Source organism: Hippopotamus amphibius, chromosome 5 (genome assembly GCF_030028045.1).
Source record: "Hippopotamus amphibius kiboko isolate mHipAmp2 chromosome 5, mHipAmp2.hap2, whole genome shotgun sequence".
In the NCBI taxonomy this organism is placed as follows: Eukaryota; Metazoa; Chordata; class Mammalia; order Artiodactyla; family Hippopotamidae; genus Hippopotamus; species Hippopotamus amphibius.
Window position 1 is genome coordinate 96,811,331 of NC_080190.1, and position 64,149 is coordinate 96,875,479.

Genomic DNA, 64,149 nt, shown 5'->3' on the forward strand with positions numbered 1-64,149 from the left:
GCCCTGATGTCCAAAATATTCTTAATGTTTTGTTTGCAGAAGACACACTCACAAATGTCTTGTGTCAGATAGTTCTCTCTGTTTTCTTTTGTTTCATTACTGATTATCTCTTTTTACCTTCATTTTTGTGATGGCCTTAAATACTCCTTTTATTCATCTTTCATGAAAGCATTTTCCCAGGAGATCTCTTTATTTTGTGTCATGGCTGATTGGAAATAGATATCCTAAGATTCATTTACTGAGACTGTGCTAAGCTTACACAAAATATCTCAAAAACATTGTGATAAGTAGACTTCACCTTTATATTTTAATTCATCCTGGCATTACTTGCAATGCATAAGTCAAAAGTTCATTCAAAACAACACCTCTAGTTAATGAATTATGATCTATGAATGAAAACTAACAATAACCATACAGTAATTATACACCAATAAAAACTGCCATGGAATTTTGCTATCACAAAAGGCATGGGATTGTTTCACCAGTCAATTACAGTGAATCACGATGAGAGAATTTTAAGATAAGAATCTTGAATCTAATTGAGTACTCTTACATGCTAACCTTAAAAGATGCTTATTATTACTACATTAATCACTAACTACTTGAACTGGCTAGCACCCTACCAGGCAATTTATCTAAGGTTTCTTTTTTCATTTTACAATACCATGAGACAAATATCACCATTTTACACAGTTTAGAACTCCTCTTGACCAAGGTCACAAAATTAACAAGTAGCAAAATCAGGATTTTAATCAGGTCCTCCTAGCTGCAAATCCTGTGCTTTTCCTATTATCCTGTGGTTCCCAATCAGTGATATCTGTTTTTATTTAATGAATAACAGAGTAACAGTAAAAGATGTTGATTTTCTTCAAAGCTCCCCATACACTCAATAAAAGCTTATCAGACTAGATTAAAAAAGCAAAACCCAAAATGTTGTCCAAAAAAAGATGTATCTTCGATTCCAAGTGTCAAATAGGTTGAAAGTAAAAGGGTAGAAAAGCATATAAAGTGCAAACAGTAACTATAAGGGAGCTGTAGTGGCTATATTAACATCAGACAAATACATTTTAAAATAGGAAAAACTATACAAGACAAAAAGGGATACTTTATAAAGATAAAAGCCAGGGATATATAATAGTCATAAATGTATACACACCTAAGAACAGATTATCTAAATAAATGAAGCAAAACATATACACACCTAAGAACAGATTATCTAAATATGTGACAGAAAAACTGAAAAAAATTGAAAGGAGAAGTAGATAATTGAAAAACAATAGTTGTACATTTCAATATCACTCTCTTAATAATTGAAATATATCTACATAGAAGAAGAGAAGGATAGGGAAAGGAAGAAAAAGAGAAGAAGGAAGAAAAGAAATTTAAGAATTCAGATTGGAAATGAAAAAGTAAAAATATGTTTATTTGAAGGTTAAGTACTCAATATGTAGAAAATCCCAAGGAATTCACAAAAGTACTAGAATTAATGAGTGAGTTTTGCAAGGTCACAGGATGTAAGATCAAAGTACAAAACAACTGTATTTCTACATACTACCAATAAACAATCTGAAAATGAAGTTAAAAATAATTGCATTTGCAATAGCATCAAAATGAACAAAATATGTAGGAATAAATTTAACAAAAGACTGTAAGGTTTATACACTGAAAACTGCACACCATTCCTGAGAGAAATTACATAAGATATAAATAAATGAGGGTTGAAAATGTGGTGGTGAAGTAGAAGGATGTGGAATGCATCCCTCTCCACAGATGCATCAGGAATACATCAAAAGATGCAATACTACCCACAGAAAACCAGCTGAACACCAGCAGAAGACCTCAGATGCCAGAAAGGACTGCAAAGATCCTGGCATAACTGGGTAGGACAGAGGGGGGAAAAAAAAGGAAGAAGAGGAGGAGAAGAAAGGAAGGGGATGAGTCCCACAAACTGGGATGGGGGGAGATTGCTGAATTCGGGAAAAGTCCTTTATCTGACGGGTAAACCCCTTCTCCAATGGGGAATTTCATCAGGTCAGAAGGTAGGCATTTGGGACTGTTCAAAGAGGGTGAAGCAGCTGATCTGTGGCAGATGGGGAAGAGTGAGAAACACACAGAATTTCCACACCACAGCTCAGCATAACTGGACTGAGATGTGGGTTCACAGCTGAATAGGGGGTCTGGGAGCTGGAATATGGGAACCAGAGAACTGGTTCAGGGTGAGAAACATTGTGAGCAGTGGGGAGACAGACTGAGGGGACAGGAGGGAAGAAATCCATAACAGAGAATGCCTACCACAGAAAGCTGAGCAGCCGTGGTGGTGGCTCAATACTGCTGACTCACAAGCAGTCAGGAGGAGCCACGGGTGTAGTATCTTTCTCTCTCTCTCTCTCTCTCTCTCTCTCTCTCTCTCTCTCTCTCTCACTGTGCCTGCAAAGAACAAAGGGAGACCCCCTCTGGGCCTGGCTATCACAGTTGACAAGGGATAACAAAGGCCCCCTGGTGGGGCTGGCCTGGAGTGCCTGCAGCCAAGAGCCAAAAGTCTGCAGAGTGGCCCAGCTCTGGAGACATTCTGTTTACACCTAAGCTGCCAGCTTCCCTCTGCAATAGGCACCACCACTGCTGCCTGGGCTCCTGCAACCCAGGCAGGGCACTACTGTGGAGTCATATGCAGGGGGGAGGGGCCTCAGTTGTAGTCTCTCTCTCAGCCTGAGCCACTGGCTTCCCTCTGCAATAGGCACTGTCACCACCACCCAGGCTCCTGCAACCCAGACAGGGCACTACTGTGGAACCATATGCATGAGGGAGTAGCCACGGTTGTAGTCTCTCCCTTGGTGCCTGAAACAAACCAAGGAAGACCCCCTTCTGGGCCTGGCTATTGCAGTCAACAAGGGGATAACAAAAGCACTTTAGTGGGGCTGGCCTAGAGTGCCTGCAGCTGAGAGCCAAAAGTCCACAGAGTGGCCCAGATCTGGAGACATTCTGTTTACACCTGAGCCACTGGCTTCCCTCTGCAATAGGTGCTACCACCAGCACCCAGGCTCCCATGACCATGGCAGGGCGCTACTGCTCACTCACTCCCAGGGGAAGGAACCACTATCATACCCTCTCTCTCCACAAACCAGCACTTACAGGCAAACAATAAAGGAAGCCCTTCTGGTAGCAGAGTAATACAAAAAGGCCAAGGTGGGTAGAAGGACACTTACAACTGAGACCACAAGGAAACAGAAATATTATTATTAATTCTATTGATCTGGTCCATTCTGGGATCAGATCTAGCTTTTTTTCTTTTTTCTTTTTTTTTTATTACAATCTTAGTCCTAAGGAATCTACACGTTTCATAACATTTTTTATTCTACTTTTTCTTCTATTTTTATTTTTAGCATTTTTATATTTCTACTTCCAGCTGTTTTTTGTAGTGTTGACTTTATATATCCTACCTTCTTTTCCTCTCTATCTTTTATACATTACTATTTTTATCTTTTTCTTTTCATATTTCCAGTCACACTACACTCTTCTGTTGCCTTCTTTTCTATGCTTTTTTAGTTTACTTCATCTTAATACACTTTTAATCAATATTATTGGTCTGCTCTGTTTCCTTATTTTATTCTCCAGATGACACACTGCTTTGGTTTTTCTTATTAGGTTTTGTCTTTATCTTAGTTCTAATTATATATGTCTTATTTAGTTTTGGGGATCTTCACTCTGTCTGGTTGTTCTTTTACCCTTTATTATATATGATCTTCACTTTCAAAATTTCCCTGGATTTGTGTTTATGTGTGCATAGTTTGTTTGTTTGTTTTGTTTTGCTTTTGAATTTTTGTTGGCTTTCTCTTTGATTGTCTGATTGCATATCTCAGTTCTTTTATCAGGTTTTTCTAGTGCTTTATGTTCTATTGGGTTTGGTATTTGTGTGTCTTGTCCATGTATGTGTTTCCTTGATTAAGTATTTGTTTGACTCAACATTCTGCCAGTAGTCTGGGGCTTGGACAGTCTTTTTTAATCTCCTTTATTGCCAGGCCAAGCAATCTCTGAAGTCTGGACTACTCCATCAGAAGTCAAGGATGAGGCTCTGGGAAGGGAGCACTGAATCCAGGATGCTAGACCACTAGGGAGTCCTCAGCCACAGGGAAGATTAACTACAGAGAATTCTCATGGAGCCCTGTATCAGAGTATAAGATCCAGTTTCGTCCAACTGTCTGCAACATCCAGTGCTGAATACCTCACATCAAACTACAAACAAGACAGGAACACAAACCCACCCAACAGCACACAGACTAACCAAAGCCATATTAAGCTCACAGATACTCTAAAGCACACCAACTGACATGGCCCTACTCATCAGAGAGAAAAGACACAGAGCCAACACCAGAAAGTAGACACCACACCCCCCACCAGGAAGCCTACTCAAGACACTGGACTAACCCCAACAATGGGGACAGAGAGCAGAAACAAGAGGAATTGTTACTAGGCAGCATAGGGAAAGGAGAGAGCAAATCCTATAAATTAGACAAAATGAGAAAACAAATGAATACCTTGCAGGCAAAGGAGGAAGATAAAAACCCACAAGACCAAATAAATGAAGAGGAAATAGGAAAATTGCCTGAAAAAGAATGCAGAGTAATGATAGTAAAGATGATCCAAAATCTCAATAACAAAATAGAGAAAATAAAAAAAAACACTTAATAATGACTCAGAAGAACTAAAGAGAAAACAAACAGTAATGAAAATACAATAACTGAAATTAAAAATACTCTAGATGGTATAAGCAGCAGAATAACTGAGGCAGAAGAAAGAATAAGTGAGTTGGAAGATAGAATGGGGGAAATAAATGCCACAGAGCAGGAAAAAGAAAAAAGAATAAAAACAATGGAAGAGAGTTTCAGAGACCTTGGTGAAAACATTAAGCATACCAATATTCGCAACATAGGCTTCCCAGAAGAAGAAGAAAAAAAGAAAGGGTATGGGAAAATATTTGAAGAGGTTATAGTGGAAAACTTCCCCAACGTGGAAAAGGAAATAATTAATGAAGTCCAAGAAGCACAGAGAGTCCCATACAGAATAAACCCAAGGAGAAATACACCGAGGCATGTATTAATCAAACTACGAAAATTAAGCACAAAGAAAAAATATTAAAAGCAGCAAGAGAAAAGCAATAGATAACATATAAGGGAAAACCCATAAGAATAACAGTTGATCTTTCTGCAGACTCTGCAGGCCAGAAGGGAGTGGCAGGATATACTGAAAGTCCTGAAAGAGAGAAACCTACAGCCAAGAATACTCTACCCAGCAAGAATCTCATTCAGATTTGAGGGAGAAATCAAAAGCTTTCCAGACAAGCAAAAGTTAAGAGAATTCAGCACCACCAAACCAGCTTTACAACAATTGCTAAAGGAACTTTTCTAAGCAGGAAACATAAGAGAAGGGAAAGACTGACAATAACAAACCCAAAACAATTAAGAAAATGGTAATATGAACACAGATGTCAATAACTACCTTAAATGTAAATGGATTAAATGTTCCAACCAGAAGACACAGACTGGCTGAATGGATACAGAAACAAGATCCTTATATATACTGTCTAAAACAAACCCACTTCAGACCAAGGGACACATATAGACTGAAAGAAAGGGGATGGAAAAAGATACTCCATGTAAATGGATGTCAAAAAAAAAAAAAAAGCTGGAGTAGCATTATCATATCAGACAAATAAGACTTTAAAGTAAAGGCTATTACAAGAGACAAGGAAGCATATGACATAATGATCAAGGGTTCATCCAAAAAGAAGATATAACAACTGCAAATATCTGTGCACCCAACATAGGAGCAGCTCAATACATAAGGCAAATGCTAACAGCCATAAAAGGGGAAATCAACAGTAACAAATAATAGTGGGAGACTTGAACACCCCACTTACATCAATGGACAGATCATCAAAACAGAAAATAAATAAGGACACACAAGCTTTAAATGACACATTAGATCATTGTGAGTTAATTGATATTTATGGGACATTCCATCCAAAAACTACAGAATACACTTTCTTCTCAAGTGCACACAGAACACTCTCCAGGATAGATCACATCTTGGGTCACAAATCAAGCCTCAGTAAACTCAAGAAAATTGAAATCATATCAAGCATGTTCTCTGACCACAATGCCATGAGACGAGATATCAATTATAGAAAAAAAAACTGTAAAAAATACAAACACATGGAGGGTAAACAATGTGCAATTAAACAATGAAGAAGTCACTGAAGAAATCAAAGAAGAAATTAAAAAATACCTAGAAACAAATGACAATGAAAACACAGCAACCCAAAACCTATGGCACTCAGCAAAAGCAGTTCTAAGAGGGAAGTTTATAGCAATACAGTCCTACCTCAAGAAAAAAGAAAAATCTCTAATAAACAACCTAAACTTGTACCTAAAACAATTAGAGAAAGAAGAACAAAACAAAACAAACAAACAAAAAAAACCAAAGTGAACAGAAGGAAAGAAATTATAAAGATCAGATCAGAAATAAATGAAGAAATGAAGGAAACTATAGCAAAGATCAATACAATTAAAAGCTGTTTCTTTGAGAAGATAAAAGAAATTGATAAAGCATTAGCCAGACTCATCAGGAAAAAAAGGGAGAAGACACAAATCAACAGAATTAGAAACGAAAAAGGAGAAGTAACAATCAGCACCACAGAAATACAAAGGACCATTAGAGACTACTACAAGCAACTATATGCCAATAAAATGGATAACCTGGAAGAAATGGATAAATTCTTAGAAAAGTACAATCTTCTAAGACTGAACCAGGAAGAAATACAATATATGAATAGACCAATCATAAGCACTGAAATTGAGACTGTGATTAAATCTCTCCCACAAACAAAAGCTCAGGGCCAGATGTATTCACAGGCAAATTCTATCAATCATTTAGAGAAGAGTTAACACCCATCCTTCTCAAACTCTTTCAAAATGTATCAGAAGGAGGAACAATCCCAAACTCATTCTATGAGGCCACCATCACCCTGATACCAAAACCAGGCAAAGATGGCACAAAAAAAGAACATTGTAGGCCAATATCACTGATGAATATATATGCAAAAATCCTCAACAAAATGCTAGCTAACAGAATCCAACAGTACATTAAAAAGATCATACACCATGATCAAGTGGCATTTATCACTGGAATGCAAGGATTCTTCAATATACATATATCAATCAATGTGATACATCATATTAACAAATTGAAGGATAAAATCCATATGATAATCTCAATAGATGCAAAAAAGCTTTTGATAAAATTCAATATCTGTTTATAATAAAAACTCTCCAGAAAACGGGCATAGAAGGAAATCACCTCAAAATAATAAAAATCATATATGACAAACCAATAGCCAACATCATTCTAAATGGTGAACAACTGAAAGCATTCCCTCTAAGAAGAGGAAAAAGACAAGGGAGCCAACTCTCACCATTATTATTCAACATAGATTTGGAAGTTTTAGCCACAGCAATCAGAGAAGAAAATATAATAAAAGGAATAAATTTGGAAAAGAGGACATAAAACTGTCACTCTTTGCAGATGACATGATATTATATATAGAAAACCCTAAAGATTCTACCATGAAACTGCTAACACTAACTGATGAATTTAGTAAAGAAGCAGGATACAAAATTAATGCACAGAAATTTCCTGCATTCCTATACACTAATAACAAAAGAGCAGAAAGAGAAATTAAGGATCCTCCTATTTACCATTACAACAAAAAGAATAAAATAGCTAGGAATAAACCTGCCTAAGAAGACAAAAGACCTGTATGCAGAAAACTAAGACACTGATGAAAAAAATCACAGACAATACAAAGAGATTGAGAGACATACCATGTACTTGGATTGGAAGAATGAACATTGTGACAATGACTATACTACCCAAAGCAATTTACAGACTCAATGCAATGCCTATCAAATTACCAATGGCATTTTTCACAGAACTAGAACAAGAAATCTTACAATTTATATGGAAACACAAAAGACCTCGAATAGCCAAAGCAATCTTGAGAAGGAAAGATAGAGTTGGTGGAATTAGGCTTCCTGACTTCAAACTATACTACAAGGCCACAGTGATCAAGACAGTATGGTACTAGCACAAAAACAGAAAGGAAGATCAATGGAACAGAATAGAGAACCTAGAGGTAAATTCAAGCACATATGGGCAACTTACCTTTGACAAAGGAGGCAAGAATATACAATGGAAGAAAGACAACCTCTTCAATAAGTGGTGCTGGGAACATTGGACAGCTACATGTAAAAGAAAGAAATTAGAACACTTCCTAACACCATACACAAAAAGAAACTCAAAATGGACTAAAGACCTAAATGTAAGGCCAGACACTATAAAACTCATAGAAGAAAACTCAGGCAGAACACTCTATGACATATATCAAAGCAAGGTCCTTTTTGACCCACCTCCTAGAATTATGGAAATAAAATCAAGAATAAACAAATGGGACCTAATGAAACTTAGAAGCTTTTGAACAGCAAAAGAAACTGTAAAAAAAAAAAAACCAAGAAGATAACCCTCAGGATGGGAGAAAATGTTTGCCAACAAAGCAATGGACAAAATATTAATCTCCAAAACATATAAGCAGCTCATGCAGCTTAATACCAAAAAAGCAAATAACCCAATCCACAAATGGGTGGCAGACCTAAATAGACATTTCTCCAGAGAAGACAAGCAAATGGCTAACAAACACATGAAAACATGCTCTACATCACTAATCATTAGAGAAATGTAAGTCAAAGCCACAATGAGATATCACCTCACACCAGTCAGAATGGTGATCATCAAAAAATCTAGAGACAATAAATGTCAGAGAGGGAGTGGAGAAAAGGGAACTCTCCTGCACTGTTGGTGGGAATGTAAGTTGTAGAGCCACTATGGAAAACAGTTTGGAGATTCCTTAAAAAACTAAAAATGGAACTACCATATGATCCAGTAATCCCATTCCTGGGCATATACCCAGAGAATAGCATAATCCAAAAAGAAACATGTACCATAATGCTCATTACAGCACTATTTACAACAGCCAAGACGTGGAAGCAACCTAAATGCCCATGAACAGATGAATGGATAAAGAAGATGTGGCACACATATATAGAATGGAATATTACTCAGCCATAAAAAGGAATGAAATGGAGCTATATGTAATGAGGTGGATAGACTTAGAGACTGTCATACAGAACAAAGTAAGCCAGAAAGTTAAAAACAAATACCAGAGACCTTCTCGCCTGGGAGGTGCTGGCATCAGGAAGAATCTGACTTGTAAAGAAAAGTCTCCGGATCTTGTATCACATCCAGAAAGGGAACTTTGGGAAGATGGGAAAGAGCAGATGTTCAAAAGTTCTGAAGACTTTCAATGAAACCGGAGGATGTGTTCTCTGACCACATTTCGTTTTGTGATTACCTAAGACAATGAATTTGGATACAAAATTTGGAAAAAAAAAAAAACCAATCTCTTTCTTCCCCTTCATTGAGGATCTTTTCTTGCTAAGATAGAAGGAGACAGAAAAAGAAACAGAAATAGAGTGGGAGGAAAAAAAGATGGCGGCGAAGTAGAGAGACGTGGAGTGCATCCCGCTCCACAGATGCATTGGGAATGCACGGAAGGACGCAGTAATTTCCACAGAGAACCAACTGAACACCAGCAGATGGCCTCGGACACCAGAAAGGGCTGCGGGGAGCCCAACATAGCCGGTAGGGAGGCATCTACGATGGCTCAAAGAGGGTGAAGCGGCGGAGCTGTGGCAGATGGGAGGGAGTGAGAAACATACGGAGGGTCCGCAGCGCAGCTCAGCGTTCCCGGACCGAGACATCGATCTGCGGCTGAACGGAGGGTCTGGGAGCGGGAGCGTGGGAACCGGAGAGCTGGTTCAGGGTGAGAAATATTGTTGCCGGTAGGGTGACGGACCGAGAGGACAGGAGGGAGGAGGTCTGCGGAGAGGAGTGCCCGTCCCTGAGAGCTGCCCGGCCATGATGGCGGCTGGAGGCTGCAGGCTCACGGGCGGGGGGGAGGAGCCGCTCGCATAGCCTTTCTCTCTCTTTCGGGGCCTCTGCAACAGGCAGTGGAGAGACGCCCTGCGGGCCACCTAAGGCACTCAGGGATAACAAGCACCCTCAGGCACTCAGGCGGGGATAGATTAAAACCCCTTGCAATGCCAGCAGCAGGGAAGCTGCCGAGAGGAAAAAAAAAAAAAAAACAACAACATAAAAAAGAAAAAAAACCCCTAGAGAGGCCCAACTCTAAGATTTTCTGTTTACGCCTGAGCCACCAGCGCCCTCTGCAACAGGCACCTCCAAGCCTGACTGAAACAATAGTGCACCACTGTTCACTCACTCCCAGGAGAAGGAGCCACTATTGTACCCTCACCCTCCCCACACACCAACGCTTACAGACGAACAATAAAGGAACCTCTGCTGGTCACAGAATAATGCAAAAAAACACAAGGCAAGGAGAAGGACACTTACAGCTGAGATGCTAAGGAAACAGAAATAGCAGTATCAATACCTATTGAAATGGTCCATTCTGGGATCAGTTCTGGAATATTTTTCCTTCCTTTTCCCTCTTTCTTTTTTTTTTTTTTTTTCTTTATTAAATACCATTTTAGCCCTAAGGGATCTACAAGTTTTACAACATAATTTTTCAATGATATTTTTTATTCTTTTTTTTCTTTTTGCCTTTTTATATACTTCTATATCTAGCTAAGTTTTTGGTAGTATGGACAATATATCTCTCATACTTTCCTTTCATCCTTATCTTTTATACATTTCTATTCCTTTCTTTTTATTTCCATATTTCCAACCACATTACACTCTTCTGTTCCCCTTTCTTCCATCCATTCTTAGTTTATTTTATCTTAACATACTTATAAGCAACACTATCAGTCTGCTCAGACTCCTTGCTCTATTCTCCAGATGACGCACTGCCTTGGTATTTAATATTAGGCTTTTGTCTTTATCTTAGTTCTTAGTACAGTTGTCTAATTCCATTCTGAGAATCTCCATTCTCTCTGGTGGTACTCCAGCTCTTTTCTATATTTGATCCTAGCTTACAAAATCTCCCTGGATTGATGTTTGTATGTGTAGGGTGTTATTTGCTGTTTGTTTGCTTTTGCTTTTGTCTGTGATTTGTTCTGTTTCAGTTGTCAATTTCTGCTGGGTTTCTCTTTGAATATCTGATAGCACACTGGGGTTCTGTCAGGTCTTTCTAGAGCCTTATGTCCTAACGGATTCAGTAATTGTGTGTCTTATACATGTATGTGTTTCCTAGACTTAATATTTGCTTAATCCAATACTTGGACATTAGTCTAAGGCTTGGACAGTCTTCTATAAACACCTCTATCACCAGGACAAGCAACCCCAAAAGTTTGGACAACCATGAGGAAACAAAGAAACATCATGCAGGCAAAGGAGCAGGAAAAAACCCACAAGACCAAATAAATGAAGAGGAAATAGGAAAAATGCCTGAAAAAGAATTTAGAGTAATGATAGTAAAAATGATACAAAATCTTGATAACAAAATAGAGAAAGTACAAGAAACAGTTGATAAGAACTCAGAAAAACAAACAGCAATGGATAACAAAATAACTGAAATTAAAAATACTCTAGATGCTATAACCAGCAGAATGACTGAGGCAGAAGAATGAATAAGTGAGTTGGAAGATAGAATGGGGGAAATAACTGCCACAGAGCAGGAAAAAGTAAAAAGAATAAAAAGAATAGAAGACAGTCTCAGAGACCTCAGTGATAACATTAAGCATACCAACATTCAAATTATAGGCATCCCAGAAGAAGAAGAAAACAAGAAAGGGTCTGAGAAAATATTTGAAGAGGTTCTAGTGGAAAACTTCCCCAACATGGGAAAGGAAATAATTCACCAAATCCAAGAAGCACAGAGAGTCCCATACAGAATAAACCCAAGGAGAAATACACCAAGACACATATTAATCAAACTAATGACAATTAAACACAAAGAAAAACTATTAAAAGCAGCAAGAGAAAAGCAACAAACAACCTATGAGGGAAAACCCATCAGGATAACAGCTGACCTTTCTACAGAAACTCTGCAGGCCAGAAGGGAATGGCAGGATATACTGAAAGTCCTGAAAGAGAGAAACCTACAGCCAAGAATACTCTACCCAGCAAGAATCTCATTCAGATTTGAGGGAGAAATCAAAAGCTTTCCAGACAAGCAAAAGTGAAGAGAATTCAGCACCACCAAACCAGCCTTACAACAAGTGCTAAAGGAAATTCTCTAAGTAGGACACACAAGAAAAGGAAAACACCTACAAATACAAACCCAAAACAATTAAGACAATGGTCATTGGAACACACATGTCAATAATCACTTTAAATGTAAATGGATTAAATGCTCCAACCAAAAGACACAGACTGGCTGAATAGATACAAAAACAAGACCCTTCTATATGCTGCCTACAAGAAACCCACTTCAGACCAAGGGATACATATAGACTGAAGGTGAAGAGATGGAAAAAGATATTCCATGCAAATGGAAGTCAAAAGAAAGCTGGAGTAGCAATACTCATATCAGACAAATTAGACTTGAAAGTAAAGACTATTAAAAGAGACAAGGAAGGACATTACATAATGATCAAGGGATCCATTCAAGAAGAACATATCACAATGGTAAATATCTATGCCCCCAATATAGGAGCACCTCAATACATAAGGCAAATGCTAACAGCTATAAAAGGGGACATCGACAGGAACACAATAATAGTGGGAGACTTGAACACCCCACTTACATCAATGGACAGATCATCCAAACAGAAAATAAATAAAGACACACAAGCTTTAAATGACACATTAGACCATCTCGACTTAATTGATATTTATAGGACATTCCATCCAAAAATGACAGACTACACTTTCTTCTCAACTGCACACGGAACATTTTCCAGGATAGATCACATCTTGGGTCACAAATCAAACCTCGGCAAATTCAAGAAAATTGAAATCATATCAAGCATCTTCTCAGACCACAATGCCATGAGACTAGATATCAATTACAGGAAAAAAACTGCAAAAACTACAAACACATGGAGGCTAAACAATTCACTCTTAAACAACCAAGGAATCACTAAAGAAATCAAAGAGGAAATCAAAAAATAACTAGAAACAAATGACAACAAAAACACAACAACCCAAAACCTATGGGATGCAGCAAAAGCAGTTCTAAGAGGGAAGTTTATAGCAATACAGTCCTACCTTAAGAAACAAGAAAATGATCGAATAAACAACCTAACCTTACACCTAAAACAACTAGAGAAAGAAGAACAAAGACACCCTAAAGTGAGCAGAAGGAAAGAAATCATAAAGATCAGAGCAGAAATAAATGAAAAAGAAAGGAAGGAAGCCATAGCAAAAATAAATAAAACTAAAAGCTGGTTCTTTGAGAAGATTAACAAAATTGATAAACCATTAGCCAGACTCATCAAGAAAAAAAGGTAGAAGATGCAAATCAACAGAATTAGAAATGAAAAAGGAGAAGTAACAACGGACACCTCAGAAATACAAAACATCATGAGAGACTACTACAAGCAACTATATGCCAATCAATTGGATAACCTGGAAGAAATGGATACATTCTTAGAAAAATACAATCTACCAATATTGAATCAGGAAGAAATAGAAACCATGAACAGACCAATCACAAGTATGGAAATTGAAGCAATGATTAAAAATCTCCCAACACACAAAAGCCCAGGACCAGATGGGTTCACGGGCGAATTCTCTCAAACATTTCGAGAAGAGTTAACACCTATCCTCCTCAAACTCTTCCAAAATATTGCAGAAGGCGGAACACTCCCAAACTCATTCTACGAGGCTACCATCACCCTGATACCAAAACCTGAAAAAGATGTCACCAAAAAAGAAAACTACATACCAATATCACTAATGAATATAGATGCAAAAATCCTCAACAAAATACTAGCTAACAGACTCCAACAGCACATTAAAAAAATCATACACCAGGATCAACTGGGGTTATCCCTGGGATGCAAGGATTCTTCAATATACGCAAATCAATCAATGTGATACATCATATCAACAACTTGAAGGATAAAAACCATATGATCATTTCAATAGATGCAGAAAAAGCTTTTGACAAAGTTCAACATCCATTTATGATAAAAGCTTTCCAGAAAATGGGCATAGAAGGAAATTACCTCAACATAATAAAAGCCATATATGAAAAACCAAAAGCCAACATCGTTCTCAATGGGGAAAAACTGGAAGAATTCCCTCTAAGAACAGGAACAAGACAAGGGTTTCCACTCTCACCATTATTATTCAACATAGTTTTGGAAGTTTTAGCCACAGCAATCAGAGAAGAAAAAGAAATCAAAGGAATCCAAATTGGAAAAGAAGAAGTAAAATTGTCACTCTTTGCAGATGACATGATATTATAAATAGAAAACCCTAAAGACTCTACCAGAAAACTGCTAGCACTAATTGATGGGTTTACTAAAGTAGCAGGATACAAAATTAATGCACAGAAATCTTTTGCATTCCTATACACTAACAATGGAAGAGCAGAAAGAGATATTAAGAAAACTCTCCCATTCACCATTGCAACCAAAAGAATAAAATACCTAGGAATAAACCTGCCTAAGGAGGCAAAAGATCTGTATGTAGAAAACTTTAAGACATTGATGAAAGAAATCAAGGATGACACAAACAAATGGAGGGACATACCATGTTCCTGGATTGGAAGAATCAACATCGTGAAAATGACTGTACTACCCAAAGCAATTTACAGATTCAATGCAATCCCCATCAAATTACTAATGGCATTTTTCACAGAACTAGAGCAAGAAATCTTACGATTTGTATGGAAATGCAAAAGACCCCGAATAGCCAAAGCAATCTTGAGAAGGAAAAATGGAGTTGGTGGAATCAGGCTTCCTGACTTCAAACTATACTACAAGGCCATAGTGATCAAGACAGTATGGTACTGGCCCAAAAAGAGAAAGGAAGATCAATGGAACAGAATAGAGAACTCAGAAGTAAGCCCAAACATATATGGGCACCTCATCTTTGACAAAGGAGGCACGAGTATACAATGGAGAAAAGACAGCCTCTTCAATAAGTGGTGCTGGGAAAATTGGACAGCAACATGTCAAAGAATGAAATTAGAACACTTCCTAACACCATACACAAAAATAAACTCCAAATGGATTAAAGACCTACATGGAAGGCCAGACACTATCAAACTCCTAGAGGAAAACATAGGCAGAACACTCTATGACATCCATCAAAGCAAGATCCTTTTAGACCCATCTCCTAGAATCATGGAAATAAAATCAAGAATAAACAAATGGGACCTCATGAAGCTTAGAAGCTTTTGCACAGTGAAACAAACCATAAACAAGACTAAAAGGCAACCCTCAGAATGGGAAAAAATAATTGCCTATGAAAAAATGGACAAAGGATTAACCTCCAAAATATACAAGCAGCTCGTGCAGCTGAATACCAAAAAAGCAAATAACCCAATCCACAAATGGGCAGAACACCTAAATAGACATTTCTCCAAAGAAGACATACAGATGGCCAACAAACACATGAAAAGATGATCAACATCCCTAATCATCAGAGAAATGCAAGTCAAAGCCACAATGAGGTATCACCTCACACCAGTCAGAATGGCCATCATCACAAAATCTGGAAACCACAAATGTTGGAGAGGGTGTGGAGAAAAGGGAACTCTCCTGCACTGTTGGTGGGAGTGTAAGTTGGTACAGCCACTATGGAAAACAATTTGGAGGTTCCTTAAAAAACTACAAATAGAACTTCCATATGATCCAGTCGTCCCACTCCTGGGCATATACCCAAAGAAAACCATAATCCCAAAAGAAACTTGTACCATAATGCTTATTGCAGCACTATTTACAATAGCCAGGACATGGAAGCAACCTAAATGCCCATCAACAAACAAATGGATACAGAAGATGTGGCATATATATACAATGGAATATTACTCAGCTATAAAAAGGGATGAGATGGAGCTATATGTAATGAGGTGGATAGAACTACAATCTGTCATACAGAGTGAAGTAAGTCAGAAAGGGAAGGACAAATATTGTATGCTAACTCACATATACGGAATCTAAAAATGGTATTGATGAACTCAGTGAGAAGAATAAGGGTGCAGATGCAGTGAATGGACTGGAGAACTCGAGGTATGGGAGGGGGCAGGGGGTGAAGAGGAAACTGAGACGAAGCGAGAGAGTAGCACAGACATATATATACTACCAACTGTAAAATAGTCAGTGGGAAGTTGTTGTATAACAAAGGGAGTGCAACTCGAGGATGGAAGATGCCTTAGATGACTGGGGCGGGGAGGGTGGAGGGGACTCAAGGGGGGGGATTCAAGGAAGGGAGGAAATACGGGGACATGTGTATAAAAACAGATGATTGAACCTGGTCTAACCCCCACCCCCCAAAAAAAATACCATATGCTAACTCATATATAAGGAATCTAAAAAAATGTTACTGATGAACCCAGTGACAGGGCACGAATAAATATGCAGATGCAGAGAATGGACTTGAGGACACAGGGTTGGTGGGGAGTGAAGGGGAAGCTGGGATGAAGCGAAAGAGTAGCATAGGCATGTATACTCTACCAACTTTAAAATAGATAGCTGGGGGGAAGTTGCTGTATAACATGGGAAGATGAACTCAATGATGGATGATGCCTTAGAGGACCAGGACAGGGAGGGTAGGAGGGAGTTGTGGGAGGGAGGGGATATGGGGATATATGTATAAATACAGCTGATTCATTTGGTGTACCTCAAAAACTGGTACAAGTTTGTCAAGCAATTATATTCCAATAAAGATCTTAAAAAGAAAGAAAGAAAGAAAGAAAGAAAGAAAGAAAGAAAGAAAGAAAGAAAGAAAGACATTCCATGTCCATATAGTAAGAGATTCAATACTATTAAACAGCCATTCTTTCCCATATTCATCTATAGATACAACTCAATCTCTGTTAAATTACAGATTTTTATATAAAAAGTGTCAAGCTGACCTGAAATTTTATGAAAATGCCAAGGACCTCTAAGTGCCAAAGCAATTTTGAAAAAGAAGAAAAATTGGAATATTTAAACTTCCCAATATCAGAACTATCAATACAGTTAGCAATAATCAGGACAGTGTGAAATCAATATACAGATTGGCATTAACTTTAATTGAACAGAAATGAGTGTCAAAAATAAATCCTTGTATTTACAATCAATTGATTTTCACAAAAATTGTCAAGGCAATTAAATAGGTAAAGAACAGTCTTTTCCTATGATGCTGGGGGAATTTGATATCCATATGTAAACAAATAAACTTAGATCCTTGTTTTATACCATACACAAAAAATTAACTCAAAAGAATGTCCATCAATGGATGACAAAGAAGATGTGGTATGTATATAATGGAATATTTTTCAGCCACAAAAAATAAGGAAATCTTGCCATTTGCAACAACATGGAAGGACCAATGTCCATGAGGGCATTATGCTAAATGAAATAAGTGAGACAGAAAAAAACAAATCCTGTATGGTCTTAATTTCATGTGTTATCTGAACCAAAAAATAAACAAAACAAACAAAAAACCAAGCTCATAGGTATAGAGAACAGATTGGTGGTTGACAGATGTGGGGGCAAGGGTGAAATGGATGAAGAGGGTCAAAATTTATAAACTTCCACTTATGAAATAAATAAGTCCTAGGGATGGGGTGTAATGTACAGCATGATGACTATATATACTACATGTTTGGAAGTTCCTAAGAGTAGATCTTAGAAGTCCTCATCAGAAGAAAAAAAATGTGTAACTATATATGGTGAGAGCTGTTAACTAGACTTATTGTAGTAATCATTTCACAATATATACAAATATCGAATTATTATGGTTGTACATCTGCAATTAATACAATGTTATTTGTCAATTATACCTCAGTTTGAAAAAATTAACTCAAAATGATTATAGATTTAAATGTAAGAACTGGAATTTATGAACTAACAGATAACTTTGAAGAAAAACTTTATGACATTGGGTTAGGTAAATATCTCTTAGGTACAATCCCAAAATATAAGCAATAAAATAAAAAATATTAATTAAAACTTGAACTTTTTGCACTTCAAAAGACACCATTAACAAAATTAAAAGGCTAGCCAAACCATTGTGGATAAATAAAATGGAGTGAAATATTTGCCCATCATATAACTGGTTACAGATTTGTATACAGCACACACTTAACAGGAAAACACCCAAACTTACAAAAAAGCAAAAGCTTAAGTAGACATTTCACCTATGTAGATACATGCTTGACTAATAAGAACATGAAAAATATACAAAATCAGTACACATAAGGGGAATGCAAATTAAAACCAAAATGAGATACTACTATACACTAACTAGAATGGCTATAATCAAAAAGACAGTCAATAACAACTGCTGGTGAAACTGTGGAAAAACTAACATATTCATGCATTGCTAATGGGAATGTAAGTATAAATGATATAACCATTTTGGAAAACAGTTTGGAAGTTTCTTAAAAAGTTAAATCTAAATTTATCATATGGTTTTGCAATCCTATTCCTAAGAATCGACCCAAAGGAAATTAGAACATATGCCCCCACAGAGTTTTGTGTATCAGTGTTCATAGATCCATTATTCATAATGACCAATAACTTGAAAGAACTCACATGTCCACTAACTGGTAAATGAAAAACAAAATGTACTGTATCCATACAATGGAATACTATGCAGCAATAAAAAAGGAAAGAAATATTGACACATGCTACAACATGATTGAACCTCAAGAACATTAGAAGCCAGTTGCAAAAGACTACACATTGTATTCCATTTATATGAAATACCATGAAAGAGAAATTTACAGAAAAAAAAACATATCACTGACTGCCTGGGGCTGGTGAAGTACAAGTACAGATTTACAACAGGCCTAAGATAAATTCAGGTGGAGAAAACTAAAACTGTATTGAGGTGGTAGTCTTACACTGTATAAATTCATTAAAAATCACTGAATTATATACTAACAGTGGGTGAACTTTATGGTATATTTCAATAAAGCCATTAAAAAATACTAAATGAGCAAAGCCTTCAACCTTGGTTGCACATTTGAATTGCCTGGGTAGTTTTAAGACATACTCATGTCTGCGGCCCATTGTCTGATATTCTGATTTAATATTCTTAGAGTCAGGGCACCAGGAAGTTTTTTAAGCTTTTCAGGTAATTCAAATATCTAGTCAATGGTTGAGAACCACTACAATAAAAGTTTGTTCTTCCTTGAAGCCTTAATATATGGCATTCCAACTCTCTATTAATTTATTTAACAACTTACTGAACATTCATTACATCCCAGGCACAGTGTTTGACATTAAGGAGACAGAAAATAGACACCTCATCTCTGTCTTCATGGACTAATGTACAAGAAAGAGGTAAAATGCAATCACTACAACAAAATAAATTTTATAACAAAGGTAAGTACAATGTTAGTAGAAGTGCAAAGAAAAGAATAATCAATTCTGAACAATGAAAGAAAAGGCCAAGAAAATCTTAAAAGATAGTGGCTCTTAATCCTGGAAGATTACAAGGAAAGGAAATGGCAAGCAAAAATATACAAAGCATAGAATATTGAAGGAAAAGCTAGTAATTCAATACAGCTGAAAAACTAGGGAAAGAAAAAAAAAACAACATTGAGAGAACCTGTAAAGGAGGGCAAAGTGAAATTACAGAGCAGATCATAAGCCTTACAATGAAAAGCCACTGAATGACAGGCCTTTAGAAAGAGCATTCTATCAGAATCATAAGTAATGAATTAGAAGATTTCCACTTCTGATTAAGGTGGAGCAACAAGAACCAAATACACACACACATACACATACACACCTGTAAAAAGCAAAAACTGTACAAAGTATGTGAAACCATAGTTTTCAGGACAGCAGAGATCAGGCAACAAAAGGCAGGTACTCCTAAAGACAAGAAACAAATGAGACGAGCTCAATCATTGCTCCAGCTTACTGCCTTGAGAAAGTTCTAGTTCATGGTATAGGGTGAGGACTCCAGGTAGAGTCCAGCAGACTTGTGAGTTGAGGAGACAATGCCAAGAGTCTGAGGAGAAGAGTGTGGATCAAGTTTACAGGCAAGAGTACTAGAAAGAAGAAACCTGCACAGAGGGAGGACCCTGGAAATCTACAGAGGGTCCTTCTTAGGATTCCTGCTAAGTAGTGACCAGTTCATTCATATGAGGAGATTAACTAAAGCTGGGAAGAAACCACTAGGAAGGAAGAGAAAAAGGAATATTTATTTAGTTATATGGCTGAGAATAGTGCCTATTCTGACCAGATAGACTGGGAAACCTCATGATTCTTGGGGCATTGGGTAGAGTACACAGGGGGATCTTATCTTAGTAATGGGGAATAATTAGCCTTAGACTAAACACTGCTCTGGCCTGACAAGAAAGACCCAAACAGATGAAACTGTTTTCCACAATATGAACTGTGTCCTACAGCAGTGTTCAAGAATATGTATAGGAATACAAAAACATGCAATACCCAACAAGGTAAAATTTACATTGTCTGGAATCCAATAAAAATCACCAGGCATTCAAAGAACCATGCAAATATGACCCATTCTGAGAAGATAAACTAATTGATCAAAACTGACCAAGAACTGATGCAGCTATTATTGCACACAAGGACATTTAAAACATTTATAACTGTATTCTATATGTTCAAAAAATTAAGTAGAGACATTGAAGATATAAAAAAGACTCAAATTGAACTACTAGAGATGCAAACTACAATGTCTAAGATGAAGATACACTGGATGAAAGTAACACTGAATTAGAGATTTCAGGAGAAAAGATTAGGGAGCTTGCAGACATAGCAATAGAAGTTCTCCAAAATGAAACACATGGAAAAAAAACTATTTTAAAAACTGAAAATTGCATTGGTGAACTGTGGGACCACTTCTAGTGACCCAAAACACATATAATTGGAGTTTCCAAAAGGATGAAGGACAAAGAAAGAAAGATTTAAAAACTTTCACTTTTTATGAATTCCAAGAGTTTTCCAAGAAAATTTTCCAAATTATAAAATTTTCCAAAAAGTAAAACAAAAAGGAAGCACAAGAAACATAAATCATATTATACCAAGACACATTGTAATCAAACTTCTCAAAACCTGTGACAATGACAAATCTTAAAAGCAACCAGAAAAAAAAAAAAAGGATACTTTGCATATACACACAGAGAAACAGAGAAAAATTAGATTTTTTGTAAAAAACAAGGCAAAGGAGAGGATAGTAGAGCAACATTTTTAGGTACTGAAAAAAAGTATATGGTCAAAAAAACTAGAGAAAGGATAATCTTTCCAAATTTGGATACTCAAATGCAAAACAAATGAGCTTTGATAACATACTTCAAAATTAACTGAAAATGATCATAGACCTAAATATAAAACCTAAAACTATAAAACTTCTAAAATCAGAACATAAAATCTTTATAATCTTGTGTCAGGAAAAGATTTCTTAGAAACGCCAAAAACATGATCCAACAAAGAAAATATTGATAAAGTGAACTTCATCAGAATTTAAATTCTGATCTTCAAAAGACAGCTTTAAGAGAATAAAAAGACAAGCCACAGACTAAGGGAAAGTATTTACAAATTGTATGTTCAATAAATAATATATATCCAACATATATATTAAAAAAAAAAAAAAAAAAACCTCAACATTCAATAAGAAGATGACAAGCAACCCAATTGATAAAAGCCTTTAACACGTATTCCACCAAAGGAAAATAAGCACATGAAAAGATGCTCAATATCATTAGTCATTAGAGAAATGCACATTAAAACCATAATAAGATACTACTACATACATATTATAATAGCTAAAATAAAAAGACTGACTATTCCAAGTGCTGTACTGGTACAAGAGTGTAAAGCAATTATATTCCAATAAAAAATCAATCAATAAAAAAATCAATCAATAAATAAACATATACCTCCCATATGATTCAGCCGTTCTACACCTACATGTTTTTCAAAGAGAAATGAAAGCCTATGTCTATATAAAGACTTGTGCATGGACATCCATAACAGCTTTAAGTGTAATGGCCAGAATTGAAACAAACCAAATGAACATCACCAGGTGAATGAACAAAGTGTGGTATATCCATGCATTGGAATACTACTCAGCAATAAAAAAAAAGAAACATTTATATACATAGCAACACAAATTAATCTCAAAATAATTATGCTGGAAGAAGCCAGACAAAAAGAATGTGTATTGTATGATCTCGTTTACATAAAACCCTAGAAAATGGAAACTGATTTATAGTGGCATAAAGCAGATCAGTAGCTGCCTGGAGATGGTGAAGAGGCAACTGGAAAGAATGGAAGGAAAGGAAGGGTTATAAAGGGGCAGGAGGAAATTTTTGACGTGGTAGATATTGTTCACTATCTTGACTATGGTGATGGTTTCACAAAGTAATTAATTGGTCAAAAGTTGTCAAATTATACACTGTAAGTATATGCAGTTTATCATATGATAATTTTACCTTTACAAAGCTGTTTTTTAAATGAAGAATTAAGTAGAGAGGCATCAGAGTAGAGACAGAGGACCACCTAAGAGGCTATTGCAATGGTCCAAGAACTGACTAGGCTGAAGGGGTTAAACAAAAGAGTGGCCTTGGGTGGGATAAAGAGAGAAATTTATTATTTTGGAATAAATCAGTTCAGTGTGGTGAGCAGGAAAGTCCAGACCCTGTGGCTTGGGAAACTGAATACCCATTAACAAAAATGTGAAATACAGAATGGGAGGGCATTGACTAAGGTGAGAGTTGGAATATGAGTCCAATTTTGGGTATGAATTCTGTGGATTTAATATCCTTGAGTGTTTTTAGCCATATACTTCCACACAGCAATTTACTTTAATTAGTTTCTACATTTGCCTTGGGTAATATAGTATGTTTTTTTTCCCATGATCCTCTCCCCTCCTTGTTTATCCTCCCTATCCATTTGAATTTAGATCTCAGAAAAGCAGAACATAAGAATACAAAACGTATTGAAGTTTCAGATCCTTAATTAAGAACCCTTACATCTTTATATGTTTTAATAGCTCATTTTAATAGTTCATTAATAACTCATTTTTTAAAATATCTATTGTGTCAGGTACTTTGTGTCAGGTACCTATGAAACAATGAAGGAAAGATAGACTTGGTCCTTGTCCTGAGGGAACTTGGAATCTGGCAAAAAAGAGATGTTAAAAGTTAGAGTGACAAGTGTTATGATAAAGGAAGTACACAGGGTTCTCTCTGACCATATAGCAAGGTTTTATAACAAGAAAAAAAATGTAGGAAAAGACTTCTTGTAAAACTGACATTTAATTTTAGTCCCAAATGATGATCAGGAGTTGGCCCAGCTAAGAGAGTTCATGAGGATGCTCCAGGAAGCAGGAAGCATATGTGCAAATGCCCTGGAGAAGAAAAGAGAATCTTGAAGAACTAAAAAAGATTCACACAGAATGCAATAGGGCAAGTGTGTTGGAAAGAGATGATTCTAAAAAGTCAGACACCAGACTGTTAACAACTTTGAAATTCTTGAACGATGCATACTTGTTTAATTGATTAGTTATCCATTTTCAATTTCCTATTACATTTTTTAAAAGGCTAATTTTTTAATTCAGTGCATGTATTGATGAGAACTTTCCACCTTTTATACATCTAAATATTACAAAAGTCTATTGGGAAAAAAAGTACAATTATAAATTCAAAGATATTAACATATAATGGCTTTCTTCTAGTCAGATATTAATTCAGATTGAAATCAAGATGTGATAAATTTCCTGCCTATATACTTCCTTTTATCTGGGCCTTTAAAACCACTTTATAAATAACTGCATAATCCAGCTGAGAGGCCAGGCAGAGAAAATGTAGAACAGTAAGCTACTCAAAGTTACTCAACAGAGAGAAGTATTATCTCTTAGTGAGAAACTGAGAGACCTGGCAATACATAAACCTGTAGGAAGCTGCTGATGGATAGTACTCCAACAGAGAAGTATTGAAGCAGGAAAAAGGCAAATTTCCCAGAAAAAGGAGAATAACATAAGCAAAGATTTACTGCAAATATGTAGGTGTTGTGTGTTTGTGTGTGTGTGTGTGTGTGTGTGTGTGTGGTTGGAAAGATGGATATTATGGGAATAGTGTTGGAAATACATTGCATAGATCATAGGTCTCTGGATTCTAGGCTGAGATTTAAGTTCTATTCTTCATGTAACTGGGTATCCCATGAAATTTTTGAAGGGAATTAACAGACTTCAAGTTTAATACACCACTGATTTAAGGTACATGATTATCATGTATCAATTTGCCAATTGTAGAACACTAACTGTAAGATACATCACAATATCAGAGATTGAAAAATGTGAAAAAAAAAAGGAGTTTAGGACTAATTAAAATTGTTATCAATTGAAGAAGACTGATGACTTTAGATATCTACTCTAAAGAAAAAAAATTTGGTAAAATCTGCCTTTCATGGTTTAGATCCCTTTCTCTCCATAAATCAAGGGATTTTATGTCTTTGAAAAAATGAAAATACAGGTAAGGTAAAAAAAAAATTTGTAGCAGTATTTACTGGTGTTTGTAACTCAGGAGGTTAAATGATGCATTTAGTGAGACCAAGGACTTCAGGATTATCTTAAGTAGGTCAGTTAGTTACCAAGACAATCATTTTTGCTCAAGGCCATAGTCTATACTCCTCACTAGAAATCTATTTTGCAAATATATACTACTTATCACAAAAACACCAAGCCAAGCAGAGTCACAAAATTATAGAATTGAAGAGTTGGGAAGGATCACAAAAGTTAGAAAGTCAAAATGCCCCCAGTGCATGTATCCCTTCTCACAGCCTGCCTTTTGTTTTTTTTTTTGTTTTGTTTTTATTTATTTATTTATTTATTTATTTATTTATTTATTTATTTATTTATTTTTTTTTTTGGGGGGTACACCAGGTTCAATCATCCGTTTTTATACACATATCCCCATCTTCCCTCCCTTCCTTGACTCCCCTCCCAAGCCCCCCCCCCACCCTCCCCGCCCCAGTCCTCAAAGGCATCTTCCATCCTCGAGTTGGACTCCCTTTGTTATACAACAACTTCCCACTGACTATTTTACAGTTGGTAGTATATATATGTCTGTGTTACTCTCTCGCTTCGTCTCAGTTTCCCCTTCACCCCCCGCACCCTCCCATACCTCGAGTTCTCCAGTCCATTCTCTGTATCTGCATCCTTGTTCTGGTCACTGAGTTCATCAGTACCATTTTTAGATTCCGTATATGTGAGTTAACATACAATATTTGTCCTTCTCTTTCTGACTTACTTCACTATGTATGACAGACTGTAGTTCTATCCACCTCATTACATATAGCTCCATCTCATCCCTTTTTATAGCTGAGTAATATTCCATTGTATATATATGCCACATCTTCTGTATCCATTCATTTGTTGATGGGCATTTAGGTTGCTTCCATGTCCTGGCTATTGTAAAGAGTGCTGCAATAAACATTATGGTACAAGTTTCTTTTGGGATTATGGTTTTCTTTGGGTATATGCCCAGGAGTGGGATTACTGGATCATATGGTAGTTCTATTTGTAGTTTTTTAAGGAACCTCCAAATTGTTTTCCATAGTGGCTGTACCAATTTACAGTCCCACCAACAGTGCAGGAGAGTTCCTTTTTCTCCACACCCTCTCCAACATTTGTTGTTTCCAGACTTTGTGATGATGGCCATTCTGACTGGTGTGAGGTGATACCTCATTGTGGCTTTGACTTGCATTTCTCTGATGATTAGTGATGTGGAGCAACTTTTCATGTGTTTGTTGGCCATATGTATGTCTTCTTTGGAGAAATGTCTATTTAGGTCTTCTGCCCATTTGTGGATTGGGTTATTTGCTTTTTTGGTATTAAGCTTCATGAGCTGCTTGTATATTTTGGAGGTTAATCCTTTGTCCGTTGTTTCATAGGCAATTATTTTTTCCCACTCTGAGAGTTGCCTTTTAGTCTTGTTTATGGTTTGTTTCACTGTGCAAAAGCTATTAAGTTTCATGAGGTCCCATTCATTTATTCTTGATTTTATTTCCATGATTCTAGGAGGTGGGTCAAAAAGGATGGCGCTTTGATGGATGTCATATAGTGTTCTGCCTATGTTTTCCTCTAGGAGTTTGATAGTGTCTGGCCTTCCATGTAGGTCTTTAATCCATTTGGAGTTTACTTTTGTGTATGGTGTTAGGAAGTGTTCGAATTTCATTCTTTTGCATGTTGCTGCCCAGTTCTCCCAGCACCATTTATGGAAGAGGCTGTCTTTTTTCCATTGTATATTCGTGCCTCCTTTGTCAAAGATGAGGTGCCCATATGTGTTTGGGCTTACTTCTGAGTTCTCTATTCTATTCCATTGATCTTCCTTTCTATTTTTGTGCCAGTACCATACTGTCTTGATCACTATGGCCTTGTAGTATAGTTTGAAGTCAGGAAGCCTGATTCCACCAACTCCATTTTTCCTTCTCAAGATTGCTTTGGCTATTCGGGGTCTTTTGCGTTTCCATACAAATCGTAAGATTTCTTGCTCTAGTTCTGTGAAAAATGCCATTGGTAATTTTGGTCGGGATTGCACTGAATCTGTAAATTGCTTTGGGTAGTACAGACATTTTCACGATGTTGATTCTTCCAATCCAGGAACATGGTATGTCCCTCCATCTGTTTGTGTCATCTTTGATTTCTTTCATCAATGTCTTAAAGTTTTCTGCATACAGATCTTTTGCCTCCTTAGGCAGGTTTATTCCTAGGTATTTTATTCTTTTGGTTGCAATGGTGAATGGGAGAGTTTCCTTCATTTCTCTTTCTGCTCTTCCATTGTTAGTGTATAGGAATGCAAGAGATTTCTGTGCATTAACTTTGTATCCTGCTACTTTACTAAACTCATCAATTAGTGCTAGCAGTTTTCTGGTAGAGTCTTTAGGGTTTTCTATATATAATATCATGTCATCTGCAAAGAGTGACAATTTTACTTCTTCTTGTCCAATTTGGATTCCTTTGATTTCTTTTTCTTCTCTGATTGCTGTGGCTAAAACTTCCAAAACTATGTTGAATAATAGTGGTGAGAGTGGACACCCTTGTCTTGTTCCTGTTTTTAGGGGGAATTCTTCCAGTTTTTCTCCATTGAGAACAATGTTGGCTTTTGGTTTTGCATATATGGCTTTTATTATGTTGAGGTAATTTCCTTCTATGCCCATTTTCTGGAGAGCTTTTATCATAAATGGATGTTGAACTTTGTCAAAAGCTTTTTCTGCATCTATTGAAATGATCATATGGTTTTTATCCTTCAAGTTGTTGATATGATGTATCACATTGATTGATTTGTGTATATTGAAGAATCCTTGCATCCCAGGGATAAACCCCACTTGATCATGGTGTATGATTTTTTTAATGTGCTGTTGCAGTCTGTTAGCTAGTATTTTGTGGAGGATTTTTGCATCTATATTCATCAGTGATATTGGTCTGTAGTTTTCTTTTTTTGTGACATCTTTGCCTGGTTTTGGTATCAGGGTGATGGTAGCCTCGTAGAATGAGTTTGGGAGTGCTCCGCCTTCTGCAATATTTTGGAAGAGTTTGAGAAGGATAGGTGTTAACTCTTCTCGAAATGTTTGATAGAATTCACCTGTGAACCCATCTGGTCCTGGGCTTTTGTGTGTTGGGAGATTTTTAATCACTGCCTCAATTTCCATACTTGTGATTGGTCTGTTCATGGTTTCTATTTCTTCCTGGTTCAGTCTTGGAAGATTGTATTTTTCTAAGAATGTATCCATTTCTTCCAGGTTATCCAATTGATTGGCATATAGTTGCTTGTAGTAGTCTCTCATGATCTTTTGTATTTCTGAGGTGTCCGTTGTGACTTCTCCTTTTTCATTTCTAATTCTGTTGATTTGCATCTTCTCCCTTTTTTTCTTGATGAGTCTGGCTAATGGTTTATCAATTTTGTTAATCTTCTCAAAGAACCAGCTTTTAGTTTTATTTATTTTTCTTATGGTTTCTTTCCTTTCTTTTTCATTTATTTCTGCTCTGATCTTTATGATTTCTTTCCTTCTGCTCACTTTAGGGTGTCTTTGTTCTTCTTTCTCTAGTTGTTTCAGGTGTAAGGTTAGGTTGTTTATTCGATCATTTTCTTGTTTCTTAAGGTAGGACTGTATTGCTATAAACTTCCCTCTTAGAACTGCTTTTGCTGCATCCCATAGGTTTGGGTTGTTGTGTTTTCGTTGTCATTTGTTTCTAGATATTTTTTGATTTCCTCTTTGATTTCTTTAGTGATTCCTTGGTTGTTTAAGAGTGAATTGTTTAGCCTCCATGTGTTTGTATTTTTTGCAGTTTTTTTCCTGTAATTGATATCTAGTCTCATGGCGTTGTGGTCTGAGAAGATGCTTGATATGATTTCAATTTTCTTGAATTTGCTGAGGTTTGATTTGTGACCCAAGATGTGATCTATCCTGGAAAATGTTCCGTGTGCACTTGAGAAGAACGTGTATTCTGTCGTTTTTGGATGGAATGTCCTATAAATATCAATGAATTCGAGATGGTCTAATGTGTCATTTAAAGCTTGTGTGTCTTTATTTATTTTCTGTTTGGATGATCTGTCCATTGATGTAAGTGGGGTGTTCAAGTCTCCCACTATTATTGTGTTCCTGTCAATGTCCCCTTTTATAGCTGTTAGCATTTGCCTTATGTATTGAGGTGCTCCTATATTGGGGGCATAGATATTTACCATTGTGATATGTTCTTCTTGGATGGATCCCTTGATCATTATGTAGTGTCCTTCCTTGTCTCTTGTAATAGTCTTTACTTTCAAGTCTAATTTGTCTGATATGAGTATTGCTACTCCAGCTTTCTTTTGACTTCCATTTGCATGGAATATCTTTTTCCATCCCTTTACTTTCAGTCTATATGTATCCCTTGGTCTGAAGTGGGTTTCTTGTAGGCAGCATATAGAAGGGTCTTGTTTTTGTATCCATTCAGCCAGTCTGTGTCTTTTGGTTGGAGCATTTAATCCATTTACATTTAAGGTGATTATTGACATGTGTGTTCCAATTACCATTTTCTTAATTGTTTTGAGTTTGTATTTGTAGGTGTTTTCCTTTTCTTGTGTGTCCTACTTAGAGAAGTTCCTTTAGCACTTGTTGTAAGGCTGGTTTGGTGGTGCTGAATTCTCTGAACTTTTGCTTGTCTGGAAAGCTTTTGATTTCTCCCTCAAATCTGAATGAGATTCTTGCTGGGTAGAGTATTCTTGGATGTAGGTTTCTCTCTTTCAGGACTTTCAGGATATCCTGCCATTCCCTTCTGGCCTGCAGAGTTTCTGTGGAAAGGTCAGCTGTTATCCTGATGGGTTTTCCCTTATATGTTGTTTGTTGCTTTTCTCTTGCTGCTTTTAATATTTTTTCTTTGTGTTTAGTTGTCGTTAGTTTGATTAATATGTGTCTTGGTGTATTTCTCCTTGGGTTTATTCTGTATGGGACTCTCTGTGCTTCTTGGATTTGGTGAATTATTTCCTTTCCCATGTTGGGGAAGTTTTCCACTATAACCTCTTCAAATATTTTCTCAGACCCTTTCTTGTTTTCTTCTTCTTCTGGGATGCCTATAATTCGAATGTTGGTACGCTTAATGTTATCAGTGAGGTCTCTGAGACTGTCTTCTAATCTTTCTATTATTTTTTCTTTTTCCTGCTCTGTGGCAGTTATTTCCCCCATTCTATCTTCCAACTCACTTATTCGTTCTTCTGCCTCAGTCATTCTGCTGGTTATAGCATCTAGAGTATTTTTAATTTCAGTTATTTTGTTATCCATTGCTGTTTGTTTTTCTGAGTTCTTATGAACTGTTTCTTGTACTTTATTTGGTTATCGAGATTTTGTATCATTTTTACTATCATTACTCTAAATTCCTTTTCAGGCATTTTTCCTATTTCCTCCTCATTTATTTGGTCTTGTGGGTTTTTTTCCTGCTCCTTTGCCTGCATGGTGTTTCTTTGTTTCCTCATGGTTGTCCAAACTTTTGGGGTTGCTTGTCCTTGGGTTTTTTTGCGTTATTCTGTGACCAGCAGAGGTTCCTTTATTGTTCGTCTGTAAGCGTCGGTGTGTGGGGAGGGAGCGGGTACAATAGTGGCTCCTTCTCCTGGGAGGGAGTGAGCAGTGGTGCACTGATGTCTCAGTCAGGCTTGGAGGTGCCTGTTGCAGAGGGCGCCGGTGGCTCAGGCGTAAACAGAAAGTCTTAGAGTTGGGCCTCTCTCGGGGGTTTTTTTCTTTTCTTTTCTTTTTTTTTTTTTCTCAGCAGCCTCCCTGCTGCTGGCGTTGCAAGGGGTTTTAATCTAGCCCCACCCGAGTGCCTGAGGGTACTTGTTATCCCTGAGCGCCTTAGGTGGCCCGCAGGGCGTCTCTCCACTGCCTGTTGCAGAGGCGCAGAAAGAGAGAGAGAGGCTATGCGCGCGGCTCCTCCCAGCCGCCAGTGAGCCTGCAGCCTCCAGCCGCCATCATGGCCGGGCAGCTCTCAGGGACGGACACTCCTCTCCGCGGGCCTCCTCCCTCCTGTCCTCTCGGTCCGTCACCCTACTGGCAACAATGTTTCCCACACTGAACCAGCTCTCCTGCTCCCACACTCCCGCTCTTGGACCCTCCGTTCAGCCGCGGATCGATGTCTTGGTCCGGGAACGCTGAGCTGCGCTGCAGACCCTCCAAATGTTTCTCACTCCCTCCCGTCTGCCACAGCTCCGCCGCTTCACACTCTTTGAGCCCTCGTAGATGCCTCCCTACCGGCTATGTCGGGATCCCCGCAGTCCCATCCGGTGTCCGAGGCCGTTTGCTGGTGTTCAGCTGGTTCTCTGTGAGAATTACTGCGTCCTTCCGTGCATTCCCAATGCATCTGTGGGGAGGGATGCACTCCACATCTCTCTACTTCGCCGCCATCTTTTCCTCTCACAGCCTGCCTTTTGACTTCTACATTCTTTCCTGATAAACTGTAACCTCCATGAAGACAGAGACTGTCTTTTTCACCATTATAGCCCCCTGAATAATATACTGTGGTCAGTAAGTATTTTGAGCAAATAAAGGAGTATTCTTGTGGGGGAATTGTTCCACCTATATCCAGTAGTGCCCATTTTGTAGAAGAGCTCAAATTGATAGATGTTTGTTTAAACTGCACTAAATCTACCTCTGGTGCCTTCTGATAAAGTCTGCCCCATTTTCCATATGTAAGCTTTGCAAGTACTTGCAGGCAGCAACTTCTCCAAGCCACACTTCACCATTTCATTCCAACATTTGCCACATCATTGTTTCCAAGACTTTCTACTGTCCCCTATGTGAGTAACATTTGGTCATTTCTTTTTCTAAACTTGTGGCACTCAGGATGGAATATAATTCTTTCCAATTGTTGCCTAACCAGCCCAGAGAACAGAATTCTCTGTGACTAAATGTACGCAAGTTTATCAATCTTTGGGAAAATAATATCAAATGACAAAATGATGCTGATGATGTATCTTGCAGAGAACACAAGTAGGTAAACAATGAACTCCTCCCAGAAGGCTTAATTCATCTATTAAGGACACCTCTAGGGAATTCCCTGGCTGTCCAGTGGTTAGGACTCCAAGCCTACATTGCAGGGGCCATGGGTTTGATCCCTGGTCAGGGAACTAAGATCCTACATGCTGTGACATGGCCAAAAAAAGGACACCTCTATGAGAAGCTATGATGCTAAGAGATAGTGATTCATTATGTCCCATAAGAGATTGAACCCATAGTGAAAGACTTCTGGGAGCTTTCTTTTCTGAGTAGAGTTTAAGTAAGCATTTATTAAACCTGAGAAGTTCAGAGTCTTCCAATTTGCATAGTGAATTGGAACCACAGTAGCCTGAATATGAATGGAGATATGGTAATTCAGTACCATGAAATGGGAAATGCATTTTAATTACCGCAAGGATTTCTTTCTTTTTTTTTTTTTTGCAAACAAATTGCTTCTATTTTTTTGACAATATTAGATCATGAACCCAGTCACCTTAATTGTGGGTAATGAGGCCTATAAAGCAGGTCATAAAAATGCTTTGTTTACAATGCTATTTTTAGAAACTCCAATCTTATGGAAAAATCTTTCTCATTATTAAAAGCTAATATAGTTCTTCAAGAATCCTAGAAATGAAAGGATTCCCATGAACTTAAGAAGATCCTTCTCACTTTAAGGAATCAAAGGATTTTAAGACAGTGATAAGAATTATTTCTAAATTTACTTCAAATCTATATAAAACATACACTTCGTTGCTGGTACAATAAAGTAGAATTTAATCTAGAAATGGCTAAAAATCGTCTGAAAAGAGACACTGTAAGTACAATTAGGTAACAGTCTGAGACAATAGACTAATAATAGTTTCAAGGAAAAATATTTTCTATTGACTGATATTTCTGCTATTAAATATATATATGATAAAAATCTCACCTTAGAAAATCAAAAGGTAAATTTTAAGAATAGTGAATGCAAATTAAGGGAAGACTAATAACCTATCTAGTTATCCATTAGATTAGCAAAAAATTTAAAGGCAATAACATTCATAGCTAATGAGAATAAGTCAACCTCACACTTTGTATGAGTTGCTACAAATTGGGGAAAATAATCTGGAAATGTGTATTAAAATTTAAAGTATGCACGGTTCTGAACTAACAATACTACTAGTTGGGACTCTGTCCTGCTGTAATAAAAAAAAAAATGTTGGGTTAGCCAAAAAGTTCATTTGGGTTTTTCTGTACCATCTTATGGAAAGACCCGAAGGAAATTTTTGGCCAACCCAATACATGTATTGGGAATTCCCTGGCGGTCCAGTAGTTAGGACTTGGTGCTTTCACTGCAGTGGCCCAGGTTCAATCAGAAAAAATAAAAATAAAAAAAAAAAATTTAAAACTAGAAACAGGGCTTCCCTAGTGACGCAGTGGGTAAGAATCTGCCTGCCAATGCAGGGGACGTGGATTCGATTCCTGGGCTGGGAAGATCCCACATGCCAGAGAAACAAAGTCCATGTGCCACAACTACTGAGCCTGAGCTCTACAGCCCACGAGTCACAACTACTGAAGCCCGCATGCCTAGAGCCCATGCTCCAAAAAAAGAGAAGCTACCACAATGAGAAGCCTGTGCACTGCAAGAAGAGCAACCCCTGCTTGCCGCAACTAGAGCAAGCCCAAGGGCAGCAATGAAGACCCAATGCAGCCAATAAATAAATAAATAAATTTATTTTAAAAACCTGGAAATAACCTGAATGTCTATAATTACAGTTAACCAATAAAATATTATTTGACTATAAAAAATTATGAATTAGAAGTTGATGTTAATAGTGGAGTGATGCCTGATTTAATAATAAAAAGTTATAGAGTAATATAAAGAATACAGTTTCTTTTCTGTGAAACCAATTTTTTTAAAAAAAACATATTTCTGTGTTTGTAAAAACATGGATATTTTAATATTGCTTGCTCAAGGTAGTGGCAGTACTAAGAGATGACTTAAAAGGGGGCTTTAGATATCCATAATCTACACTAGTTCCCTCAAAAGCTGTTAGACATAAACATAAAAAGTAAAAAGAGTGTACTTGCTATTTGCACACAGCTGCAAGAAAATCACCTATTCCTTTCCCACCCTAAGCAAATCACCACGCCTAAACAAAGCTACATGGAAATTCTGAAGTCTTCTTAGTTTCAGCAAAGTGAAGTGGAAAAGAGACGGTTTTTTTCATATACTTTTTTTTTTTTTGGCTGCGTTGGGTCTTAGTTGCAGCACTTGGGATCTTCGTCGAGGCATTCGAGATCTTTCTTTGCAGCACAAAGTCTTCTCTCTAGTCGTGGCATGAGGATTTTCTCTTCTCTAGTTGTATCACACAGGTTCCAGGGCATGTGGGCTCTGTAATTTGTGGCACACAGGCTCTCTAGTTGAGGTGCGTGAACTCAGTAGTTGCAGCATGTGGGCTTAGTTGCCCAGCAGCATGTGGGATCTTGGTTCCCCAAACAGGAATCGAACCTGCATCCCCTGCATTGCAAGGTTGATTCTTTACCATTGGACCACAGGCACATCCCCTCATATACAACTTTAAAAAAATTTTTAAGTTGTCATGTGATATTTTTGAAACTTAAAATGATACTCTAAAAAAAAAGTTTTGGTGGAACTATTTAGGAAGTTATACCATTGTGTGTTGGGTGGGGGGTGTTCAGGAAGAAAATTAGTTGTTACCAAAAGTAACATAAATGTTAGTTGTTTTTTTCATTGGTTTGTTCAATTCATGTTTTTCATTTTTTCCGAGCATTTTTCCTTCTCTCTGAACTGTACCCAAAGTCTAGACATTGTTAGTTGCTAGGACTAGAAAGGGTCAGAGTGCTTCCTCAAATCATTCTATGGTCAATTCTTTCTCACCCTCTCTTTGAAATTTATCCTCTATCATTTTCTTTCAAGTTCACATACTATATTTTTCATACAAAGTTCCTGCTGCTAATATAGTGGCAAAGTAGATTTAGGATTAGTCTTCCAGAAATTATGAGCTTGCACAAGCTATTGGTTTTTCATTCCCACGACCATTTCTCTTATAACCAAAAGTGTCCACCATGGAACAAAGTTTTCTCTGTGCTTCTTATCTAAGAAAAGTTAGAAAATTTAAGCTTCAACTCTCACACATGCAGAAAAATTAGGAGGTTTTTGCATACCTAGTAGCTTGTGCATACCTCCATTGTACCTATAATGTCACATGTGTGCATGTGACTGTAACCTTGTAAATCTAAGTTTCAATAAGGTAGGCACCATGTCTTTTATTTCATTATTTTTCAGTGTCAAACAGAGTGCTTGACATAGTAAGTATGAATAAATGTTCATGGGATAAAATAAAAGTATAAACAAATGAATATTTAATGAATGCCTATTTAGTCCAAGAATACAGTTATTTTACCTCTTGTGTAAAATATTCATAGTAGTACTGCTCTGCATAACAGTCTCAGAGACTAAATGTGAGAATCATATAAGGTAACTAAAGTGAAAACAATTTGTGTACTGCAAAGTACTATGGAAGTGAGAACTCCATTGAGAAGATTATTGAAATAGGCCACAAATCCAGTCCTAGGTAGACTTATACTCTCAGAAACATAAAATTGAGGGTTTTCATACCCAATTATACAAGGTTAAAAAACAGAGCTTGGTGAATTCACTTTAATTCACTTTAAGTCTATATTGGCTGTATTTGAATTTTCTCTTGTTCCTTCATTTTGCTTTTGTACCATTCTAATCAGACACTTAAGATACATCTTTAGTGGACCTCAGGGTTTCAAAATATTCAAAACTAAATACTTTAGAATTATTTAAATAAATAAATTATCTAAATATATTATTTATTATATTAAAATACATAACGTGTTCAGTTAGATATTTTTCCCACCTCTGATGGTGACTTCCTGTTTCTGAAAAATTCTTTAACAGGATTTGCTTGGCATAGCAAAAAGGAAAGATACGTATGTTCCAGCTGCAGAGCAGGGCCTTGGCTGGGTCATTAACTCACCTAGGTGTGAACTTGGACCGGATCCTTGGCTTCTCTTTCTTTAGTTTGCTCACTCTTTCTAAACCCAAAGGAGATAAACCATGGTATCCCTAAAGATCACTTCCTTCTCTTAACATTTTAAGGTTTTATGGTTTACTTCTGTCACTTTCCAATTATAATTCTACTTCCAGTTGAAAAGAAACAAACAAACATAACCCTGCTTTCTCATGTTGGCAAACTTGTTTATATAAACCATCTTAAGAAGCATTCATGTAATGGTCCTCACAAGCACAAAATAGAATAGTTATTGATATCAATAAATTCATTGTATACATTAATCAAATTAATCTAATATTTGCCAAAATTTCACCTGACTTTGTTCTAACAAATAGTAAAACATCTTGGAGAAATCATACACATACACACACAATATAAACATTATTTATGTGGTTCTACCCTTAATTAGCTTTCCTCTTCCCTCTTAAAGTCAAAACCTCTTCACATACGTTATTTTACTATAATATTCAGGAATAAAATACCTTTTGGACATAAGAATGTGGAGGGAAATTAGTCTGTTTTCAGCATCCAGTCTCTGAGTTAAGGATTTCCCATCACCTGCTGCTTTATACATTTCAAAACTACTGCTCCAGCTAGCTTTCCTGGGAGGAGAGGAGAAAACTGGAAGGGAGGGGGAAAAGGTTGGTGCAGCAAGAGGCGGGATTGAGAAATGGGAGGCAAGAGGAGGCGTGGTCCGGCTCGCCTGTGGATAAATAACGGAGAACTGGGTGCCGGGTGTGGAGAGACAACTCCGAAGGCACGCCTGAGCTGAGCAGCACCGAGGACAGCGCCTGGCAGTGTTGCGCACTGCTCTTCTTCCTCCAGGAGCCCAGGATTTCTTCTTTACATACACACACGCACACGCACGCGCGCGCGCGCACACACACACACACACACACACCCTGAGGTTCTCACCCCACTTTCGTCTTGACACACTCACACACACATATTCCACGCAGACACACACTCCGCTATACAATGGCAGAATCCCACCTGCAATCAACCCTGATCACAGCCTCACAGTTTTTCGAGATCTGGCTTCATTTCGACGCTGACGGTGATTATCTTCTTTTTAACTGTTTGAAGAACCTTGTCCATGCCCTTTCCCACCCTTTCCGCTTCCCTGAGCATCCTGATCCGATTATCCCTCATTTCTTTTCTTTGGTTCTTCCCCCATCTCCCTAATCTTATCTCTCCGGTTGGCTGCCAACCATTAACTTTAACGTTTATGTATTGTTTCTGTTATCCCATAACATTTTTCCTCCAAGAATGACACTAATAGAAAGTAGGGGCCGGGTGGTTGAGCGAGAGCGCAGGGATTGAGGGACCCTGCCCCCCAAAGTTTCTAGGGCTACACTCAGCATCCCAGCTATCTTCCTTTGCCCTTAATGGGTTTAAAGTTTGACACCCCGGGAGGGGAGCACTGCTGAGTTTGTATCCTTTGCGGATTAATCAATATCTAGGCAAGGGAGAATCTCTCCGATGGCCATAAAGATAGCTGTTGTGGAAATCGAACGGGGAAGAAACTCAGAATGAGATGTCTGACACCTGGGTACCTCTTTGTCTTTACAGGAAGTGGTTACCTGGAAGGGAAAGAGCTTCAGAACTTGATTCAGGAGCTCCAGCAGGCGCGGAAGAAGGCTGGATTGGTAGGTTGAAGTTTGCAAAGGAGGAAAAAGACCTTCGCCCTTAAATAAACAGATATTCTAGCGTTCTCATAAAGAGCCAGCAAAATCAAATGGTTTCTGAGAATGTATACATTTATTTACTGAGAAGGAGAGAAAGACCGCCTTTCCAAATTGTGTAGGAAAAAGAGAGGAGAGGGAGAAGGGGAGGGAGAAGGGGAAGAGGGAGAGGGGGAGAGAAAGGTGTGTGTGTGTGCGCGCGCGCGCGCGCGCGTGCCTGTGTGTGTGTGTGTGTGTGTGTGTGTGTGTGTGTGTGTGTGTGTGTGTGAGAGAGAGAGAGAGATTCCTTAAAGGGAAAATAATCTTACAATATGAAATCAGAGCTTTTAAAATATAGATTCTATGCTTGTACTTTCTTTAATAGTGCTTAAAAGGAAAATGTGGGTGAGATCTTTTAGCAGATCACCACCTCTTCCACTGAGTTCAGTTAGGTAATTTTTAATTTCTCTTTAACAGCCTGAGAAGTAAGGGGGTAGAAATATATTTCTGCCCCTTGGTGGTCAGGAAACAAATCTGCAGATTATGGATCTCTATTCTGTTGCCAATTATTGCCAATTACTATTTTTGTAATGTTGATGTGGTTGGAGTGATAAGAAAATGTCCTGCCTTGACCTTCTTCACTGGGGGAAAGTTGTACAACTTTGCAACATAACAATGAGCAAGGAATTTAGAAAAAAAGGGGGTTCATTTCTGTTGAGAAGGAAAAAAACCGTTAGAGATGTAAAAAGTAATTTTAAGAACTTCACATATTTTAAAAAAGCAAAGTGCTACTTTAATGGGAAGCATTAGTATTGTTTTGAAAATAAGCTATATTTATAATTTAAGCCATTAGTTAATTAAACAAATGACAATTTTTACTAATTATGAACGTCTTCCTTTAGGCATAAATTAACCTGTTAAGAAAGATATTGTCAGCAAAAAAATAAAATATACCCAGCTTTAAAACATAGATGAGATGATTGTGTAGAGGTAAATAGGTAAAGAATTTTACTAATCTATTGGGGTTTATGTAAGACTACATTTCAGAAGGTAGTGTTGGATTTGGGCTAGGGATATGTTACTAATCTTTGGCTTTTTTTGGCCTTTTTGACTACCATTATAGATTTTATGTACATACATACATATATATATATGAAAAGATAGTTTTGTGTGATCCTTTAGTAGATCATCACCTCTAGCATTGTTATATATAATAGTACAGATATATTATATATGTCTATACATATAATTTACTAACAGTTACCTTTTTGTTCTATCTAAATTGAAAATTGTGTGATACACATCTCTGTGCAACATATTCAAAAGAATCCCAGAGGACACTAAAATGTATTATGATGCCTTAAAAAACTATCAATTGCTAAAATCCAATGATTTAAATCAAATTGATTTAAAGCAAGATAACACTCTGAGTATTGTTTTACCTAGATTTAATATTACATAAATTTGAAAGTATAATAGGATGTGATCAAATAAAATTGAAAACATTTTATACACTTTCTCCACACCCTCCCTCCACCTTATACATAATCATGTAAATAAATTCATGCAATACCTCCATTATAGCTCTATGTATCTTTGACTAATAAAACATTTTCTTCCACATTTAAAAATATATATATTTAAAATATTTGGTTGAAAAATCTTACTTGCCATAAAATTTCTAATTAAAACCTTGAAAGATGCTTCCAGCAGCTAAATGATTATATGTTAATTTTTCTAGTAGTAATTTTAATATTTATTTTCATCTTAGAAATTCAGATATTTAGAAACTCTGTATGTGTTTTCAAGATATTTCTTTTCCTCTTCCCATTTTAATGTTTATACTTTTTTGTAAACAGTGACTTCATGTTAGAGTTTTAAAGATTTTAGATCTTAATTATTTTTTCTACTGCCAACTTTCCAATTTTAGAATATTGGAAGCCGTAATTATTGAATTATAATCCAATAATACCAAACTTGAGCACAGGTACAGGATTATATCATGTTGCTTAATACCTTGATTATTGAATATTTTATGAATTATGTAGTATAGGCTTTGCATAGTTAAAATCTAAATCAAGATATGGATTGAGAGATTCATGTACTGGCCCCATTGTACTATGTGTACTTTCATATATTTTTTTCTTCTCTTTTTTTAGAACCTTGACTTTATAAACCAGGTTTCTCTGCATTTCCAGCAATAGGATAACAGATTTTACTGTATTGATGGAAACATTGTTTGGCTTATCATATTAATAATGTAAAATTTCAAAAATTTCACTAATAGTAACTATAAGTGACTATAACATTAATGGACTATAACAACCCAATATACTTTCAGAACTACCATTTTTCACTAAACATAGTTGTTAAGTTTGCATTTATTTTTTATAAATCTTTAATTTATTATTATAATTATCAACATTATGTTTTACACTGTATAAAACATAAATTTGGACTAGAGGTATACACTGTTTTAAGTTTACACTTTTTTGTTATTTTAAGGTATGTATAAAGAACATAACAACTGATAGTCCCACTATTGCAACTTTCACTTTCTTACAATTGTTGCTGTAATAAAATTTAACAAATGCAAGTTGAAATTAATCCATATTGGAAGAGCTTTTTTAAATTTATATTAAATTGTTTAATCACTATTTGTTACTTCAGTTCTACTAAAGATATCTACTTTTAACTTAAGTGGGAATTTGTAACACTGGTAATAATAATATTCAGCCTCAATATAGCCCTCAAATTATATTAACCTTTCTATCTCTAGCAGAAATGTGTGTGATAGATAATATCACTATCTTGTTATGATAAAAACTGAGACCTTAATTTACTTTTCCAAGGACACAGAATAGGACACTTACAAAGGCTGACCTATTTTACATAGGCTTCAGTTAATGCAACACGGCTATTTTAAATGGGCTATGTTGAAGACCCAAGGGTATAAATCCAACTTCCTGAATACTAGTTCTATGTTCAGGTCACTAGTTTACAGTTCAGAGCTCTCTAATCTGTCAATAGGTGAAGAGATTATATAAGCAAAAGAGTACATTGAAAAAAATAAGTCAAATGAGATGAAAGCATTCACTTTGTCACTCAAACATGTGTTATGTACGTAACTAAATGGGAGAGAAAACATCATCTTGGAAAAAAATAGAAACAAGGAAAAACTGGAAAATTGCTCTCTAAATTATGCTTGGAGGCAAAGATCTTAAGCATATGCAATCAGTGACCCAAAATAAGGTCATCAGTATTGTCTTTCTCTAATGAAAATACAAATTGGTCATCATTTTCTCGATCTGACACATATTTTTCTGATTTTCAATTTGTAAGCAGAGAATATTTGCATCTAATTCCATGTTGGAAACATTCTTTGTTTATAAATGAGTTGCTCTTGAACATTCACATTATTTGCTTGTCCAAATTGAAAACACATATTTTTACCTTCCATGAATAAAACATGTTATAATAAGGAAAATGTTATAGGACAATTAGTGCAACAATATAAAATAATCTTTCCTGAAGCAGGCAATGTTAAAGTACATTCACAGTGATCATTATATCTAAGTTCACTAAAGGTGAATCACTGAATGATTCCGACTGCATTTTCAAAGGATAATGTGTTCTCAAAACTAATAATAGAAGATAAATAATAGTGATTGATTCAGAAATAATAATGATGTCTTTCATTTGAAACCAGTAAGAACTGTGTATCGGTTATAACTTAATTTTCATGAAAATAGTTAATCAGTATGCACAATTCTAAATGGTTCTAATTCCAACTTTTCTTTGCAACAAGTTATGAACACCATCACAAGCATACTGTTTGTTTGTTTTAAAAAAAACAGAAACAAACAAAAAAAATCTTACCTGCTTTTTTATAATTTTAGGAGTTATCACCTGAGATGAAAACTTTTGTGGATCAGTATGGGCAAAGAGATGATGGAAAAATAGGAATTGTAGAGGTAAGGAACTTATGCATTGTTCCCATTAGTTTTAATAAATGAGCTTTTCGGAATTGTATTCAACTCAAATATGATATGCAAAACCTGTTCCAAGAGGCTTATTTTACTTAAGTAGCATGTTATCTTTGGTTCAGAAATATAAAATCAAAAACTGCCCAGAAATGAAAGAAACCTAAGAGTTTGCATAATCCAAAGCTGAAATGTAATACATTATGAAACTAGGACTTGGAGAAGTGAAATTATTTGCCTTTGGCTATGTAACTGTTTGCTGGCACTGGTACAGTTAGAAGCTCAAATCCCCAACTTCTGGATGAGTATTCATCCCATTACATTACCTAGCCTCAGTTCAATAAAACGCCAACCAAGTACATGGTTCATTGGTATTTCTTATTGTTTAACAGCATAGACTTTTCTGTTAGAATACAAAATGAAGTATTTGCTGTCCCTAAGATGATATCATGACAAAAATGCTGCATCCTGGTTTCTGAAATTCCATTTTAGATTGTCAATTGGCCTTATAAAAACACAAGAATTTAGCCAAAGTGAGTGAATATTTTATGATGTGTTATTGGTACAGATTTCTTTCCAGTCTTTAAAAGTTAAAAATGTGGGTGTCAAATCTTATCTTTTGACAATTACTTTTCCTATTAAGGACAACTTTTTATGTTTTGGTCTATGAATCAAGGAAGCAAAACTTTGACTATGCATTAATACTTCAGCATTCTCAGATTTGTGAAACAGCTGTTGCTTCCCTTACTTCTACTTTTATAAAATCTAGTGTCTCAGCTACCTTCTTTATCTCTGCAACCCATTAGAGAGATTGAGTGAACAACTTTTTTCCAGAAAAATTGATAAGGTCATATTTTAATATATACGAAATCACAGGCATAATTATGTTCTTTATGTAATATTCTTAGTGTAATAGATTGTGAAGTGTTCTGGCTGTCAACAACATTAAGTCATAATTTACCTCTGATTCAGAGAACTAACCTGGTTTTCAAATAATTGATCTTATAGGACACCTGTGATGTCAATGTGAAATACACTTATTTTTAAACAGCTACTACAAATAGAGTTAAGGAAGGACATACTATTATTATCTTTGTAATTAAAATATTTCCCTGGAGTACACACTTTCCCCTTTGACTACGTGTAACTCATTACTATATAAATAGATAAATTAATAGTAATGGGACTTATAGGCTGACATAGAGGCCAACTAATCAAGATATGAATCATCAAGGATAAGAAAATAACTTTGAAATGAACACAAATGAGATAACATAAATCTAATTATTCAAAACTAGTTGGAAATTCTGAAATCAGTGAAATTATAGATGTGGGTATTTCCGAGTTTGGCATACTTTGTAATTCTAATAGAGGAAAGACTATCATCTCGTATTTAATGTATTTCACCTTTAAGGACTCCAACAGACCAAGCTATTTATTTTAATTTCTTCAGTGATACTAGGTTGTAACAGTAGCACAAAAAGCATGGATCTGATTCACATGGAGTCTACATTTTTAAAAGGAAAAGATGAATTAATCTGTTTTGAATCTATATTTTACTGTATATGATATGGTATAATAATTGAAGAATTATTTGAGGTCTAATTTGAATGAGAAGCTAGGAGTCACAAACAGATACATTTTCCTAGAGGTTTGATGCAGGAAATTTCCCCAGAAGTTTGAGAAAAGAAACTGTTATAGGAAAGAAATGATTTCTGTGTGAGGAAAGATAGAGAGAAATAGGTAACAGAAGAGGATAAAGAAGTTAAGACTGAAATGAAGACTTGAGGAACTTTTACAGCAATAACAGTAAGAAAAATAATTTTCATTTATTTGTATGAAATTATACAATATTTAGAGTGTTTTCAAATATGTGATACCATTTAATCTCCATAATAACAAAATAAAATAAATATAAATATAAAATGAGCATCTAATTTATAGCTGAGGGAACCTGTGGCTTCAATGGAATTTCAGTCATCTTCCTTTAAACTACGCAGCCTTCTTTTACAATTGATAATCTATATATTTTCTGCATTAAAAGAAAATATTTTCAAGCTTCAGTTTGTTGATTACTTATGGCAAAGCTTAAATTTAGCCTAGTCAAACAGGGATGCACAAAGTATAAAAAAGTTATTTGACCAAACCGCCTGAAACACAATTTGGGAAGAACTTTCAGATCAGCAGAAGCAGGGAGAGAAGTGAGACACCTAAGAATTAATTAGAAAGTTTAACTATTCCAGGACATGGACATTTTGTTATATGGGACCTGTGGGAAAAACTAGCCAAGATTTCTCACTTTAAGGATAAAGAAACTGAAGCCCAGAAAGGTTGAATGATGTGTCCAAAATCCCACTGGCAGGGAGTGACAGAACATTTATACAGGCCTAGATCTGACTCTGATTCCAGAATTCTTTTCATTAATCTGAGTTATTAGCCAAGATACAGAAGGAAGTAGGAAGGGTAAGTACTTGGAGAAATGAGAATGAGAGAATGGGAGAACAGGGAAGAGATTGCCGCTGTGGTTCATATGCATGTTGATCATACTTAGCCTGGTTAAGCTGGAGTGACAAGAAAAAGGAGAGGTTCTGAAAAATCATTGGTAAAAAGGAATTAAAAGCTACAGATTACATGTACAAAATGGAGAAAGAGAGAGTGTGGAATATCTGAATTTATAATGTGCCCTCTAGTGTCACCAGGAAGTTGTATTAAATAAAGTTCATCCTTTCTGTTTTCCAACTTGACATATATCACTGTTAAGAAATCCTAAATATAACATGGAATACAAATACACAAATCTCAGCCAGCTATGAAGGAATGAAAAAATCCAGGTTTTCCAAAATATGTAATAGTCTACCTATCCCCATCATCTCACATCAAGTACACCATAACTTTGATGTTGAAAGGGAAAAGAGGGTAGATTTGCTTCTGTTTTGCCCACTTAGTAGGTGTACACAGGGACTCATCAAAATCTAATCAAAGTAAATCAAATGGTATTTAAGTGGTAGCCTGCTTTCCTGGTAGAAACAGGCCAAATTGACTTGGCTCTAATTGAAATGTGTTGTTCAAAAGATCAGAAAATACAGTGGTTAATTTTCAAACTTATGCTCTAATGAAGTTTATTGACACTTTCCAACAACACGCTATTGCTACCTAGATGGGTGAAAACATGTAAAAAGAAGGGTAATGAACAAATATGCTTTCTTGTGAACTTCTAAATTTCACGTCTTTAAATAGATTTTAAAATTCACACAAATACAGTTCGGTAATAAAGAGATTGTTGATACGAATTCAAAACAGGAGCATGGAAATTCTGAGATAATTTAACAAATACCATGACAGTCAAAATGTTCTAAATTTATTCTGTCTAAAAGCTCTATTGCAGAGAAGACTGACTAAAACAGTTAAGTAGGGAGACTGAATGATTTAGCAGACAATAGAAATGTCTTCTCTGGTGTTCACATTAAGTATAGATATTTCCCTTAGCTGGATGTCAAATCTGCAAATTTTCACCTGATTCCCTGGGCACTGTGTGGGAAACTACCAGCCTCTCCAGTCTTATTGTGTCTATATGTCCAGGTCAGTGTATCCACTAGAAAAAATAGATCTAAAAGCTATTTTAATCCTAAAACTGTAATAACCCTCCCAGTGAAGCAGGCACTTCTCTAGACTTTCCTTCTTTTCTTCCATAGTGGTATTTGAGCATGTGAGTTTAACCATAGTAACTGTAATTTTTTTATAGCAGACTATTTTTCTACCTCAGAATTTGGGGAAATGATTGACAATAAAATCTGATTTAAAACTTCATTCTGGATAGATTTTTAAAAACAGTTTATTAAGAAAACTTTTTGACTGAAGATCTTAATGAAGGGTGATGATAAAAGGACAAGGTTCTCAAGATCAAAAAAGTCAGACTGTCTGATTTCCAGTCTGACTCCAACTGTAAGCTATGTGGTAGCAGGCCATTTATCTTCTCTGAGCCTCTGTTTCCTTGACTCTGAACAGGGGTGACATATAAGTGTCAACATCAAAAGTGATAATATGTGTCAAAAAAATAGATAAACCCTGGCACACTGTAAAAACTCAATAAATGTATTTGCTATTATTATTAAAAATAAATATATTTCATTGGAAAATCTACACCACTTTTCTGCATGTCAATCTTTTTCCCATCCCTATAACTTGTCAAATTCAAATTATTAATTTCAACTAGCCTTTAATTTGTATGAAAAGATTATTTGCCTTTCAAATTTCCAAATTCCCTGGACTCACTTCTCATCGGCTAGAAAAATACTTCTTTTGTTCCCAAACAAAAAAAGCGAATGTTTTCTAATATGTGTTGAAGGATGCTAACATGCACCAAGATTGTCTTCAAAAGTTATGCCTCATGTGTGCTTTAACATATAACTCAGCCACTTATATTTCTAGTAAAGTTGTCCTTCATGAGTACTCTCCCAGTACCTAGCATGTAGCTTTATCACTGTAGCTATCTCTTGCTTTGAAATTGTCAGAAAAAAAATTTTTTTTAATTATCTGCCTCCCTGCAAAGTTCTTACTATCAGTGACTATGAATCCCCAGCATCTAGCACAGCGCCTAGTAGGTTCTGAATCACAGCCACACGTGCCACAGCAAGGAATTTCAACCTACTCTAAACATAGGCAAGGGCTCCGTATCATGCCTAGGAATAGAAGGGAGATGGTCAAGATCCTTGTCATGGGACAGGTTGAGTTCGTTGGGGAGCATATCTGAGTTGAAGGTAAGCAATGAGGAAGTTTATTAGGGCTCAATACCCGTCAAAAGGAAATAAAAAGAGCAGGGCTGGGCAGAGGGAGACATTGGGCTGGATACAGTCTCAACTTCAGCTGACCCTGCAGTGAGCTCTGAACTGGGATAACCCTTCAGAGATGTTCCAAGTTTTGAGTGAGATTTCATATCCCCATGTGCATCAGTCATAGAATTCAGCTTCCTTGGGGAACATAGCTCTGTTCAGCCCTGGTAGTCTCCTAAAGAGACCTGACAGCTGAGACCATAGCAACACTCCTAGCATCTAAAAGAGCTCTGAACACCCAACCCCTATCCACAGCTCAGTAATGAGTTATTTGAATTATCTCCAAAGGAACTTTATTTCCATTGATTTGCAGCCTATGCTAATCCTAGATAATCAATTGCCTTCATTCATTGTATGAGTAAAATATCTACTGAAATTTTTGCAGGTACCAGGCAAAGAAACAGTAATTAACATCTATGTTTAAAAGTGAGAAGAAAAATAATATTCAGAAACTGATTCCTGAAATAATGCAAACTTATAATGTATCCCGATAAACTTTCTGATGTTGTGGGAAGATTTTTTCTATAGTGAATCCTGTGGGCGTCTCCAAGTATTACCTCTGAATGATAGGAATTGGCTCCTGCACACACACACAGGTAGACACCCACACACACATCTATCTATACATACTGACTTAAGCCAAACTCTTGTCTTGCAGATGTAGAAATTGTTGCTTTGTTTCTCTGATAAAACTAGTTTTAGACAAAAAATAGGGATGATGACTCTCTTAGGCCATGCTGATGTTAACAGAGAAGAAGCCTTCTTTTCTTTCTTCTATGTGAAACTTGAAATGAGGAAAAGCAATTCTAGTGTAAATCATGCAAGCACTGTAATTACCATAAATAAGAAAATTCAAGAAGATTCAATCACTGTATAGAATGATAAAGTACCAACTCATTTCTTATATCATATTGTTAAATAAACTGTGTGCAACAGACAAAAAATGGAATGCATGTACAGGACGTTAACACTTCGTGTTCCAGCTCTTTTGTTATGAAAATGCTGTTTTCAATATTGTATTTGGACTATGCATGTGGTTTTTTCCCCATTGTGTATAAAGTACCACTTAAAATTGATATAAATTACTGAAGTTTTTTTAAAAAAAAGACACAGACTCTGTCCTCAAGATGTACATAGACTGATAGGGAAGACAGGCAAGTAGAGAAAAATGTTTGCTTCCCCACTTTCAGTGACAAGCAACCAGTTTTCATAAATGAAGCGTTGAGAGATTCTCCTTGTAACCACAGTTATCTGCCTTCCGCTCATTCCCTTGCTTTTCTCCACTCTCTTCTCCAATCCATAATATAGTTTTGAGAGTTTATTTAAAAAAGCAGGCAGACAACCTAAGAACTAAGAAATCACCAATAATCTTGGAACAGGTAGTATTGGATACTACTGCGGACAACAGAGACTCAGCAAAACAGACACAAAAGCAGCCCTAATTAACAGCTTCTATAAAAGACCTCAGGCACTTTGTAGATATGGTCTTAGAGTCGATAGCTGGAAAGTTACTTCATCCAGATCTGAAATTTGAATATTGATTCATATGCATTGTGAAACAAACCTTGAAAAAGATGATTTGGGGAATTCCCTAGCCATCCAGTGGTTAAGACTAAGCACTTTCACTGCCAAAGGCCTTGGTTCAATCCCTTGTCCAGGAACTAAACCACAAACCACGTGGCATGGCCAAAACAAAACAAAAACCAAAAAATAAAACAACACAAAAAAGGTGATTTATTAATGATCACTAATACCCACATCCTATCCAAACATATTCAACGCTTCTTTCTTAGTGGCTGGTTTGTCCTATTACAATGTTTTATGTGTTTAAGACTCATTTTTAACATCTGTAAAATAGGATGGCACAGTAATCAGTTTAACATTAACAGTTCAATTAAATTAAAAGATTGACTATGCTGCATGTATGAAGGTGAGTCAAAAATTATCCGCACTCTGGCTGTAGACTTTAATTAACTTTTAGAAAAGACAAATACATCATTTTTCCACATAATCGCCTTGCTTTTCAATACATTTTGTCCATCTGTCAATAAGTTTTTGTATTCCCTCATTAAAAAATATTTTAGGCTGAGCTGCAAGCCATGAATACACCGCTGTCCTCACTTTGTCATCAGAAGTGAATCTTCATCCTCACAGGGCTGTTTTCCAAACAGGTGAAAGTCCCATGGAGCAAGATCAGGACCATAGGGAGGATGCTTTAACACCTCAAAATGAAGTAATCCATGACAGACTTAGGGTTTGAAAAGTTTGTGGGAGATGGGTACTGAAACAACTCACACAAGAGCATAAACAGAAGCATTTGGATATCTGCAAACAAAATTTGGACCAATACTCTGAGGAAGGTGAAAGTTTCTTAAAGAGAATCATTACTGACGACAAGACATGGATTCATCACTACAAGCCTGAGAGTAAATGGCAGAGAATGGAATGGAAACATCCTCAATAGCTGACCAAGAAAAAGTTCAAAAGTAAACCATCAGCTGGAAAATTGATGCTTACAGTTTTCTGGGATTCTCAAGGGCCAGTATTGGAACATTATCAGGAAAAGTTTCAACAATCGACAGTGCTCATTACAGTGAGATGCTTATTGACGAGATGAAGCCTAAACTTCTGGTTAAACGCAGAGGACTGCTATCCAAGGGCATTGTGATCTTACATGACAATGCATGTCCGCATATTTCTGCCCACACTGTTGTTTTGAGGTGTTAAAGCATCCTCCCTATAGTCCTGATCTTTCTCTATGGGACTTTCACCTGTTTGGTCCCCTGAAAGCAGCCCTGTGAGGATGAAGATTCACTTCTGAAGACAGTGGTGCATTCATGGCTTGCAGCTCAGCCTAAAACATTTTTTAATGAGGGAATACGAAAGCTTATTGACAGATGGACAAAGTGTATTGAAAAGCAAGGCGATTATGTGGAAAAATGATGTATTTGTCTTTTCTAAAAGTTAATTAAAGTAAAGTCTACAGCCAGAGTGCGGATAATTTTTGACTCACCCTCATAGATATAATATGTATTTTCTTGTGATTAAACCAACTAGGACCAAAATGGCTTGGGCAAAGAAATACACATTTATACCAAACACGAAGAGGAATTTTACCATCTCTATATTTGATGTTCTAGAGACCTCTGAACTTTATGCAAATTATATGACATTTAATTTTTGAAAGAAAGATGGTCAAAATTTCTCTAATTTTACATGTGGTCATTGCTTACTAGCACATCCTTTTATTTTTCTTTTTTTATGTATTTGGTGGATTACGATAAGTAGAATTTTTTTAAAAAAATTATTTTTGTTCAAAACAACACACAATAATTAGGAAAATCCAAGCAATATAGAAAATTGCAATGAAGGTGGAAAAGAATGCTCACTACAAATCATGTTAAGTAGGTATTTTTAATGAGGTAAAATTATCAACCAGTTCCAAACATTTACGTCAGGCACCTAACATGCTGAGCACCACACTGAGTATTCAGAGGATGCAGACAAAGAATAGTCTTTGCCCTCCTGAAATGGATGGTCTATAGGGAGTTCTACAAAAAATTTGTAAAGTGGTATCTGACAAGTCACATACCAATAAAGAAAGAAAGAGTTGGCATTGGCTATTTCCTGTTTCCTAAATAAATACTTGCATTAATGCACAACCATACTAGTGACCTTTGTTTCAAAATAAAAAAGAAAATGTTTTCTAAGTCATACTAAACATCCTAATAAGATATCTGACCCTATCCCTTAGTTTCATCCCATTATTAGTGCCTATAAACTGAATGATTCTAATTTGAGATATTATTTCAAAGATTTGAAAGCAAGATAAGTGAAGGGACATATTCTATAGGCATAAAGAAGTTGAGATTACTTGCCTATAAGTAAAATGATACATTTTATATTAAATTTAAAAAATTTTAATGGACCTAAAAGGACAACATATTTTAAATGTGAGAGTCTTTCTTATAATTTGGTATAAGTTTTGGTGTTTATGCGGACCTTAAGGTTAATCTAGACCAAGGTTAATATAGCCAGGGTCTTGGTCTAAAATCCAGAGATGAGGGTTCATGCCTGTACTTGAGGGGATTCATCAACTTCTGGAAATTAGATGAAATATAGTGTTTAGGTTCATTCTTTAACGGTGAAGAGGCAGTGATTCTAAAAGATTCTCAAAGTCATTTTGAACCCAATACATTTAGGAGACACTGGTTTCTATTTCAACTCCTTATTTTTGTGAGGAGGGTGCTAAGTTCCAGAAATGGCTGAGGGAGTTGCTGGGTACCACAGCTAATTAGCAGCCGAGCCAGGAATAGAACCCATACCTTCAGTGAGGCCATCAATCCAGCTCCCTCCCTCCCTGCACACAATAGACAGATTATATTCATCTTAAAATGGGATCTGGAGTCCTTCTTTCCTCAAAAAAAAAAAAAAAAAATCATTGAAGTTATGAAATGATATCTAAGGAGAAATGTCATAGGGTCACTAAATGGAGATCATCAAATAGAATTCAAGCCCTGGACTCAAGCAGCAGACATTCTTTTAGCAGAAACCAAAAATTTGAGAACTGATATTCCTATTACTGTTCAGTTTCCACTGTTTATTGTGAATTGTCTTTTCCACCTCTCTTTTGACTGTCTTACAATTGTCTTGAGTTTATCTTCTTTTGCATCTCAATAAGATTTCTCCTCAGACTTAGGAATGCATTTTCCCTTCTATCTTTTCTGCTACATTCATATTTCTCTTAATTTCTTTTATTCTACATGAAATGTATGGCCCCTTTTGTGCCGTTCTGTGTGCCCTGAGAGGAACAAGACCTGATCTGTGGCACAGAAAAGATGAAGGGGTCAAGCCACCAGGATGAGTCTGCTCGTGTGTCTAGCAGATGAGAAGTGGTCAGATTATCCCTATCTGAGCTTCCTATGTGCGCTTGCTGTAGCCACCTCTCAGACCAGAGAAACAGTCACTCAAGGGCACCCAAGCACTGGAAAGCACGATGGCACTTTGTAGAGACAAAGTATTAGAAAGGGAAAATTGATTGTAATGTTTTTCCTCTCCTAGTTTTCTAGTTAAAAAACTATGTTCAAGAAAAATTAAGAGCAGGAAATGTGAGAAACTTGCTTTCAAGATCCTTACAACAACTATTTCAATCTTTTCTAGTTGGCTCATGTATTACCCACAGAAGAGAACTTTCTGCTGCTCTTCCGATGCCAGCAGCTGAAGTCCTGTGAGGAATTCATGAAGGTATAAGAAAGCTCTGTCGCTGAGTGACGTCTTCAGAAAGCTACTTAAAAAAGGGAAATAGTGGCCTTTTTTAATATGTTTGGTTTTCCTTATCTAAAATTATTTACAGACATGGAGAAAATATGATACTGATCACAGTGGCTTCATAGAAACTGAGGAGCTTAAGGTAAGCAAATAAAAAGTGTAAGTTTTTTCCTTTCAAGTACAATTATAAACTTTGTAGCTTTTTTTAAAACCTTCCACAAAAGAAACTAATGTTGAGCAATGGCACATTTTCACCCACTCTTCCACATTGTTAATAAAGCACCAGATCAAAAAAAAAAGAGTTTTCAAGTAATTGAAATTCTGTTCAGCAATGCAAAATTAGCATTTTGTATGGTGTATACAAATTGTTACATAAGAGATAGATGAGAGAGAGAGAGAGATGATGATGATATACTAAGCCAAATAAGTTGGTTACTTTTGTTAAAATTTGACATTTTATTTTATAAATTAAACAACTATATAAATAGATTTCTCTTTCAAGATAAAGAAACAATATTGGACACCTACTATATGCCAGGTACTTTACACACATCTTGTTTAATCTTCATGTGAGTTCTTTGAGATTAGTATTACCCCAGTGAGGAAAAAAGTTAAGGGAAGTTAAGTCATGTACTGAAGGCTACACAGAAATAAGACATAGAGCTGTGATCTTTAAACTCGTCTGCTTCCAAGGCCCCTAGCTTACTGCCTCTCGGTAACAACAATAAAAACAAAGTCTTGATATAATCAAACTTTTGGAAAACTGCAACTTTGAAAATGAATTTACCAATTCATATCTCACAGATACACATAGGAGCTGATGGGGGAGGAGGAAGACATGAAGGAAAATGCAAAGAGGTCTGAAATCAAGTCTTACCTCAGACAAATCTCTATATCATTCTGCCTGATTTTTTTTAATCTTTTATATGGGAGTAATAATACCTTCCTTTCAGATTTATTGTGAAGATCAAGTACGATGTTGCACATGGAAGATTTTGTGAAATACAGGCACATATAAATTATATTACTCATGAACTCAGTAATTTACTAGCCTTTCAGAAATATAGAAACATCTTTCTCTCACTTTGTTAAATTGACCTTCATACTTCTCATCCTGGAAGACTCTACTTTATCTTCAGGATATAGAGTGACAAAAGGGAAGCAAATTAATAATGACTGAGCACCTACTATGTGTAAGGCATAGTACAAGATGCCTGAAATATATTTTAACATTTAATCCTCACAGAAAAGTTGCAAGGGAGGTATTATAATTCCCATTATACAAACAGAGAAACTGAAATTCAGAGAGATTAGATAATTTTTCAAGAGTACATAGCTGCCTGGGAAAAGAACCTGGATTTGGACACAGAATATCTGGTAATGGTAATAATGGTTTTCTCCCCCACAACACCAAATGTTTTCAAGCTTCAGTCATCAAGAGCTACCTCTTCTGCTGTTACGTAGGGGGAAACATGAATATCAAACATGGTTTCCCAGTCATAGTTTAACATGGTTTGAGTCACATATATTTGTACCACTGCAAGATTACTAAAACGTATTTAACTAAAAACACTTAGAGGGACTTCCCTGGCAGTCCAGTGGTTAAGACTCCATGCTTCCACTGCAGGGGGTGCGGGTCTGATCCCTGGTTAAGGAACTAAGATCCCACATACCATGTGGCATAGCCAAAAACAATTTTTTTTTAATTTTTCTAATTTAAAAAAGGGAAAATAATAGTAATAATATCTTAAAAAATAAAAAATAAAAATACTTAGAAATGTAAACATTTTTCATGTTAAATCACCAAAAGCAATGTGTTTCATGAATTTGCAACTCAGCAACCCACAAGGTGCCCAGAAGGTGACAAACCATTATGTTTTTATTCTTTTGGACCAAAAAAAATTCTTTTAAAAATCATTTCAAGTTCATAATGAAACTTTAGCTCATTTTCAATACTGACCTTCTTTGTTCTAAATTTTATTCTCAGAAGAGATTCTAAATAGAAGTACTCCTCTCTGGGGAATTTTGAAGATAAGTTGGCATTCTTTTTTAATGGATCTTTCAAGAAAGCTAATTTTAAGATCCATAATAGAGTAAAACATTGCTTGCTCTCAGACACGACTTTGAATCTCAGCATCCCGAGGTTTCTCCCAGGCTATTTTTGTGACCACCATTTTAGTCTCTGATGAGTATTTTTAACCCAATTAGTCTCTGACAAAAGCCTCATATGGTTCAAAAGTAAAATTCACCGCCAACAGATAACTTTGAATTTTCCATGCTTTGCTCTGAACTTGAAATGGAATGTTTGAAGTGAAAATAAATTTATCACACAAGGAAATAGGTCTCCTTCCTTGAAAATAGTAAAGTTAAATCAGCCCAGTAGAACTAAAAAATTGGGGATGGAGATAAATGACTGCAAAACAGAAGAAACCCAATCCTTCAATAATACCTGAACATAATATCTGCTCAGTTTTCCATAATTGCATTAATTCATTTCCTGAACAAATAAAGAAGTTGCAAATGAACAGCACTAGACAAAATGAAAAACTATTATATTCCTAAGTACTTACATTTCATTTATAAGGCAAGCTTTTGTAAAGCTTTTGACTTATTTCTCTGTTAAAAAAAAATTAAACTCCCTCCTAAACTTCAACTGTCAAATTAATAATCATCTCTTTTTCATCTTTCCCACATTAATCTCTACTTTGATGTGATTCATATATCCTTCAAAGATTAGGTAACATCTGCAGCCAACTGTTTTAGTTTGAACAGTCAGCTGAAATATTGTAACCAAGATGTTTTTACTGCATCAAGCCTAAAAGCTAATGGACCCTCTGGTGAAACATGCTTCATACTGGCTATAAACTGATGTGGAAATACAACTTGTAAGGGCAGAAAATGCACTTGAAATTCAGAGTAGATCTCCACCTTGTTTATTGATAGTTGTTCACATATCTTACAAAGGCTTAAGGGAGTCCCTTGTGTTTCTTGTTTCTTGGAGAAGAGTCATATGAGTATTTGTGAAGATACCATTAGGTAGAAACACATCCACTGGGCTGGCTAGTTTTACAAGTTTTTACTCTGATTCCTACATGGTGCACAATCCAGATGCCCCTTTAATTGAAATCATAAAAGCAGAGCAGAGCAGAGCACAGACTTTGACAGATTGGTTCTCAGTAAAAGGCAGATATCATGCCTGTCAAAGGCAGAGTCGTTGCTGGAATGTCAAGAGGACCTCCCTTCTGAGCTCCTCCCCTTACCCAGTTCTACCCTCAAAAAGAGACTTTCTTTGTATTCTTGGGGTGTTCCATTTCAAGGTAGGCTGAAATGAAAGTAGATTTTTTTGTTTGATGAAATTTATCTGACTTTTTTGTCTTAACAGAACTTTCTAAAGGACCTTCTAGAAAAAGCAAACAAAACTGTTGATGATACAAAACTAGCTGAGTATACAGACCTAATGGTAAGACTGATCTTGAAAAGATTATAGCCAAGAGCCTATGAAATGCTACTGTGTTCTAGCTAATTCTCAAGGCTACACAGGATTAAATAAATAAACCATGGTGTGGGCATCATATGTACATAGGTATCATTCACTTGAAAAGTGAAATATATAGGTATCATTCACTTGAAAAGGGATGCTTATACCTTGTAAGGCTGAATGCTACAAGTGTAGTTAAGGCTGGCTTTAAGGCTCAGCATATAAGCATTTCCTTTCACGTGGAGCTAGGTTTCATCTATCAAAAGATCACTTGTTTTTCTTACAAAGCCAGTGTAATAATATCACTAAATTATATAACATATATATATATGTAAGTTACATTATAGATATATAAATTATATCACTAAAAACTCATTTTTATAGAGATTCTGAATCCATTTTTATCATGTCTTAGGAAATCATTGATTTTGTTAGAGTTTAAAGAAAACTTCTAGCTACTTTATTCATTGAGTGACTAAAAATGGGTATTTCCTTCTTTCGATTCTTGTTATTTTGAAATATTGTCTTGGTGCTTTGGGTGAAGACATCCAAATATACCTTGAGCTTGATGTTATACTAAATAGTATAATCAAGAGTTGTAGAACATTGATAATAGGGCTAAGAAAATTGCTTTATACATAAGCACTTAATGTTTGAAGAATGAATAAATTAACAAAAAATTTAGAAAGTTCTAGATAAAATAATCCAATGCTCATGAAGTTAATTAACTTCCGAGTGGGTAAGGTTTGTTCATTTTGATTCACAACATTACACTATGAGGAAAAATCCTTTGCCAAAGTGATTAAGCCATGGGCTAATATTTTGGCAACAGTATTTTAATTGTTTAAGTTTTGAAATTCAGACAGTTTTAAATTATCCAGATCAGTACATGTATTTATACATGCTTTAAATACTATAAATGTACACTGTATTCTTACCTCATTGATATAAATAAATAACTTGTAAAACATAGGTGCCTACCATAACAATTATGTTATTTTAGACCAATAAAGGAGTTGGAATTTTTTCCTGAGAAATAATTTTATAAAGGATTTGATCATATTTGATGTAACCAAGGTTTCCTTTCAGCCTATCAGCCTACTTTTACATAGGGAAAAAAAAAAAAACAGAAACAAAGTTTACTGTTGGCCTATTCACTCTACAGTGATATTTATTCTAAAGTGGGACTAATCTTTAGTTTCAAAACAATCAAAAAAGTTTTCATTGTAAGGAAGTGTCCTCTTTAATTCCTCATTACATTGCCACTTACCACAGCATTAACATACACGTGTCACAGTGGGCAGATCTACACCCGAGTAACTTTTGGAAAATGAACAATAACCTACATGAATCAATTTTCTGTTTTGTGCCAATATTAAATGATGTCTACTTAGAGACTGCTTTCCAATTAGAAATTTGAAGCAGCCTTTTTAAAACCATGCAGATGGGAGTTTCCCCCCTGTTGAATTGGCCTGGCCTATCTAGTTAAATGTCATAAACAAGCTCAAATCAAGGAAGCAGATTAATCAAGAACTAATTAAAATTTAAATATATTTGTAAGGAAATATTTCCCTGTGGACACTAGACTATGTGATCTGGTGCCCAGTATCTTGGTAGACAGTGTGACAACTTTAGAACTTACAGTCAATGGACTATAAAATGTTGTATCAGTATCAGATCCTGAATAAAATCTACCTCCTACATAGGATTCTTAGAACATCTCAAACTATAGAATGCCCTTCCTTTTCCTCCAAAAGAGACCTCACCAAACCTATATGCTTTAAGTTCATATTTCTTTCTTTAAAAACAAAAATAATGCCACTTTTTCATATATTTTATATATTTTATTTCATATGTAGTCCTTCTATATATTAGAATAATAGTTGCAACTTTCTAAAAATATGAATGCTTCCCAAATATGGGTATGAATGTGTTTATACCTGGGTATGTCTTGGTGTACAATGTGTATGTAAGTGCAGTGGGGAGAGAAGGAGATTACTGAGTACCTAGCACTCAAGGCAAAATAAAACAATTCAAACTTACTCAAAAATTTATTCTCTAAGGATTTTTTTCATATTATCTGCCTATTCTGTTTGTACTCTTTGATGCTCTGAAAGAGAGAAACAAATATTTATTTTCATACTATCATTTAGAAAGTTTCAGGATGTGCTATGTACTGCCAGACACCATCTCTCCCACATCTTGATCCATATAAACACATATTTGCAAGAAAAATAAATGATGATGTTCCAGAAGCCTAGCCTAAGATCACTATTACTCTGACTATTCCATATTTTTCTAATAAACTTTGGTAACTGACACGTCATAGAACTGAAATTTTGCACTGAAAGTTTAATAGATGCTAGTTTCTAGAATTCTATCTATATAAGTAATTGATAACTCAAACTGCTTTATTTTGAATTTCCTTTTCCTTAATGCAATAAATAATTCTTCAATGGCTACAGTAATGCATTCTGTCTTTCAGCTGAAATTGTTTGATTCAAATAATGATGGGAAGCTGGAATTAACTGAGATGGCCAGGTGAGTTTGGGAACTATGCCAATATTATTATAATAAGCTGCTTCTTGTCAAAAATCTAATGTATTTATATAATGTTTTTCTCTCAAAAGGTTACTACCAGTGCAGGAGAATTTTCTTCTTAAATTTCAGGTATTTCTCTTTTTCTCTACCATAAATAATATTTTGCTTGAAAGGTTAGAATGTGGGATATTTGCCAAGGGAAACACCATGAAATGTAATAGTAGCATTTTAATCTTTGCTCTCTTCTCTATCATCTAGGGAGTCAAAATGTGTGGGAAAGAGTTCAATAAAGCTTTTGAGTTATATGATCAGGTAAAAAAATTTTCTTTCTATAATTTGATTCTTTAGAAAAATTTGGAAAATGCTCAGGAAGGGAAAAACAAAGCCTCAAACTCACGGTTATATTATAAGAAACATGAGCTATTAAAATTACTCAGCCAATTTATTCTTGTCATAAGAAATGGATTACGTTATATCCCAAATTAGACAAATTTGATTCAAAGCCCATGCTACAATTTATCTCCTGTGAGGCTTTGAATAAGATAAGAGATCCTCTGGTCATCAATTTCCTCATTTGTAACCAAGAGATAATAATACTCACTTTGCAGGGTAGAATGAGGATTAAGCTAGATGAAAATATCCAACAGAATCCTCCCATGTAGTATATGGTAAAATCATGTGTGTGAGGAAAGGCTGTTTATGATGTCACTAGTTAACATGCTTTGTTTCTTCTAATTTCCCTACTCCTGGACCAAATCAGTCCTCTGTGGGCTCTAGTACAGCTCTTCTGCTGCCTAATGTGACATTAGGCAGTAATATAGCTTCCCCAAGCCTGTGTCTTCATTCACATGAAAATATTTGTGATTAATTACTTACTTCAACAGGAGGTTTGTTAACATAAAGTGAAATAGTAAATGTGAAATCACCTTGAAAATTTCAAAGCATGTTATAAAGATAAGGTGCTGAATGAGAGGCAATCCATATCTATTTTGGAACTTTGGCGCAGTTAAAAATTTGAGGGTCTGCCCTAAGAGGTTAGAATATCTGCCAAGTTTGCAGTGGGAAGGTTTTCTGAGGATTTCGGTTATTTCCCTTTCACCACATTTTCCGTTATTATGGGTGAGGCTGCTTATACACTGTTTTATTACTGCTCCCTAGGATGGCAATGGATACATAGATGAAAATGAACTGGATGCTCTACTGAAGGATCTGTGTGAGAAAAATAAACAGGTAATCTGGTTACCTTGCCACTTACTTCTTAAACAGACTTCATGCATCCATCCACCAGCAACCACATATCCATTTTGGAGAATTTACTTAAAAAATTTATGGAGAAGCGGAAGTAGATTTCAGTTCCTAACCTGATTAGGTACTGGCCTGAACCAGTGTTTAACTGTGATAAATAGGTTTCAAAAACAACCTTGTGATTTATTCACATTTGTATCAGAATTTAATCCAGCTCTTTTTAAATGGATTGATGTAACAAGCAGTTTTGTCTCACATTTTATCACTTGACAATTGTTAATTCACTTCCATGCTTAACTGGATTATAATACAATCTATGTCCTATATAGGATCTGGATATTAATAATATTTCAGCATACAAGAAAAGCATAATGGCTTTATCGGATGGAGGGAAGCTGTACCGAAAGGATCTTGCTCTTATTCTTTCTGCTGGGGACAACTAGAGTTGATGACCATTTACTAGCGATACATTGTATCTAAAAAGTAACTGTGCACTGTAAGGGAGTAGGCTGTATTTTCTATTGTATCTGTAAATTTAACTGCATATAGATAATTATCCAGGATGTGTGGCACACTCTTTTCAGTTTGTTTCTATACTCTTTGTAATGTACAGTTTTTGTAACCATATGACTAAAGAGGAGAATGTCTATGCTTAGGCCAGTCAATACACCCAACTTAAAAAAATAACCTGACATATTCTTGCTTCCATATAGTTGGACAAAATTTCCCTAAAAATTCCACCAGGATTAATCTCTAAAATCCTAGTCTCTTATATGTAAATGCATATTTATCTCTGAATAGAAGAATTATACATAACAAGCCAAGCATTCTTATTTCAGACAATTGTAAGTCTGCCCCACAAAACAGTTCTAAACTGTATTTCCAATTAGAAGAAATGTGCTTTTGCATCTAAAATGCCAAAATATCAATCGTTAGTTAATTGTTGCTCCATGAGGTTAACTCACTAGGCAAGGTTTAGTCAATTAATCAACAATAAATCTATTGCTTGAATCCATACTAATCTATTGGTTCAAGTTGATTTGACGACAAGGCAGACCCAGATGACACATAAATCTGTCTTATTCTACATTTGTATTTCCAGTGAGTCTACTGTCAAAGAGTATGACCTTAACCCATTTTCTGAACTGTTTTCATGTGTTGCAGACTATAATTATTCTAGCAAACTGCTGTTTTTATGTCATATTCTATGTACTATCTGATTAAATTATATATATCAAGTATCCTGGTGTTTAGTTTGCATATTTCCTGGATTTTCTTTCTATGTAGAACTGTTCATTTCCACCAAGTGTAACTGCTGCCTCTGAAAATATTTTTTTCTAGCTACAACAGCTCTATTTTTACTACATAATTGAAGTTTAATGTAAAATTCATAGCACCCTTATTATTGAATGTTTTGTCATCAATAATTTTGTGTATTCTGTGAATTCTGTATTTCATATTGAGATTAGCATTCAAAATAGTTCTATTTCTATCTGCAAATAGTTTCAAATGATTTAAAAAGAACATCTGAAGAAAAATGCTAATGCAATCATTTATCTTATTTAGCGAGGGTGATTCTAAAACATTCTTTTGACCCACATCCAAGTCACAGTTTCATATATTTGTAGCTAGAATATATTATACTGGTTATAGCTGACATGTAATGGTTGTTGATTTCTCATTTTTTGATTGTGAAGCAGGGAACGATGAGAGATGTGTCCCTTTGAAATTTATAAATTTACTGCCAAAGAGTTTATGATTCTGGGTCATTTTGAATGTCCCCATTCTACAAATTCAGCATTTGACTTTCTCCATTCATATAAATAACAAAAAAGTGAGGTATCTCTTTCCTCCAAGAATGCGCATAAAAGAGATTGACAAAAAAATAAAATTTAGCATATGATGGCAGTGGTAGACTGGCTTTGCTTCTACTGTGTAAACGGAAGTACTGACCTTAGGCTGAATTTAACTACTAATAACAAATAAAAATAACTCTAATAATCTCTTGTATTTTTGTTTTCTTCCTCAAAAAGGTCAGTGAACGTGTAGCCCATGATCAATCCAAGGGAAATGTGGGTTACTGAAATTATTACAGTCTAAGAAATCTAAATAAAAATAAATCTGCCTGACTCAGTGAATTATTGGATGCCTCATTGAATTAATAGGTGTCTCTGACATTAAGATTTACAAAGAAATCTCAAAAAATCCAAATATTTGGAGTTTTTTGCGCTACAGACATAGTCAAATATTTATGAAAGATGTTCTCCAGAGGAATAGCAAGATTATACAGAATATTCCTACATTTCATCTGTGGGAAAACAGCTGTCCATTACAAAGTATACACCATAACTAGACCAGGTTTGGTACTCTTACAATAATAGCATGGAAAAAGAAAGAAAAGCAACAACAAAAATCTGATAGGTAAACATCTGAGGGAACTTCCTAGGGTGCTGACAGTAATAATGGCCATGAATCCAGCACCTGGCCCGTCATGGTGGAGTTTAACTCCTGAGCACTACCAGGAAAAGAAATTCTTATAACTCAGCTAAATCGGTCACAATTACATATAAGTGACAGGCCAGCCTCCTGGAGCAGAGAACAGAATGAAGAATGGAAGAAGAATCTGAAAGGGCAAATGTAAGATCGCTCATATAACATGTACCTTATATCACAAAATTCATTCCAAGTATATTATCAATCTAAGTGGGAAGTATACACAGACAAGAGACTATCTTTAATACTTCATATGTGGAAAAATTTCTTAAGCAATTATGAAAAAACAGATTGAAAAATTGGACTCTGTTAAAATTAAGAACTCTGTTCCCAAAAATACAGTATTAAGAGAATAAATTCATTTGTAGTTTGAAAAATCAAACATCAAAGTCTCAGAAGATATTTATGTTGGCTCACAACCTTGAGAGTTCCCCAGGTGAAATCTGAAACTGACCCCAGTACACGGAGGGCAAGGAGAGACCTAAGAAAGAGGCAGACCATTTCAGATTTGTAGGTGGCAGGTTTAATGACCAAGGAAACTTACATACAAGGTTTGGCTTGGGTGTAAAATGAGTAGATCTCCACACCTGCCCACCAGAATCTTAAAGTTTCTATAGAGTTCAGTAATGCACTCAGTCCAGATGGTCTCAACAGCACCTAACTCACTCAAGGCTACTTCCCTGAAATAACTCTGGCTGTCGGAATGGTGGCTCAAATGTACATTTCAGGATAGGGGAGGGAGTGAGGAGCCTGGATTCAGCTCTTGGGTCAACCTGCAGTCACATCCTCTCAATGACCTCTTCCAACAATTTGTAACACTGAAAAAGGTACATATCCAAAATATATAGGGATTTCCCTGGTGGCACAGTGGTTAAGAATCCGCCTGCCAATGCAGGGGACACAGGTTTGATCCCTGGTCCAGGAGGATCCCATATGCTGTGGAGCAACTAAGCCCGTGCACCACAACTACTGAGCCTGCACTCTAGATCCCGCAAGCCACAACTACTGAAGCCCACATGCCTAGAGCCCATGCTCTACAACAAGAGAAGCCACCACAAGGAGAAGTACAAGCACCACAACGAAGCATAGCCCCTACTAGCAGCAACTAGGGGAAGCCCAAGTGTAGAAACAAAGACCCAATGCAGCCAAAAATAAATAAATTTAAATATATATATATATAAATTATCCCTAAAAATAATGTTTATACATAACACAACAGAAAAATGTATAAGAAATTTCAACATGGGGGAAAAAGGTTGCGGCAAAGTAGAAGGACATGGAGGGCATCTCTCTCCACAGATGCATCGGGAATACATCAAAAGATGCAATAATTCCTACAGAAAACCAGCTGAACACTAGCAAAAGACCTCGGACACCAGAAAGGACTGCAAAGATCCCAACATAACTGGGTAGGATGGAGGGGGAGGAAAAAAAAGGGACAAAGAGGAGGAGAAGAAAGGAAAGGAAACGGTCCTACACCCTGGGGCGGGGGGAGATGAAACAGAGGGGAGATTGCCCAATTTGGGAAAACCTCCCTTATTTGATGGGAAAAACCCTGCTCCAATTGGGAATTTGATTGGGTCAGAACAGAGGCATTTCGGACTGTCCAAAGAGGGTGAAGTGGCAGATCTGTGGCAGACAGGAAAGAGTGAGAAACACACAGAGGGTCCATACCTCAGCTCTGAGTGTCCCAGACTGAGACATGGGTTCAGAACAATACAGGGGGCCTGGGAGCTGGAACATGGGAACTGGAGAACTGGTTCAGGGTGAGAAACATTGCTGGCTGTGGGGAGAGGGACCTACAGGACAGGAGGGAAGAAATCCGCAGCGGAGAATGCCTACCACGGAAAGCTGGGTGGCCATGGTTGTGGCTCGCTACTGCTGACTCACAGGCAGGGGGCAGGAGCCACTGTTGTAGCCTATCTTTCAGCGCCTGCAGTGAACAAAGGGAGGCCCCCACTGGGCCTGGCTGTCGCAGTTGACAAGGGATAGAAAAAGCCCCCTTGGGGGGCTGGCCTGGTGTGCCTGCTGCCAAGAACCAGAAGAAGTCCACAGCACAGACCATCTCTGGAGACATTTCTGCTTATACCCAAGCCCACTGGCTTCCCTCTGCAATTGGCACCACCACTGCCACCAGGGCTCCTGTGCCCCAGATAGGGTGCTACTGCTGAGTCACATGCAAGGGAAGGAGCAACTGTTGTCACCTCTTTTTTGGCACCTGCAACGAACAAAGGGAGACCCCCTCTGGGCCTGGCTGTCACAGTCGACAAGGGATAAAAAAGCCACCTACAGGGGCTGGCTTGGTGTGCCTGCTGCTGAAAGCTAGAAGTCCACAGAAAAGGACATCTCTGGAGACGCTCCGCTTACACTCAAGCCCACGAGCTTCCCTGTGCAATAGGCACTGCTACCACCACCAGGGCTTCCACAACCCAGGCAGGGCACTACTGCTGACTCACACAGAGGAAGGAGTCACTATTGTACCTTCTCTCTCCCCACAAATCAGCGCCTACAGATGAACAATAAAGGAAGCTCCACTAGTTGCAGATTAACATAAATGTCCCCGAGGGCTGCCCCTCAGTTGACTTGTGCCAGGCACCAGTAAAAAACCACACTAACACCAGGTGTCCTATACCTGTGGCTGCCAGAATCCCTGCACATTCAACATCATCCCCAGGGCTCCCACAATCCAAGCAGGGCGCTACAGTTGAGTCACACACAGAGAGAGGAGCCACTATCAAAGCCTCTCTCTCCCCACACACATCCATCTGCAGATGAACAATAAAGGAAACCCTCACTGAGGCAGACCCAAAGAACTCCGAGGCAGACCCAAAGAGCTCCAAGGCAGCTGTAGGACCAGACTCTGGAGGTTAGACTACACACAGAAGCAGGGATAAAATCAAAGCTGAACACCAGGGACAGGAGAACTAAA

General features: G+C 36.5%; 1 protein-coding gene across 1 annotated transcript; it reads left to right on the top strand.

Moving 5' to 3' along the window:
• The first annotated feature begins 36,479 nt into the window (after positions 1 to 36,479).
• On the top strand, positions 36,480 to 60,716 carry CALB1 (calbindin 1). Its single transcript, XM_057735670.1, has 11 exons — positions 36,480 to 36,776; positions 37,292 to 37,368; positions 41,283 to 41,357; positions 51,356 to 51,439; positions 51,549 to 51,605; positions 54,846 to 54,923; positions 57,427 to 57,482; positions 57,572 to 57,611; positions 57,741 to 57,794; positions 58,641 to 58,712; positions 59,057 to 60,716. The coding sequence occupies exons 1-11, from the start codon at positions 36,698 to 36,700 to the stop codon at positions 59,168 to 59,170; spliced, it is 786 nt and encodes a 261-aa protein (XP_057591653.1). The 5' UTR covers positions 36,480 to 36,697; the 3' UTR covers positions 59,171 to 60,716.
• Positions 60,717 to 64,149: the final 3,433 nt, after the last annotated feature.

Bases quoted from the DNA above. Each gene is read 5' to 3' on its own strand.
- CALB1 (XM_057735670.1), top strand. From the start codon at position 36,698: ATGGCAGAATCCCACCTGCAATCAACCCTGATCACAGCCTCACAGTTT. The intron at 41,358-51,355 runs GTAAGGAACTTA...AATCTTTTCTAG, and splicing joins GAAAAATAGGAATTGTAGAG to TTGGCTCATGTATTACCCAC. The intron at 54,924-57,426 runs GTAAGACTGATC...TCTGTCTTTCAG, and splicing joins CTGAGTATACAGACCTAATG to CTGAAATTGTTTGATTCAAA.